This window comes from Pseudophryne corroboree, chromosome 9 (genome assembly GCF_028390025.1).
Source record: "Pseudophryne corroboree isolate aPseCor3 chromosome 9, aPseCor3.hap2, whole genome shotgun sequence".
NCBI classification, from domain to species: Eukaryota; Metazoa; Chordata; class Amphibia; order Anura; family Myobatrachidae; genus Pseudophryne; species Pseudophryne corroboree.
Window position 1 is genome coordinate 122,336,034 of NC_086452.1, and position 72,089 is coordinate 122,408,122.

The 72,089-nt window shown below is 41.9% G+C and overlaps 1 protein-coding gene across 1 annotated transcript; it reads right to left on the reverse strand.

Moving 5' to 3' along the window:
• Positions 1-11,759: 11,759 nt before the first annotated feature.
• LOC134956770 (uncharacterized) lies at positions 11,760-59,551 on the reverse strand. The gene is made up of 16 exons (XM_063938732.1): positions 59,479-59,551; positions 58,526-58,596; positions 53,639-53,698; positions 48,808-48,855; positions 45,962-46,006; positions 42,624-42,689; positions 40,992-41,039; positions 40,545-40,586; positions 37,095-37,124; positions 33,478-33,510; positions 32,298-32,339; positions 29,882-29,929; positions 27,014-27,082; positions 18,377-18,421; positions 13,975-14,061; positions 11,760-11,933 (listed from the first exon to the last, which is right to left on the reverse strand). The coding sequence occupies exons 1-15, from the start codon at positions 59,528-59,530 to the stop codon at positions 13,993-13,995; spliced, it is 768 nt and encodes a 255-aa protein (XP_063794802.1). The 5' UTR covers positions 59,531-59,551; the 3' UTR covers positions 11,760-11,933; positions 13,975-13,992.
• Positions 59,552-72,089: the final 12,538 nt, after the last annotated feature.

The following is a 72,089-nucleotide window of genomic DNA, read 5'->3' on the forward strand; positions in this document are numbered from 1 at the left end:
TAGGGGTTGTTATTCCAGATATGGTCTTCCTCCCATTTTGACACATATAAATTTGCATACCCTGGTGCGAAAGAACTACCCATCGCGGTCCCCTGTATTTGGTTATAGTAGATTCCATTGTTCCAGAAAAAATTGTGATGTAAAATGAAGTTGATGCAGGTTACTAAAAAATTAACTTGTGCATTAGGTAGTGATGTCTCTGTGGAAAGGAAGAATCTTATTGCTTCACACCCCTTTGTGTGGGGAATACATGTGTACAATGATCTGACATCACTTGTGCAAAGAATGAAATGATTTTCCCATTGGATTTCTTTCAGTATCTGTAAAATGTGTATTGTGTCTCGGAGATAACTTTTTTGGGATTGTGCTACCTCTTGCAAAAAGGAATCTACATATCTGGATAAATTTGCAGACAGTGAGTTGATACCTGATACAATTGGATGACCCGGAGGATGTATTTGGTCTTTATGTATTTTAAGTAATTGGTAAAAAGTGGGTACGAGCGGATGATTTATATATATATAAAATCATATTCCTTTTTTGTTAATATACCAATTTCCAAACCTTCGTCCAATATTTCCTTTAATTCATTCTGATATTGTTCTGTTGGGTTTCCTTTTAGTACTGCATACATGGAATCATCCTTTAGGAGGTCTGTGATTACGGCTTCATAATCTTCCTTATTTTGGATAACGAGGCCACCCCCCTTGTCTGCCGGCTTGATGATTATGTCCTTATTCTCTTTCAGCTCCCTCAGGGCATTTTTTTCCGATATTGTGAGGTTGAATTTCATTTTTTCTTTACCGGTCATGGCTCTGATGTCCTTTTCCACTAGCTTTTGGAACGTTTCTATATGCGCACCTTTAACGTGATTTGGAAAAAAATTTGATGTAGTTTTCAATGTTGTGTGTTTGAATTGGTTTTCTGAGGATTGTACTTTAGTGTTATTTTCTTTGCGGGCGAAGAATTTCTTAATGCAGAGTTTTCGTATAAATCTGTGGGTATCAATGTATAAATCAAATTGGTTTGCGCTTGAATGGGGGCAGAATTTGAGACCTTTCTGTAATAAGGATAATTGTTCATCTGTAAGAGAGGTTCTACTCAGGTTGTAAATCCCTTCATTTATGGGACCTTTCTTCATAAGTTTCTTCGACTTGCCACCCCGGGCACCCCTTCTCCTGGGGAAAACACTGTTCTTTGTTTTTTTCTGGCAGTTTGTTGGATTCAGTCTCTCTGGGGGTTTCTCTATGTCTGTGACAAACTCTAAAAAACTTTCCTCATCTTCAAATTCATCTTCTTCCATTGTATAAGCTCTCTTCTTTGATCTTGCTCCATTTTTCTGTTCTTCTTCGGAGTTTCGTGATTCTATATTTTGCATGAGGGCCAGTGCATGAGATTTTTCTTCTGCAATGGCTGAGTTTATTCCTTTCTGATATGAATTCTAATAAGATGTGCTCTTGGAGATTCTCTTGAATATGTAAAGTTCTTTGGGTTGTATGGTAAATAATCTTTCCTCTGGGATGATGAATGTGGGTATTTGTCAATTAAGGGATCTTTCCCCTTTCCTTGATTTGTCCTTTGAATATTTTGCTTTGATTGGAAATTCTGTTTATTGTTCCTAATTTGATATTGATTCTGCGGTTTGAATGTTTTTCTGTATGTATTTCTATTTGTTTCCATTATTTGATTCATTTTTCTTCTCTCATTTTTTTGTATAGTTTGGCTTTCTATATGGTCTCTTTGGAATTTCCTTTGTTTTTGGCTAATGATGTCTTCTTCAAATATTTGCATTTTTGCATTGGTTAATTTCATTAAATTCCTATAATCCTCCATTGATTTTAAAGGTTCAAATTTGTCCTCAATTTATTTTTGATATTGTCATTAATCCGTTCCAAAGAATTTTTTTTCTATCCTCTATTATTAAAGATACAAGCTCATTTGAACATTTATCTAAAACGTCATTCCACTTAACAAAGAAATTAGGATGGGCCGGCTCAAATGTGGGATTTTTTTTGTAACCGTAAACCCCTTGGAATTAAGCCTAATTCCTGATATTTGGATAGGGTGGTGATTTCCCACCATTGTCTGATTTCTTGATTATAAAATTTTTCTAACATAAGATATAAAGAACAAAATCTCTCATCCTCTATCTTTGAATCTACTGGTGTATTGTTAATTGTGAAGATGCTTCCATCACATCTAACTGAATCACATGATGAAGGACACCGAATGGGAGATAGAGCCTATTCACATGCTGATCAACTGGCACCAATAATATGACCAGATCGGATCACGTGACTGGAGCCAGAAGGAAGTAATACTCTTCTATCATTAATTATACTATATTTTAATATTTTAATAAAAAGATTTTTGAGAAGGGTAGTGAGAGGGGAAAGAGACCTTCTCCGAACAGCAGTAAGTGAGACATTCGTTTCCCTGATCCCCAAATTCTGGGCGAAGAGACATGAGAAAGAGACAGACAGACACAGGGGAGAGATAGAAATACAGAGGAGGCAGAGACCTGGGAGAGTAAGACACATGGAGGAAAAAGACGAAGACACACACAGAAAGAGACAGAAATGGGGGAGGAAGAGAGGGACAGAGTGACATGGGAGATGAAGGAGATGAGAATGTGGGAGAAGAGATAGGAAAAAAAGAAACCCCTGCAGTACTGGAGACAATAGAAGGCAACCCGGTTAATAAATATTAGTTATCAATAATTATTGCACACAGCCACATTCAGTGAGGGTAAAAAAAGAGTGCTTGTGTACTTTCCGGACACATTTACGGTCTCGTTGCGGAGACATGAGTTTTTAAAATTTTTGTTCATTTTTTTTTACTTTTTCAAACTGTATGAACCACGTGGACTACAATTGGGAAAAGTAACCTGTGCCGAGCGCAGTATTTTAGAAGATATTTCCAGTTTTTGGCTCCCGAAAGTTCTATGCAATAAGGTACTGAGTCTGTACAGTACACAAGTACCAGAAAAAGTTTTAAATAGACAATTTAAATAAGTATATAAGAACAGATATTTAATTAAAACGACATTTATGCAATCATGTTTGCTCGCAACGTGAGCTGAGGGTGAGATGTGGATGCCCACCAAAATTACAGGACAGATCACATTGAGAAGAGGACCAGGGAAAGGGTAGGTAAGTTGGATAGGCAACTGGGTCCATCATTTACTAGTGTAAATAGAGAGAAATAGAGCGCTATTAAATCTTCCTTCTGCCCCTATATAAAAAAATCTTAATAGTTAAACAATCCTGATAGGAACAGACACTGTCAAAATTAAAATGTTTTGCAACTTGTATGCTACCCTGACTCCTGATTCCACAGACAAGATCTTCCCAGCTAGCTTGCTATACAGGGGCTTTTTGCAAACTTTAAAAAAAAAATGTTCTATAGAATTATGCCCCTAAACAGGACAATGTGGGACTCCACCCCGGCTGTCTCTTGTGGTGTTAGCAACTATGTAGATCAAGGGTACGGAAGAAGCCAGGCAGTGGGACAGAGGGAGGTTGAGAAGGAAGGAGGTCTGGGAGAAAATTATGCAGCTCATTGGTGGCTGTTCCTGGGGGTGGGTCCAGTCACCAGCCAAGGAAACCAAGACCATGAGTAGTAGTCTTTGCACACATTAAAATGGTGAGTATGCACCATGCTGCATCACTAGGGTTGATTGTCATGCACACTATGGCTGGTGGCGTGTCTACCGCCTCTTCCCCCATCAGGTCCAGGGTGGGTGGCCGCATGGAGTAGGCACCCTCCTAGTCTACAACTCTATGCAATCACGTACACTGCATATGTGCTGGACTGACCATGCCTGCAACTGACACCCCTGCACCCTGTATCTACCCACTCCTACAATATGTACCTTCCACCTATGCACCCTGCACCCTCCATTCCTGTACCTTGTAACTGCCCACTCCTGCAATATGTACCTTCCACCTCTGCACCCCGTAACTGCCCACCCCCACACCCTGTAACTGACCACCAATGCAATATGCATCTATCACTTCTGCGCATTCAATCCCTACACCATCTAACTGCCCACCATTTCAATATACACCTTCCAACTTCGCATCCTGTAACTGCCCACCCCCAAAGAATGCACATTCTATCTCTGCACCCTGTAACTACCCACCCTTAAAATATGCACCTACTCCTTGTAACTGCCTCTCCTCTGTGTGTATCCTGGGCTGTCCTGTCCTCAGGAGGAACCGCTGCTCCTGGCTCCCTGCAGCCACTGATGTCTGATGATGCCCCCACTGCATGGCTGTGCGTGTGTGTGTGTATGTGTGTGTGTGCGTGTGTGTGCCCATTAGCTATACCCACTCTGGTGGAGGTAGGGGGCCCCTTAACATTTTTGCTATGGGGCTCACAAGCTCTAGTTACATTCTCATCTGGTCTGATGCATTATCATATAGATCTGGGCATTACTGGAATAATAAGCTGGGGGCATCCCTGTTATGATATTTGAGGATTTCTAAATAAATGCTACATGGGTTCCCATAATTTGTGCATTTGAATTCCCCCATTCACAACACATGGGGCTGAACCTTGATTTCTGCCCCAAGAAGGTAGATTTGATGGATACAGTCACCTCACTGACTCAAGACAATATGGGGCTTATTCATTAACCTTTATGTGCCTGTTACACATGCGGAAATGCTACTTTCATCATATTTTTAGTAGTGGGTCGATTCATTATTAGGGACCATATGGGGCTGTCTACCATTCAGCAAAACTTTGAATACTGAAAGTTTTGTAGTGCCTATGTCATTTAGCTTTTGGACATCAGCCTTGTGTGATCTGTTTGCTACTACATAAAGAGCTGTATAAACTCACAAAGACATGAAAACTGCAATCACTTAATCGTGTAATCATACTCGACCTCTCATGTTTTCCCAGCAGGTCATGTTTTGAGGATTTCATTAAAATCAGGTGGAATGATTATTGACCCAGGAAAGAGATTTACTCTGCTGTGCATGGTTAATGAAATTCACAAAACATGACCTGTACGTAGGGTTGCCACCTATCCTGGATTTCCTGGATTCTCCAGGAGTTGGTGGCAACCCACCAGGAGGCTTTTCCTGTCTCTTGTATTCCAGGATTATCCCGGAATAAAGAGACCCGCTGGGGACCCACCTGCACTTAGTCCCTACCCCGCCCCCTCCCACGCTTCAATAGCTTACGTGCAGTGCCACGGCGTGCCCTTTGTGCACACCATGGAGAGGAGGTCCCGCCCCCCCCAGCCATCCAGAAGAGGTCTGCGCCGCTGCATGCCAAAGTCAGTTGGTGTAACGTCATCGCGTGGCAGTGGACGTGGACCTCGGAGGAAGGGATGTACCGCCTGCAGCTCACCGTCGTGATGTGAGTGACTCGTTATATGTGCTCACTGCAGTGCTCACCCTCCTTCATCAGCTGGAAGAAGCATGTGAGAAGACTTAATGGACAGGTTGGGATGTTTGAGCATGTGAGAGAATGTGGGAAGATCTAATGGGCAAATGAGGGAATGTGGTGATAACTGATGGACATGTGAGGATAATGTGGGGAGATCTGAATCTGATGGACATGTAGCCAGAATGTGGAGAGATCTGATGGTCATTTAAGTGCAAAAGAATGTGGGAAGATCTGATGTGCTTGTGAGGGGAATGTGGGAAGATTTGATGGGCATGAGAGAAGAGTGCAGGGAGATCTGATGGGCATGAGAGAGGAATGTGGGAAGATTTGATGGGCATGAGAACAGAGTGCAGGGAGATCTGATGGGCATGAGAGAGGAATGTGGGAAGATCTGATGGGCATGAGAGAAGAATGTGGGAAGATCTGATGGGCATGAGAGAGGAATGTGGGAAGATCTGATGGGCATGAGAGAGGAATGTGGGAAGATCTGATGGGCATGAGAGAGGAATGTGGGAAGATCTGATGGGCATGAGTGAGGAATGTGGGAAGATCTGATGGGCATGAGAGAGGAATGTGGGAAGATCTGATGGGCATGAGATAGGATTGCAGGGTGATCTGATGAGCATGTGACTCACATACCCAGCATCAGTTCACCCTGCAATCCTCTCTCATGCTCATCAGATCTCCTCACATGTCCAATCCATCAGATGTCCCCATATTCCTCTCACATGCCCATCAATTCTCCCCACATTTTCCTCTCACATTAGATCTCCTTACATGCCTATCAGATTGGTTCAACTTCTCCTCACATGTTCATCAGATGTCCCCACATTCTCCTCACATGAAATCCTAGTGTCAGTGTCACCTGTTTCTTTTGGGTGCACTACCTGAGCCATGCAAATGGGCTTCATATACCCTAAACATGTGTACACCTTATACACCTTTCACTTGCTGGCACTGCACACAATGGGGGCACCTGTTTCTGCTGTGTGTATCACCAGCTCAATATGGGTATACCTCCAAACTCCTGAATGAGCATGCTGTCTGCTCACCTCCCAAACAAACTGCAGCAGCAGACAGCATGTTCATTCAGGAGTTTGGAGGTATACCCATATTGAGCAGGTGATACACACAGCAGAAACAGGTGCCCCCATTGTGTGCAGTGCCAGCAAGTGAAAGGTGTATAAGGTGTACACATGTTTAGGGTATATGAAGTCCATTTGCATGGCTCAGGTAGTGCTTCTGGTGACCAGAATCTGCTCATGGGAAGGTCTAGCAGATGAGTCATACATCTGAGCACGTTTGAATTATGCAGGTTTTATGGCTGCAGTGCCTTCAGGTCACATACATGTTGCATCGCTATATAGAACATGGCTGAGTAGTGTAAGTATTGTACTTATGTTTTCCTTTATGCAGATGCAGATGGCAGCTTCTCCTCCCTCAATGTTTAGTATGGAAGAGTTTCCCCCAGATGAACAAGGAGTCTCTGCCTGAAACAAATCCTCCATCTAGGCAGGGTGACCGTGCACAGGCCACCGGAGTTATCCTAACTTGAGACGGGGGAAACGTAATTCTCATGTATTGCAGTGACAGATGGTGGCCTAACTGGGTAATAACGTGTAATGGGTCCCTTGTCTCTGTAACCTCTGACAGGTTTCATTTTGCTCCCTGGTAGAGAGGACTTTGTGTTGTAGAGCTGCAGCAGCATTGTGGCCTTGTAGTGCTCTGTGCAGGGAGCTGTGTTATTATTGAGGCAGGACGGGGTGGTATGTGCAGATGTGTCCCTTCCTGCGACATAATTAGTACATCAGTCAGTTGGATTATGCAATCTGTACACAAGCAGGGATATCCCTAAAACCTGAAATGGTGGGGTGCCTTGAGGACAGCGTTTGGGAACCACTGAGTTAGAGAGTGCTCCATTTTCTGTTGTCATACCATGCATACTAAGTTACTCTGTTCTTTCTTGATATGAGCAAGTCACACAAACTTTGAAAAAAGGATAACACTGAAAACGAGTCCAGTTGGCAGGTCTACAAAGTGATTGTGTTCCTTTGACTTTGATAGATTCCCAGTAATGTTACCAGGATCTATCTGCAGCCAGTCCCTGGTTGAGCCACATTCCCCGGGGTTAGTGATGGATGTTGAATTAGAGAAACTGTGACCTCAACACAAACAGCAGGCTATACAAGGTAAACACAACAATGCAAGCGCATACATCACATCTATCAATATGTTTAAAGGATGCTCAACCTCATTGCCAAAAAAAACCCAAAAACAAACTCCTTTGCGTCCGGGAAGATATTTTAAAATAACCTGTTTATATGATATTGTTTAACATCTTAAGTCTGGTGTTAGAGTCACAGTTTGACAGATAATGCTATACTTTTTTTATTTTTAATTGCTACATGTTTTTCTATAGCTTTTATTTTTCCATAACACTTTGCAAGGGGAGTGGAGTCTTGTTGCCAGGTACAGTAACAAAAGTGCCCAAGTCATTGCCTAATGTGACAGCGTTATATAGAGTTTAAGCTAAAGGGAAGAGACTGGCATTGGTTTGTAACTAAGTAAGACTGAAAGGATCTATGTACCTGTGTGCTTGTGCAAGTGTTTAACAATTGTATCCGGTTGTTATACTGTGAATTCCATACAGTAGCTGCCAAATATCACTGGAAGTTATCCTCTTTGTCTATATCGGAGGAGAGCTGCATATTTTAGTTCCTCATTTGTATATTGAATGTTAATCTTTATAGCGATCTCTTTAGTTTTACTTGCATTACTTGCATATTTTGTCTGTAGTCATTAAGGTGCTTTCCACTAGGGTCGGGTCAGTTCCATTACTAGTAGTAATATTTGTGTTTCAGGCAGAGGCTCCAAAATCAAACCTTAATCCAGAGTTTGATGCTATGGGGTTTACAGTCGTCCTAATCACTTGCACATACCAGGCACAGGAGTTCATCTGAGTCTGCTATTTGCCAACAATGAGTACTCGGATCCTGAGCTTAGAGAGAAACGACCCTTGAAGCCAGACAACAAGTGCTGCCTAATTCTGTGCTAATTCTGAGCGGATGCTGGAGTTAACATGTTCCGCCACCGTGTGCAGGAGGTGTGCGGCTGATGAGGGCACTCATACTTGTGAAATGTCTTTCAAAGACACTCATACTGGCACTGACAATATGCCGCCACGAGTAAAGAAGGCAAAATATTCGACATAATTCAAGAACATATGGTTGTGTGAATTCAATTGGCTTGTGAAAAGAGATGAATTCCACGGAGAATGCAAGCTTTGCCGATCTATGATTAACATCCAGTACGAGGGTAGGAGGGTGCTAACTGTACATTCTGAAAGCAAAAAGCACAAACTACAGTATGTGCTTTAGATAAAGATCGATCGCAATCAATTTTAAACTTTTTCCCAAAGAAATACTTAAAGGAAGAAGATACTATTGCTGCCATTGAGATTACTTCTGTCTATCATGGAATTAAACACCACCACAGTTTTAGCAGCCAAGATTGCACAAACTGTTCAGAACTTTATTTACAGATTCATCTTTAGCGAAAGAGATTTCTTGTGGGAGAACAAAATGTACCAGCATTTATGAGAGTGTACTGTCTGTGGCCACTCAGGAATTGCTTTTGTGTGATTTAAAAGAAGCAGAATAATTTTCAATCGGAACAGGCTCTTCAAATAAAGCAATGTGAAAATGTTTCCAGTCATCGTGCAGTGTTTTAGCCAAGAATGTAGTGTAAAACAAGGACTTCTGGACTTTTACACAGACCCTAATGAAAAAAGTATTAACATTAAGGATCAACTTTGTCGAATCCTTCTCAAAACCAATTTGGATATCAAATTTTTTTCTTCACTTTCTGCAGATAATGCCTCTGTCAATTATGGTGTACACAATTCCGTATACTAAAAACATAAACTAGAAAACAAAAGAATTTTCAAAGCAAACTGTAAATGCCATATACTGCACAATCGCACAAAATTTGCTCTTAAGGCCATTAAATTTGATATCTAATCACTAGTGTTGAAAGTTTATAGTGAATTTTCAGCATATGCTAAACGAACGGAAACAGTAAAAAACGTTATCAGTTCTTTAATATTGAATACCGTGAAATTTTGCATCATGTCCCAACTTGGTGGCAGTTTGCTGCCAGCAATCAAACGTTTCCTTACAAATTGGCCAGCTTTGTGGGCATATTTTATTGAAGAAGGAGAAGAATGTAGCACAATTGTGTGGCAAGCATTCAAAGATGAAAACTTGCTAGCATTGTGCTACAGTTACTTTTTGCACAATGTTATGCAGATTTTTGACATTAACATTACATTTATTGAGAGGGATTCTGTAACCTGCACTGAAATACACGATATAATGCTTGACATTTATCAGAAGATCACTAATAGAAAGAGAGACAAATTTTTTGCCAGTTCGATAAATGGTATCTTAAACAAATTGAACGAAACGGGCAAGGGGACATTTTACTGAGAGGCAGATGTTTTCTTCGACCGGTGCCTAGTTTACCTCAATAAATGGTATGATTTGGTAAACTCGGAGTTCATGAAAATGGGCATACTTTCCATGAAGAATCCAATCTCATGGAATGATTTACAAGATTTGGCCAGCTCCTTGAAACTGAATACAATGGAAGATAAATTATATGAAGATTTTTGCATTTTGATAGAGGTTCAGGAAACTATTAAAAATTCAACTGAAAGAGTAGATTTGAAATGGGCTCAGTTTTTTCTCAAAACTTGATGAGGGAGTAGGTACAGAACTAAAAAAGATTGTATGTTTTGTTCTCTCCATCCCTGATTCAAATATTGCCTACGAGCGCACTTTAAGCATTGTAAATGATATTTGGCGTAAGGAGAGAAAACGTCTGGATGAAGCGCACACGAAAGCAGAGGTTCTGACTTTTGTAAACTTTAAAATGGACTGCAAAGAGTTCCACACATTTGTTTGTTCAAAGCCAGACATATTAAAGTCTGTGCATTCAAATGATAAAAATAGCTTTAAGAAGTAGAATACAAATTTAAAAAAAAGGTGCGTACCAAACTGTTCTGGCCTTTTCAAAATTTGTTGTATTGCTAATAAAATACATACTGTATTTACTATTTTATAAATATGGTACATAATTTTAATTACATGAACATTGCTTGGTGTCAGGGGTGGGGGGTAGGTTTTTTTTTTTTTTTGGGGGGGGGGGGGGGTGAGGATCTCCAGGAATGATGCATGAGGTGGCAACCCTAACTGTATTTGGTACTCAGGGACATGAATTGGAAACCCCTGGATTCTGGATTCCTCAACCTACAGTACATATACTAAAGCCCAGTGCTGCCGAGAGGGGAGGAGTGTTGGTGTGGCCCAGGTCCCACTGTCCCCCCTTCCCAGTTATAGGCAACGGCACTAGGAGCGGGGAGAGAGAGGAGTGACTGCAGCATGCTCTCTGCTGTGTGCTGCGATGGGGGAGAGACAGCTACAGTCACTCCTCTCTCTCCCTGATGTGCAGATGATTGATCGCACCCGGCCGCATGCCCTCCTGCCTGCCGCCTATCTGCCCCCATGCCGGTGCCCCCCTGTCCAGCACAAGGATTTGTAATATATCATAAGGAGGGCGGCTGGCCATATCTCCCCGCATTTGCCATGCTACCCTCCCATTACCCGGGCCCAACATAGCTGTGGGTGCCCCTGCTAAAGCCAAATATACAGTAGCTCTGATTTTGCCAAATGCTAAAAACCTCATGTAGGTACAAACATAAAGAAAACCATGGGTTTGTCTTGTATTGCCTCCCCCTTCCCTCCCATACCATTGAGGAACTTGATGTCCTCAAATACACAAGTATCTAGTCACATGATCACACAAAATATATTATATTCAGGTGCTGCTTTAGGCCAGATTTATCAATAGAATGTGCTTCTATTATATTTATAGAACACACAGCGTTATGTAAACTGTATTTATATAAGTTTCTAACTATCCTATAACATATTCTTTTTTACAAAAATCTGCCATCACTGCTTTTCTGTAAAGGTCATCGCAGTTTTTCAAGTTTACTCTCGGGGAGGTAGACAAGAGTGGGATGCCTGCTGAATTCAGACTTTTTTTTAAAGGAGCAATCACTTGCAAGGCACAACCATGCCTTGTAAGTGATTGTCCTTTTAAAAAATGTCTGTGCTCACCAAGAATCATGCACAGCCGCTGAATTCGGATGTTACTACATCCGACCCTTCATCGAACCTGCAGCATATTATTTACCAACAATTCCCATCCAGCCATTGCTCAGTCCCATCATTTACTTCTTCACTGGACAATTCTTTGAAAGAATATAATCTCACATACTTTATATTGGTTTGCAATGAATTTATTAGGTATTCATCTCAGGAATAGAAGAGTGAATGCAGATTTTGATTATAATGTAATACAGAGAGATAATAAATGTAAATTTCCTTGACACTGAAAAAAAGATTTCTTGGCAATTATTGATTTCATTAGAAGTTGACGAATTTCATTGTTGACAGTCGGTGAATCTGTAAAAGATAAAATTGTTATTAAACTGAGTACTCAATGAGATAATACTCAATAATCAAGTATTGTGGGAGCTTTGTAAACTGGTATGAGCCAAAGAGGTCATTTGGTCCTTTTGTCACAAAGCGGGCAGCTTCTATAACCACATTTCTGACATTGTTGAAAGGCTGAATGACAGATTTGGCTCTGTGGCTTTAATTGTATATAAAGGAAAATATGTTAGATGTATGAACAAGCATGGGAATCAAAAGACCTCTAAAATGGGAGACATTCGATATGTCGGCAGTTGGGATCCCATCGCTCAGCATACCAGCACCGGGATTCCGTCAGCCAGCATACTGACAACTATTCTCCCCCTTGTGGCGTCCACGACACCCCTGGAGAGAGAATAAATAGCATGATGCGCGTAGCACGCCACCATGCCCACAAGGGGTTCTTTTGCGCTCGCCATGCTGCCGGCATTCCGGCGGTTGGGATCCCAGTGCTAGTATGCTGGGTGCTGGGATCCCGAGCATCGTTAAAACGTAGTACACCCCTCTGAAATTGCAAGGTTTTAAGCCTCTATTTTATCTAGTGATGAGCGGATTCAGTTTTACTCGGTTTTACTCGGTTCTCAAAACCGAATCTTATTGGCTATCCAAAACACGTGACATCAGTGAGTCAATAAGATTCGGTTTTGAGAACCGAGTAAAACCGAGTAAAACCGAATCCGCCCATCACTAATTTTATCAGAGTGCTAACATCGTATAATGCTTTATTTAAAATCCATTAACAAGCAAATCTAAAACAGGACACACTGGAGCGATAACCCATTGCAACAAATCGGATACCAGCTTTTATAATTCAAACTACGGTTTATGTTATGGTATTTATCTCTGCAATTTGAGGGTACAATGTATGATTCTGGTACAACATAATCTGGTGTCTTTTTATTTGCCATATGAGTCATTTATTTCCCCACAACGTAATTAGACTGAGGTTTCCCACTGATCCTTAAAGGGATGTTTTGGGTACGTTCATATAAGCAACATTATAAACTAAATGTTCATTAGATTATTTTGCAGCACCGTAAATAGATACACTCTGCAACCATTTATACCCCTTTTAGACTTGTATAAACTTCCTGGGTTATTGCATGCGAATGCGCATTAACCAGGGACTTTGCTTAGTCTGAAAGGGTCTTGAAGGAATATCCCAGGTAAAGCGTCCCGGCATTTAATCCCAGGTCGTGACCTGGGTAGAAGCAGGAACCGACCCGGATGCAGTGCAGTGTGAACGGGTAAGCCGGGTCAAGGTGACCTAACACCTGTTCTCTGCATAGGAGGAGGCGACTCTTGGAAATAATCATCTCCAATTGCTGCCTCCTGTAGTGCCAGCAGTGACCTCACAAACCCAGCAATATGCCGGGTGGGGCCGCAAGTCTGAAAGGGGTCTCAAGCCAGGTGCATCTGGGAAGCACCCGTGTACAAATTCCCGGTTGCAAACTTGCTCTGGGAATCTGAAAGGGATATAAGTAGTGAACGTATTTTATGCATACTGTAAGATCTATGCTTTTGTACCTCGTATTAATGCAAAAAATGTATATACCCATGTCCATTATGTGTAGCAGTGAGCAAAAGAAAAGGAGAGGGAGAGAAAGAGAGCAAGAGAGAGACAAAGGGAGAGGGTGAGATGGAGAGAGGGAGAGAGAAAGAGAGCGATCGATCTGATTGGCAACACCTCCACTCCACTTTTTAAATTTAGAAGTTTAGTAAATCTACACCTTAGAAAGTGTACATTTGCATGTTTCTCTCTCTTTTTATTTTTTGCATGTGATTATTACTCCATACGCTACCACAAAATAAAAATAAAAAAATCTGCTTGTAATACTCCAGTAGAAAATCACAATGCTGGGCTGTTCATTGATGTGTGCAATACATTTGGTCCTTAAGGCGGTAAATAAAGTTTATCCCAAAAAAAATCTTACTAGAAATCGCTAGCAAACCTAAATATGTTGCATTTAAGGAACATTTTTTTTTTTTTGCTTCATAACATGGAACTTACATAAACTTGTATTATTCTTCACAATAAATTCCCCAAAAGTCCTCCACCACCGGGCTTCTTACCAAGAAGGTCATCAATAGCTTTTGCCTGGTTATGAATAAATAAAATTACATTTATTATTATTATTATTATTGACAACTGCCATAATATACTGTATTTGGCCAATATTCATTGATATTTAAAAAATAAGTAGCAAACCCTTAATTAAAACATAAGTTAAAATGTTGAGCTTTTATTAAACATGGGACCCTTGGCGTCATAAAACATTTGCTTACTCAATAAATTAGTTAACTTGCTTCGCCAAACTCCCCAATTTTGTTTTCATACAGTAGCTCTTTTATTTAATGGAAATTATCTCAGTAAATCTGTTTGCTATATTACATTATTGTATTGATAATTCTGTAACCAGAATAATTGCATACACTTAAAAATAATTTTACAGTTAATCGATATATTATAACTGAATGAAAATGAAAAATCGCTAAAGATAGAATATTTCTATAAACAGCAAAATCAACAATGCTTTGTAAACATGGAAAAAGTTTCAATGATGAAAGAAAGGATGGTGTTCTTAATAAATATCACCATAATTACCAGAACAGCCATGGTTTAGCTGTCCCATTAGTAAAACCATATACTCCATTGTGAATCCCACATATCGCACAGGTAAAAGAGGGGCATTTCCTGTGTAACAGGAATCCCCAATCCAGTGGATTGTAATCTCATACAATTAAAAAAACACTATGCACAGATTTATCAAAGAGTGAAACGTTGTATTATCTGAAAATGCAGGTGTTTTTGCTGGTGGCAGGTTTTTTTTTTAAATTTTACTTTACAGTAGAGAGAAAAGGGTCGCTGCTGGTGAAAACCCCTACCGATGGTACAGATATTTATGTGTACCACCACAATACTTGTTATGTTACCTCCATTTCAGGATGGCAAGAACTGATCAAAATCACTTAAAAAACGCTGTATTCTTGGACTATATTATTTTTTCATGTTTAATGTTTTTTTTATACTTTAAAAAGAATATTTTGAAATAAGTTTTGAATAGATGAAATCTTGGTAAGCTGTCTCATGTGTCTACAGAGACTGGTTCAGTGAAGTGGTAAATGGGGAAGTGGTGCGACAGGAATGTTCGTTAGACTCTGTGCAAACCCACGATGCTCATTGTACTTGTACGACGCGCCTGCGCATTGCGGTGCATACGCATTTGCAGAAATGCCGATTTTTAGCCTGATCGCTGCGAACAACGGCAGCTAGCGATCAACTCGGAATGACCCTCACTGTCTCTATGTTTCTTTGTTATGTATTTGAGTATTTAAAACCCCTAATGTCAATTGTTTATAACATTTGATATCCGTTGTTGGGGTTGCTATTGCTACCACAGATCATGTAATTGTTGAGAAAAAACACAAAAAGAGGAGGATCTGTATCCGGTGCACTATAGATTTCAAATATAACTTTTAATCAATTATTAAAATAAATTATGTTTATTATTTCATCTGAAATCTAACAGATGAATTGTATGTGATTGTTAGTCAATAAGTGATTAGGAAGTAAAGGAGGGTACTGACGGGAGAGATGTGTGCTGAGGGATCTTAGCACAGACCGCTCAGCACACATCTCTCCCCCTCGCTCAGCACAGCACGATGCGCTGAGCGAGGGGGGCGGATGGACGGGGGGCCGCTCACTTCACATAGCGGTGAAGTGAGCGACCCGCTAGATTGAGCCTGCATGCAGGCTCAATCTAGCACCGGCGATAGCGATGCGCGGGGTCGTGCATCGCTATCGCTGGGGGGCATACACACGGCAGATCCGTGCTTAAAATCTAAGCAATCTAGTCAGATTGCTTAGATTTTAAACACGGATCTCTCCGTGTGTTCCCCTCTTAAGAGAGGGATAGTCCTAGATAAATAAAGTAACTTGGGCAGAATCATAATTTTCAAAGCTGCAATGCGTCCAATCCAAGACACATGTTGCATCATCCATTCCGTAAGCAAAAATGTAATTAAACGTAAAACTGATGAATAATTAGCTGAAATGAGATTGGCCACTCTCGGCGTGATCTGGACCCCCAAGTATTTGAGGCTTCTCTCCTGCCAGACATATGCATAGTGGGCTTTTAGGGACTGTAATAGAGTAGGAGGGAAACCAACCGGGAGCGCCTCTGTTTTAAAATCATTTAACTTATAGTAGGAGACCTTAAAATATTCTCCCAATAAAGCATGCAGTGCCTGCAGAGGTTTTTCCGACTCAGGATAAGGAGAACGTCGTCTGCAAATAAGCAGACCTTATAGGACCTGCCAAAGAGAGTCGGGCCCTTAATGGAATCAGTGGATCTTATTTTCTCGACTAAAGGCTTGATTGCAAGAGCAAACACCAAAGGAGATAAGGAGCAGCCTTGGCGAGTACCATTGGAAATCTGAAAGATTGAAGAAAGCATCCCATTCACAAGCACTTGGGCGGACGGGTTAGAATAAAGTGCCGATATAGAAGAAAGAGCCCTCCCATCTATTCCAAATTTCCAGAGAACTGCATAGAGATAACCCCAGTGCAATCGATCAAATACCTTCTCCGTATCCAATGACAGTAATAACAGGGGTACATCCGAGGCAGAGAAGGCATCCAAGATATTAATAACCCACCTAGTGTTATCCAGGGATTTCTGACCGTGGACAAATCTCACCAGGGGGTAAATTTACTAAGATGGGAGTTATATTTAAGATGGGATCTTGCCCATAGCAACCAATCAGATTCCAGGAATTATCTTCTAGAAGGTGCTAGATAAATGAGAAGTAGAATCTGATTGGTTGCTATGGCAACATCCCATCTTAAATAGAACTCCCATCTTAGTAAATTTACCCCTTGGTCTTAATGAATAAGGGATGGGAGCAAAGGGTTAAGTCTTTTTGCTCTAAGCTTTGCTTATAGTTTCACATCCGTATTAAGTAAAGCTATAGGGCGGTAGTTAGAAATAAGGCTGGATTTTTACCAGGTTTGGGGAAGGTTACTATGCAGGCTTCCAGCATCTCTGCCGGAACAGTCCCGTAGGATGAAGCTGCATTAAAAATCGACTCCAATACTGGCACTAGAGAGTCCTTTAAGCATTTATAGAATAAATTGGTGTAACATCAGGACCAGGTGCCTTATCCAGTGGCAGGGAATCTATAACACTGCCAATTTCCTCAAGGGACAATGGTCTCTCAAGGAACTGACAGGTTTCTGAATCAATGGAAGGGACATCAATGTCACTTAAAAAGGCCTCAATATCTACGTGTGTGGGTTGTGGAGTTGATGAATTCCCATTCAAATTATATAGGAAGGCATAATAGTTTGCAAAGGCGTCAGCTATAGCTGAGGGGTCAGTAATTTAAATGTTTCTAGAGTTGGTAATCATCTCCACCTGTTCTTTAGCAATTTTTCCTGTGAGTTTCCTGACCAACATCCTTCCTGCCCTGTTCCCTTGAACGTAAAACCCCTCTTTTAATTTGAAGAGGTTCCTAAGGACCTCTGTTAGGGCCAGGAGGTTCCATTCGTCCCACACTTTAAGTAGTTCCTGATAAATTGTCTTGTTGGACGGAAAGGCCTTAAGTTGACTTTCCAAATCCACCAAATGCCTCTCAAAATCTGCCTGGTGTGTACGGGATGCTCTTAGGAGACGAGCTTCAGTTTGAATTGCTGAGCCTCTAACTACTTCTTTGAGAGCACACCAGTGAGTAAAGTGAGATGTATCTACTGGGTCATTAGTGTCTAGATACATGGATAGTGCCTGGAAAGAAGGCACCCACCAATGCACCAGGGTCTAGGGGGGTTTTGACAGAATTAAGGTCCCAACATATTGAAAGTGCTGAGTGATCCGACCAAGATACTGGCTGGATAGAAGCCCTTCTCACTCTTTGAAGAGTCTATTTGTCCGAGACCGCAAGATCAATTCTAGAGTAGGAACCTTGGACTGGGGAATAAAAGGTATAGTCCCTACAGGCTGTGTTCTTGGATCTCCAAATATCATATAAATCGTGTTTATGGAGGAAGTGTCTAAAGACGTGAGAGCAATCACGGACTGGCCGAACTTCACTGGGTAGGGGAGCTGAGGATCTGTCAAGACCTGGGTCTAGGAACATATTAAAATCTAACACCATGAAGGATGAGGGAATTATGTTGGCTTTACACTTAGCAAAATGAGATGGGGCCAGCTTCCATTTTTAGGTGAGTTCAAGCCCTTGACATTTAACGACAGTACATTAACAATTAGAAATCATTATAAATGAGATACAAATCAATACGGACCAAAGAGCACTAGAAGCATAAAATTGTGTGTCTTTATATGTATTTTTTGTATGACATCTTCCAAAAAATGTAAAACTGCAAACATGAAAATCCCAGTTTTTTCTTAACTTACCGCTCCACATAGAATTTTCCCCACGTTGGCAATGATGGGGTCATTCTGTAATTAAAACAACAGCAAGAAGTTACTTAATCACTATTGGAGTTAACTTTTGTATATGAATAATTTAACCTGTCTCTTTGACCAATACTCTGACTGCTATGGATGGGTGGCATTGTCAGATCAATCATATCAGTCTCAATTAATAGCATCTAATTTCAAATACACAAGCTGGTAAAAAGGTAGAACATACACTCCCCAAATCATGGACAGACACTGGATAATTGGGCCATTACATGTCTTAACATGAAATTACATACTGCAATCTACAAATCAAAGTGAAATACACAGATAAGTGCTATTGCCATATTAAAAAAAATAAGAATAATCACAGTTTAATAATACAAAAACAATTCATATAAACATTAAAATGAAGGCCTTATAACCAATATATGCTCAGTTCATATATAATCAGTCTTTGGACATAAAGATGATAACCCCAAATTTGGGAAGTAGCGGACAGTTCAAATACAGTGGCACCCCATTGTCGTCATTTGAACCATCGGTAAGTGGAAACCCCAAAGAACTGTCACAGGATCGCTAATTATTTACCATAAACTGGATATATATCCCTATAGGGTCAGACACCTCTAGATTTTTCAACTGTCCCCTACTTCCCAAGTTTGGGATTATTACCTTTATGCCTAAAGACTGATTATACATGAACTGAGCAGATATTGGTTTTAAGGCCTTCATGTCAATGCTTATATGAATTGTTGCTATTTGTATTATTAACTGATTATTCTTACATTTTTATATGGCACCTATCTATGCATTTCACTTTTATTTGTAAAGCGCTGTTTACATTTTGTTGCACTCTGTTGTTTGTGGAGACTATCTCCCTATTAACAGCTGCCTTGTAAAACCATCACAGTAGCACTTGAATAGAAATACCATTTTTGATAGATAGATAGATAGATAGATAGATAGATAGATAGATAGATAGATATCCTTTTGGAAAATGTGCATTTTTGAAGTTTAATAGCTTATAGCACTAATAAGTTTTAGTGGGATCAATATGAGATCCTGGCGGTTGGGATCCTGTCGATCAGGAGAACTTTATAAAAACATTTTACATTTTGAAAACAGTTTTACGTACTGAACTGTGGGAAAGTACATGTCATAGTTTTGCACAATATTCATTAGTACTTCGTTGGGAAGCCTTTTGCTGCAATTACATACCTCCCAAAATTGGTGGCCAGTGGGTCAGGACCTTTGATGTGCTGAAAGCGCGCCCACACCAGAAAAGGGGTGGCTCCTAGGGAAAAGGGGCTGAGCCTCATGTTACTCCCATTTCCGTCACTGTGGGGGCGTGTTATGCTGGGTTGCCCCAGGCTCTCTCTGCACTGTGAATAGATGCTGTGCGCATGCACACGGTGTCTATTCTCCCACTGATTACCCACTGCTCTGCATAGTTTGTGCTCCCCCTAACTAAGGCCCCCTCCTCTCCGGCTGCAGTAGACTCTGGAATAAGGCAGAGTCTACTGCGCATGCGCAGGTCTCCGGGAACATGGCGCCCACATCTTGTTCCCGGGAACATCTCCAGTGCGCATGTGCAAATCACTCGGAAATGGCAGCAGCACCCATTTTCCAAGTGATTTCTGTCTTTGGTGCAGGCCTGCCGACCAGGGACTCCGGAGGGGTAAGTATAATATATAGGTGCAGTGTGTGCTGTGTGGGCCCCCCTGGACCCAGTAGCCTGTGTGCACCGCACACACTGCAATCATTATAGAAACGCCTCTGTGCTCCCCCCTCCCCACTGCTGGACACTGATGTATGTGCTGCTATTTGAAGTGCCATTGATCATATAAATTCTAGAGATGAGCGGGTTCGGTTTCTCTGAAACCGAACCCGCACGAACTTCATGTTTTTTTTACGGGTCCGAGCAGACTCGGATCCTCCCGCCTTGCTCGGTTAACCCGAGCGCGCCCGAACGTCATCATGACGCTGTCGGATTCTCGCGAGACTCGGATTCTATATAAGGAGCCGCGCGTCGCCGCCATTTTCACACGTGCATTGAGATTGATAGGGAGAGGACGTGGCTGGCGTCCTCTCCATTAGAAATTAGATTAGAAGAGAGAGAGAGATTGTGCAGAGTCAGACAGAGTTTACCACAGTGACCAGTGCAGTTGTTGTTAGTTAACTTTTATTTATTTTAATATAATATATCCGTTCTCTGCTATATCCGTTCTCTGCCTGAAAAAAAACGATACACAGCAGCAGCCAGTCACACAGTGTGACTCAGTCTGTGTGCACTCAGCTCAGCCCAGTGTGCTGCACATCAATGTATAAAAGGCAAAGCTTATAATAATTGTGGGGGAGACTGGGGAGCACTGCAGGTTGTTATAGCAGGAGCCCCCAGGAGTACATAATATTATATTAATTTAAAATTAAACAGTGCACACTTTTGCTGCAGGAGTGCCACTGCCAGTGTGACTAGTGGTGACCAGTGCCTGACCACCAGTATAGTAGTATATTGTTGTATGTATTGTATACTATCTCTTTATCAACCAGTCTATATTAGCAGCAGACACAGTACAGTGCGGTAGTTCACGGCTGTGGCTACCTCTGTGTCGGCAGTCGGAACTCGGCAGGCAGTCCGTCCATCCATAATTGTATTACAATATATACCACCTAACCGTGGTATTTTTTTTTCTTTCTTTATACCGTCGTCATAGTGTCATACTAGTTGTTACGAGTATACTACTATCTCTTTATCAACCAGTGTACAGTGCGGTAGTTCACGGCTGTGGCTACCTCTGTGTCGGCAGTCGGCAGGCAGTCCGTCCATCCATAATTGTATTATTATTATAATATATACCACCTAACCGTGGTTTTTTTTTCATTCTTTATACCGTCATAGTGTCATACTAGTTGTTACGAGTATACTACTATCTCTTTATCAACCAGTGTACAGTGCGGTAGTTCACGGCTGTGGCTACCTCTGTGTCGGCAGTCGGCAGGCAGTCCGTCCATCCATAATTGTATTATTATTATAATATATACCACCTAACCGTGGTATTTTTTTTTCTTTCTTTATACCGTCGTCATAGTGTCATACTAGTTGTTACGAGTATAGTACTATCTCTTTATCAACCAGTGTACAGTGCGGTAGTTCACGGCTGTGGCTACCTCTGTGTCGGCAGTCGGCAGGCAGTCCGTCCATCCATAATTGTATTATTATTATAATATATACCACCTAACCGTGGTTTTTTTTTCATTCTTTATACCGTCGTCATAGTGTCATACTAGTTGTTACGAGTATACTACTATCTCTTTATCAACCAGTGTACAGTGCGGTAGTTCACGGCTGTGGCTACCTCTGTGTCGGCAGTCGGCAGGCAGTCCGTCCATCCATAATTGTATTATTATTATAATATATACCACCTAACCGTGGTTTTTTTTTCATTCTTTATACCGTCGTCATAGTGTCATACTAGTTGTTACGAGTATACTACTATCTCTTTATCAACCAGTGTACAGTGCGGTAGTTCACGGCTGTGGCTACCTCTGTGTCGGCAGTCGGCAGGCAGTCCGTCCATCCATAATTGTATTATTATTATAATATATACCACCTAACCGTGGTTTTTTTTTCATTTTTTATACCGTCGTCATAGTGTCATACTAGTTGTTACGAGTATACTACTATCTCTTTATCAACCAGTGTACAGTGCGGTAGTTCACGGCTGTGGCTACCTCTGTGTCGGAACTCGGCAGGCAGTCCGTCCATCCATAATTGTATTATATACCACCTAACCGTGGTTTTTTTATACCACCTAACCGTGGCAGTCCGTCCATAATTGTATACTAGTATCCAATCCATCCATCTCCATTGTTTACCTGAGGTGCCTTTTAGTTCTGCCTATAAAATATGGAGAACAAAAAAGTTGAGGTTCCAAAATTAGGGAAAGATCAAGATCCACTTCCACCTCGTGCTGAAGCTGCTGCCACTAGTCATGGCCGAGACGATGAAATGCCAGCAACGTCGTCTGCCAAGGCCGATGCCCAATGTCATAGTACAGAGCATGTCAAATCCAAAACACCAAATATCAGAAAAAAAAGGACTCCAAAACCTAAAATAAAATTGTCGGAGGAGAAGCGTAAACTTGCCAATATGCCATTTACCACACGGAGTGGCAAGGAACGGCTGAGGCCCTGGCCTATGTTCATGGCTAGTGGTTCAGCTTCACATGAGGATGGAAGCACTCAGCCTCTCGCTAGAAAAATGAAAAGACTCAAGCTGGCAAAAGCAGCACAGCAAAGAACTGTGCATTCTTCGAAATCCCAAATCCGAATTCCGAGCCCACCCGCTGGCGGTGATGCAGGGCAGTCTGGAGCGACTGCTGATGCTGACATCTGGTCCGGACTGAAGGACCTGACAACCATTACGGACATGTCGTCTACTGTCACTGCATATGATTCTCTCACCATTGATAGAATGGTGGAGGATTATATGAGTGACCGCATCCAAGTAGGCACGTCACACAGTCCGTACTTATACTGGCAGGAAAAAGAGGCAATTTGGAGGCCCTTGCACAAACTGGCTTTATTCTACCTAAGTTGCCCTCCCACAAGTGTGTACTCCGAAAGAGTGTTTAGTGCCGCCGCTCACCTTGTCAGCAATCGGCGTACGAGGTTACATCCAGAAAATGTGGAGAAGATGATGTTCATTAAAATGAATTATAATCAATTCCTCCGCGGAGACATTGACCAGCAGCAATTGCCTCCACAAAGTACACAGGGAGCTGACATGGTGGATTCCAGTGGGGACGAATTGATAATCTGTGAGGAGGGGGATGAACACGGTGATATATCGGAGGATGATGATGAGGTGGACATCTTGCCTCTGTAGAGCCAGTTTGTGCAAGGAGAGATTAATTGCTTCTTTTTTGGTGGGGGTCCAAACCAACCCGTCATTTCAGTCACAGTCGTGTGGCAGACCCTGTCACTGAAATGATGGGTTGGTTAAAGTGTGCATGTCCTGTTTTGTTTATACAACATAAGGGTGGGTGGGAAGGGCCCAAGGACAATTCCATCTTGCACCTCTTTTTTCTTTTATTTTTCTTTGCGTCATGTGCTGTTTGGGGAGGGTTTTTTGGAAGGGACATCCTGCGTGACACTGCAGTGCCACTCCTAGATGGGCCAGGTGTTTGTGTCGGCCACTAGGGTCGCTGAGCTTAGTCATCCAGCGACCTCGGTGCAAATTTTAGGACTAAAAATAATATTGTGAGGTGTAAGGTGTTCAGAATAGACTGAAAATGAGTGTTAATTATGGTTATTGAGGTTAATAATACTATGGGATCAAAATGACCCCCAAATTCAATGTTTTAAGATGTTTTTTAGGGTTTTTTGAAAAAACCACCCGAATCCAAAACACACCCGAATCCGACAAAAAAAATTCGGTGAGGTTTTGCCAAAACGCGGTCGAACCCAAAACACGGCCGCGGAACCGAACCCAAAACCAAAACACAAAACCCGAAAAATTTCAGGCGCTCATCTCTAATAAATTCATCCCACACCTTTTGCTGTCATACATTCCCACAGCATAACACTAAATGGATGCTTCATAGTAGATGTTGTGCACTCAGGTACCACATTTTCTCCAGTTCTTCTGCGGACATATTTCATGCCGCCACTACCAAATATGGATATTCTGGATTTGTCACTCCAGATGACCAATTAATATGCTTTTTAGCCCATTCTCATCTTTTCTGTCTTTGAGAGATAAAAGTGACTTTTTCCTTGGAATTCTGGTATTTAATAAAAAATATTGAATTATGCGTCACAGTCCTGGCTCTTGACAAAGCCGCTCCAAGTGCGGGGGAAATGCTTTAAGCATATAGAGGATCAATCGCTTGGGTACAGTGGCGATATGAAATAGCACTGGCTTAACTATAATTTATACCGGATTCTCCTATCGCTATAACTGACACTAATCTGCAGGGCCGGTTCTAGCCCTTTTGGCACCCCGGGCAGAAAATAGGGGCGTGGCTTCATACAGGGGGCATGGTCAGTTACGACTCCTGTAGAGTTGTGCCCCCATTTGTGCCCCCTGTAGAGTAGCGCCGCTTACACACACACACACACACACACAAAAAAATAATACTTACAATCCCCGCTCCTGATTCCCGACCACTGCAGACTTCCGCCGGCGCCGCTTCTCTCCTCGGATCTATGGGAGAGACGTCATGACGTCTCTTCCATAGCGCAGCACAGACAGACACTAGAGGTCAAATATGACCCCTTGCATCTGTGTCAGTCCCACAATGCTGTGCGGTGCGCGATGACGTCATTGCGCACCGCACAGCTAAGGTCCTCTCCACGAAGGGAAACTAGACGCGTAGCGTCTAGTTCCCTTCACAGCGGTGGACACAGCGGGGGGCACAGTAGAGGATCTTGCCACGGTGCGGCGCCCTCCAGAAGGCGGCACCCCGGGCAAAAGTCCTGCTTGCCCGTAGCAAGATCCGCTACTGCTAATCTGCACTTGTAAAATGGAGTCTCTCCGGGACCGGGCTGCCGCCTATACAAGAGCATGATATAGAGTTGAGGATTATCCCGGCTGAGCCCACAGACGGTGGTCAAACATGCAGTGGCCTATTCAACATTGCAGGCTATGAAATCTTGGTCCCACAAGAGTGTCACATCCAACTGTGTGGAATGGAGCATTGATGCGGATAACTGAATAGCAAGCCGTCGTAGACTGTGAACTGAGAGTCTCCGCTTGCTAATAGGAGAAACTGGTAATTACACCCCAGCATCTACACAGTGCTATATCTGTTTTGATTACCCAAGTACACCACTGTTCCTTATAAGAAAATTAGATTTAACTAGTTGCACACTAGTTGCTCTGATTATCATTCACAATTCTATATTGTGAAGTACTTGTTGGTCTATTGTGATTTTAAATGTTTATGTGTTGGTTATATTAATGTTTTTTGATTTTTGAATAAATCCCTTTTTTATAAATAATTCTGCATTATTAAGCGCCACAATCCATTTCTTCTTTGTATAACATTGAGAAGAGGTTGGCAACCTCTTCACCAGGTGGCTGCTGATTTGCATACCGATACCTACACGCACCCACACAGCGCCAACAAACCCTATTTGTTCTCTTTGTTTACACCACATTCATGTAAATCATTTTGAATTGCTTCAGACTATTTTCTTCTATCACAGTTTTATCCCTGAGTGATAGAAGTATATACACTTTTGCACAATACAAAATGCAATCTGCTTATTGCCAAAGTCTACATTCTTCAAGATGGTACAGTGTGGAATAGGAGGGTAGGCGCAAGACTGTGAATATCAATATTTGGTTTATTTATGTTTTTTTATGTTAGAAAAACAGATATGCAAGATGACATTTTATACAAATTAACAAAATGATGATCTGCTTACATTAATATTCCCAATGAAAGGTAGAATAGTCAAATTCTAAGAACTGATGTTCTAAGCAGCTATCTTTCAATCTGCAGTAGTCACATCATTTCACATTCATTTAAGTCCCTAGGACCTTATGTCAAGTCTTGTAACCTTCAGGCTAAAATTATTTTTATGAATCATCTCTGTTTCAAGGATGTACTAACGTCGCTGTAAAAATTGTTACTGTATAATTTTAGGGCAAATACATCTTTGTAAACATAGTAAAACATGGCTGATTGTTTCATTACAACTTTGTGTCCTCTTTATTAGCCTAAAAACTAATATTCAAAACTATTGTTAACAAATTCATAACTGTGCCATTTACATTTCTATATCTTTACCTTAATAAGTATATGACTAGCAGTACAAGTGTATCAAAAGAGTTGAGTATGGGTGACATGTGTTTGGGATCCATACCGACGCCGGGATTCCGGGGGTTTAGAATGCTGGCGAGGAAGGGGGGGGGGGGTTGGGTGGTGGTTAGCGTAACAAAGCCCTTGCCACAGCTTCGTGGATACCCATGATTGGGAATAATCCCTATTAGTTGGCATGCTGACTCTCGGAATTTTGAGGGGTCGGGATGCAGGTGTTGGTACTGTGACCGGCAGTCTTCTGAACGTTGGTCACATAACTACATCCCTGTCAAAAGCCTTTTTCCGATGACACAGCTGCATATTAATTGTTGTATTTTACTTGTATTTATTGTCACTAATACCCCTTTCAGACATAAGACCCGGGTCTATCAACCCTGGAATTTCCCAGGTCTCCGTTTGAGTCCCTTATTCACACTACATCAAATACCTGGGAAATACCACCCGTTCACACTGAACCCAGTTGTGTCCTGGAATTTGAAGTGTATTTGAAGGTGACACTTTCATGAATATTATTCAGCCTTTGCTATTTTTTTAATGGCAAATATATGGTTTTATTTCCTATTTAAATACATTTTTCTTTAAAGATGTGCTAGTTACTAGGTAATTATTATTTCTTACTAAGGTCTGAAAGGAGTATTACTGAATAATTAATCAGGTGAGACAGGGATAAGTACTTATGGGGTGTCCATGATTAGGGTAGTCAGTTTAAGTAGACTTCTTTTTAACTTCTCTGACCTGTATAAGAGTGTTAAAAAATAAACAAAGAAAGTCCTAAACATTCATAAGAAATAATTACCTTAATGGTTCCAAGCAATTTCTGCATTAGGCCCTTAAGCAAGTTGTCAACTGAATTAGCGACTTGATTCTGGAAAATATCACTATGTTAACTACTTTCTTAATTATACAGAATGGATACAATGTTCAGGCTTAACATGACAACAATTTAAATAGCTCCAATATAGATATTTAGAAATGATACAAACAACATACATGGGGGTAAATTTACTAAGGTGGGAGATTTTTTTAGAACTGGTGATGTTGCCCATGGCAACCAATCAGATTCTACTTACCATTTATCTAGCTGCTTCTAGCAGATAATAGATATGATCTGATTGGTTGCTATAGGCAACATCACCAGTTCTAAAAATCTCCCACCTTAGTAAATTTACCCCATTGTGTGTTGACAACAGTTAAGTGAATCCAATCATGTGACTCCTAGAACTACTAAACCTACAGTGTAACTGACTTTGCTTTATGTGCAATAGCTCCTATCAGTCCCAAATGTATATGATAAAGTTTCAGGTTATAAGCACTATAGGGGTAGACTATTTCACTCTGAGTAATCCTACGCTGTGCGCCCAAGATGGCTGCCGCACCTGGTACCTTGTGAGGGTGGAATACACAACCCTTGGAAGTTATTACCCAAAATGCCTACACCAATCATGCATTATGCTTTCTGTGTGCTTAAGGTTTTCTTTTATGTCCGTGTTGCTTATCTATTGCTGTATTACTTAGATCCGCTGTATTGTGTGCATTGTTTTTGATATCTGTAAAGCGCCTTGAGTCCTGTTGGAGAAAGAGCGCTATATAAATAAAATGATTATTATTATATATAATTTAGATATGGTTTCGATCAACATGTCCGAATGTCTGCAAGAAACCTTTTGGTGCTTAATAGTGTTGATTAGAGAGGCCAATATTGTGTAGTACTAAATGATAATGTAGCCGGTTACATACATGTCAAATAATGACATAAGAACTTTTACAGAATTTATTTATAAATGTCACAAGGTGGATTTGGTTTAATTGCACTATCGAGGATTTGTCCACATTCGGATGACTTTATAACTATATTTGATGCAACTCACACCTAATATATTGCTTCATCTTTATGGCTTCCATCTGTGCTATTTAGCTTTATTTATACTGTATCTTCAGGCAGAGTTATTATTGTTTAGTTGTTTTGCATTATAAAATAGCATCTCTCTGCTATTTACATTAGATATTGTTGTATCCAGATAGTAGCTGTGGGCTTACCCCTGATTCCGCGTGTTGCGTGCGATAACGGGTCCGTATTTGGCTGATTAAAACGGTTTGTAATAGGATACCGCGATAATGACCATCGGTCATTAATTGCGATATCCTGACATTTTCATCTGCCAAAATGGCATTGCAGACAATTGGATACCCCCCTTTTGTCTTGGATCAAGATAGCAGACATAAACGATTCTGCTTACTGATGTAAATACTCAGCTGGTAAACACAGCAGAAAGAGACGGCAATATTTTGTAAGAATTGCAGGGAGGTATCAACTGTACAAGCAAGATATATTAAATCACCAGTTACCAGTGAATGGGGAGGACATAATAGGGTATGAGAATCAGAAAGTGAGAGATTTTGGGGGTAATTCTGAGGTGATCGCAGCAGGAACTTTGTTAGCAGTTGGGCAAAACCATGTGCACTGCAGGGGGGGCAGATATAACATGTGCAGAGACAGTTAGATTTGGGTGTGGTGTGTTTAAACTGAAATCTAAATTGCAGTGTAAAAATAAAGCAGCCAGTATTTACCCTGCACAGAAACAAAATAACCCATCCAAATCTAACTCTCTCTGCAAATGTTATATCTGCCCCCCCTGCAGTGCACATGGTTTTGCCCAACTGCTAAAAAATTTCCTGCTGCGATCAACTTGGAATTACCCCCCATGTGCACTGCAGGGGAGGCAGATATAACATGTGCAGAAAGAGTTAGATTTGGGTGGGTTATTTTGTTTCTGTGCAGGGTAAATACTGGCTGCTTTATTTTTACACTGCAAATTAGATTGCAGATTGAACACACCACACCCAAATCTAACTGTCTCTGCACATGTTAAATCTGCCTCCCCTGCAGTGCACATGGGGGGTCATTCTGAGTTGTTCGCTCGTTGCCGATTTTCGCAACGGAGCGATTAAGGCAAAAATGCGCATGCGGTTTGTATTTTAACACAAAACTTAGGAGATTTACTCACGCCCGAACAAAGATTTTTCATCGTTGAAGTGATCGTAGTGTGATTGACAGGAAGTGGATGTTTCTGGGCGGAAACTGGCCGTTTTATGGGAGTGTGCGGAAAAACGCAGGCGTGCCAGGGAAAAACGCGGGAGTGTCTGGAGAAACGGGGGAGTGGCTGGCCGAACGCTGGGCGTGTGTGTGACGTCAAATCAGGAACGAAACTGACTGAACTGATCGCTATTTGTGAGTAAGTCTCGAGCTACTCAGAAACTGCTAAGAATTTTCTATTCGCAATTCTGCTAATTTTTCGTTCGCAATTCTGCTAAGCTAAGATACACTCCCAGAGGGCGGCGGCTTAGCGTGTGCAATGCTGCTAAAAGCAGCTAGCGAGCGAACAACTCGGAATCACCTCCATGGTTTTGCCCAACTGCTAACAAAATTCCTGCTGCGATCAACTTGGAATTACCCCCTTTGTGTGAGTTCTCTTGTTTTTTAACATGGCATGTTGATTTTGCCATGTAAATGATTGCCAAAAAAACAACAGGAGAACTCTTACAAAATCTCTTACTATCTGATTCTCACACCCTATTACATTCCCCCTATTATGTCAGATCTGTTTTCCTAAAACAAAATACATTTTTTTTTTAAAGACGTCCAATAGTCTTAAACATATCTTACCAATGGTCCCTTTTTAAGCGGTTCAAGTATAGTGCAAGTGACTGAATCCTTGAAAAGAAATGAGAAAAGAAAAGATTACTTTGCATAAACATTTTTGTTTATAGTTTTAAAAAATTGATAGTGAATGAACACGTAGAATAAATAAATAAACTGCGCTGGTGTAACCTAATTAAGTATAGTGAAACTTCAAGTAAATACAAATAAATGTAATTGATAATAAGACAGAGTTAACAATAAAAATTGTGATAAAGACACCTTTCACAGTGGATTAACCACATATAAGCAATTGATCATTGGCTAGATTAGCTCCAGTCCCTTAAGGTAATAAAAGTAGAAGTGAACAGATTGCTGTGCGAACCTCAGTATTCAGTAGCAAGTTGTCTATAGTTTGTTAATATAGTATAAACTGTACAAAGTAGTCAAGGGAAGTGCATAAAAATTAGAGATGAGGGGGTTCGGATTTACTCGGTTCTTAACGCCAGAATTAGCGCAAGTTCTTTTTTTCTGGATTTTTCTTATTGGCTAACCAAAACACGTGACGTCCATGAGTCAATAAGGAGTTTCGGGTAAATCCGAGTAAATCTGAGTAAAACCAAACCCGCTCATCTCTAATAAAAACTAACCTTTTATTTGCAGCCAGGAGAGACATATAAAAAGGGCCAGATTAAGCCTTGTTGGCTCCTGGTGCAACTACTGTAAATTGTGGGGGGCCCACCAATACAATTGGCACAGCCTCTCCCCCTTTTGATGTCTTTAGTATGGCTCTGCATTACTGTAATAATAATAATAATAATAATAATAATAATAATACAGATATAAACACATGGCTGGTGGCAATTATGGGGTATATTGGTGGGCACTGGGGCCAGTGAGGGTGGCTCTGGGCAGCCAGGTGCCATCTTGAAGTGGCAGGTTGCTGGCTGGAGTACCCCATTACAGCTTAATTGCAATGAGCAGGGGAAGGGCAAAGTGTGAACACACAAACACAATGTAGAGGGCCAGGAACCAGGCACTAGTGCATTACCTGTTTGTACCCTGACAGGTATTTTTTTGTTGTGATTGGGGAGGATAATGTCCTTGGCCACCATCCTCCTTCTGTCAGAGCTGCTGTCTGTTACTGGACGTTCACCGAACATCATCATCAGCAGCCTGGACTGGGAGAGTGGGGAGCCAGGCACGAGAATGGAGCGCGCAACAGATCCATCTGAGCAATGTTGAGGTGAGCCTGCCAGGGAATGTACAGAGTGGGCCAGGTCGGGGCAATGATAGCAGCAGTTTGGGGGCCCATATAAAAAGGGGAATTAAAAAGATAAAAAGTGGAAAATAGAAAAGGAGGTGCTAGGTAGTAGAGTGAGATCTCCCAAAATGCGCAATTTAGGTTGAAATATGCAGGTGTTTATTTATAAGCCACAATAAATTGACATATAAACAGTATTAGTAAAAAAACTTTAGTTTAGTTTTAAATAGGCAACACGTTTAGGCCAAAGCCCTTTTCAAGCCAGCCTTCTCCATTGCTCAGATATAGAATCTGTTTTTGAGAGCTTCCTTAAACGATTTTGTTTTTTAACTTTTGTTTAAGAGTGTACAAGAGGGGTAGTTGGCTCCGTTGAACTGGAATATTTTTAGCCTAATAGCAAATGGGCTTGTTGCACATAAAGGAAAAGATAGCATGGACGCAAGTGGGTTATAGTGTTCTAAAGAGTACCTAGCATAAAGTAGGTGCATGTACACTCAGGACTGTAGAGAGCCATGCTGGGTCACGTTACAGGCTTAAAAAAGGGGGCATGATGACACCCTTAACGCTGGGGGGGGGGGGTTACACAGTGGAGGGCACCTGCTCCTTACTTTATCAGGAAGCGGGTCCCTCCTGTTCGGCCAGCACCACCTTCCCAGTGATATTTGACCACTGGAGATCAAAGACTCTGGCACAGTGCCAGAGTCTTTGCTTTCTATGTGCGGCACCATCTTCCTTTAAGTGATCACCGGGAAGATGGCGCTGCTGATGCCGACAACAGCACAAGTATACTGGGGGGATATCGGATCCAAGCCCTTCCAGCAGTTTGAGCCCGGGTAGTTTGTACCCACGCCCCCATCCCTCTCAACGCCATTGTGTACACTGTTGTAGCCAGGCAGAAAGCATATTGATTATAGTTCAACCTCTGCATATGGACGACAGTACGCCCATTTTTTTCTGCAGTATTTTTAGGTGTAATTTACTACCATTTTGCAACCTAATGTGCACCAGTCCCATAATTTGCAGACTAAAATATAATTCTGTGTTATAGAAGTATATGTAGGTATTGTAATTCATTCCAGACAAACCATTTGATATTGAAAGCAATTTTAGTTTCTCTTGTGAATGTTATACATAATTGCAATATTACAACATAAACTGTAGATAAAGATTAAATCTAACCAGGGTTGTTTTAACTGAAGACACATCCAGCTGATCTTCACTCTGTGCAAAGAAATAAATAAATCTTACAACATGAATATAAAATCACCACTCTTCAAAGTGAAATTCTCCATTACACATTTTGTAGTATAAATGAGACAGGACTTTTTTCTGTTCAAAGTATTTTTTACATTTACAGTAAATGTCATGAGCCAGATGTAATGACGCCTGAGTTGGGCAGCCGTGCGAGATGCCAGCTGAACTTGGACGTTTTTTAAAAGGGCAATCACGTACAAGGCAAAACCATGCCTTGAAGGTGATTGCCCCTTTAAGAAAAAGTCAGAACTCGGGCATCATTTGGGTTGAGTATGCGTTACCGCCGATGGGGATCCCAGCGGTCAGCATACTGACCACGGGATCAGCCGGTAATGTGACCACCGGTCACATAACTACATCCACATCATTATATCTGGCCCCATATCTCTATGTAAACAGAATAAGCAGATTTAAAAGGTGAGATTCAATGCTGAGAAATGGCTACAGTGATTTGCAATGGTAGGGCAAAGGCACTTTGTGGGCAGGATAATTGCTAATTCTGTTTGGCACCCCATGGAGGCACACAGGAAATATATTAATGTTACTGTACTATATTGTACGGTGATGTGCGCATCCGAACATTGTGATGATACATCGATAAATCAATATCTCTGATCAGGGATGTCTCGATGTATCATCACAATGTTTTGCTGCACACATCACCGTAGAATATAGTACAGTAACATCACTGGCTAAGTACAGTGCACATGCATGACCAGCCAGGCATAGTCATGGCTCATGGGGGCACGCCACGAGTCACTGTGGCTTGGCCTTGCAGTACGCCCCTATCTCTCTGTATGCTGGGCGGCACAGCTGTGCACCAGGAGGTGGAGCTGCTCATACAGCCCCTGTCTCTGTGAGCCAGGCAGCTGAGCAGAGCGCCAAGAAGCCGAGCTGCTTGGCCTGTCCTGGTCTCTCTGTGTGGGCAGACCAGGCCCATCAGGCCATCGGCCATTCTGGCATAAGTGCCAGCTGAGCAGTCCGGCCCGGTCTCTGATAGAGAAAACTATACATGATCTGGTAATAGCCATTTAGATCTTTAACTGTGAATGACATGAAGTTAACTAGTTTGGCAACATATGGAAAAAATGTTACTGTTCCTTACACCACATAAGAGTTTTTTTACGCCGCCGTTTAACTGTAAGACAAAGAGAGAAAAAAGTTATAGTTTAACTTAATATGACACCTCAGAGAAGTAATTACACATATTTAACAAAAAAAGCTAAATACTATTCAAAGGTTAATATGCATACAGTGCATCCGGAAAGTATTCACAGCGCTTCACTTTTTCCACATTTTGTTATGTTACAGCCTTATTAAAAAATGGAATAAATTCAATTTTCCGCTCAAAATTCTACACACAATACCCCATATTAACAACGTGAAAAAAGTTTTTTGAGATTTTTGCTAATTTATTGAAACCCCCCCCTAAGAAATCACATGTACATAAGTATTCACAGCCTTTGTTCAATACTTTGTTGATGCACCTTTGGCAGCAATTACAGCCTGTAAGTATGGTATTGGCCTGGTGATGAGCGGTGCCTGGTTTCCTCCAAACATGACGCCTGGCATTAACGCCAAAGAATTCAATCTTTGTCTCATCAGACCAGAGGATTTTGTTTCTCATGGTCTGAGAGTCCTTCAGGTGCATTTTGGCTAACTTCAGGAGGGCTGCCATGTGCTTTTTACTAAGGAGTGGCTTCGGTCTGGCCACTCTACCGTACAGGCCTGGTTGGTGGATTGCTGCAGAGATGGTCGTCCTTCTGGAAGGTTCTCCCCTCTCCACAGAGGAATGCTGTAGCTCTGAAAAATTGACCATCGGGTTCTTGGTCACCTCCCTGACTAGGGCCCTTCTCCCCCTCTTGCTCAGTTTAGATGGCCGGCCAGTTCTAGGAAGAGTCCTGGTGGTTCCACACTTCTTCCATTTACGGATGATGGAGGCCACTGTGCTCATTGGGACATTCAAAGTAACAGATATTTTTCTGTACCCTTCCCCAGATTTGTCCCTCGAGACAATCCTGTCTTGGAGGTCTACAGACAAATTCCTTTGACTTCATGCTTAGTTTGTGCTCAGACATGCACTGTCAAGTGTGGGACCTTATACAGACAGGTGTGTGCCTTTCCGAATCATGTCCAATAAACTGAATTTACCACAGGTTGACTCCAATTAAACTGTAGGAACAACTCAAGGATGAACACTGCAAACAGGATGCACCTGAGCTCAATTTGAGCTTCAAGGCACAGGCTGTGAATACTTATGTACATGTAATTTCTTAGTTTTTTTATTCTTCATAAATGTGCAAGAAAATTTTTTTTTTTCACAGTGTCATTGTGGGGTATTGGCCCTCATTCCGAGTTGTTCGCTCGCTAGCTGCTTTTAGCAGCATTGCACACGCTAAGCCGCCGCCCTCTGGGAGTGTATATTAGCATAGCAGAATTGCGAACGAAAAATTTGCAGAATTGCGATTAGAAATTTCTTAGCAGTTTCTGAGTAGCTCGAGACTTACTCCTACACTGCGATCAGTTCAGTCAGTTTCGTTCCTGGTTTGACGTCGCAAACACACCCAGCGTTCACCCAGACACTCCCCCGTTTCTTCAGACACTCCCGCGTTTTTCCCAGAAACGCCAGCGTTTTTCCGCACACTCCCATAAAATGGCCAGTTTTCGCCCAGAAACACCCACTTCCTGTCAATCACACTACGATCACCAGAACGATGAAAAAACTTTGTTAGGCCGTGAGTAAAATAACAAACTTTTGTGCTAATTTACTTGGCGCAGGCGTACTGCGAACATTGCGCATGCGCAGTTTGCGACTAATCGCTCCGTTGCAAAATAAACTTACGAGCGAACAACTCGGAATGACCCCCATTGTGTGTAGAATTTTGAGGGAAAAAATGCATTTATTCCATTTTGGAATAAGGATGTAACATAACAAAATGCATCTCAGTCATGTTGGGCATCTTGCGCTCTATGGTATACAGATGCTAGGTGTATGAGGTATTGAAGGGCAGCTTCGAGAACACAATTCAAATGTTCTGTTAGTAGCACTGCTTTTTTTTCTGGCGGTACCCGGGGGGTACGCAGTACCGGGCAGCACTTATTTTTTGTGTCATTTTTCATTCTTATAACTAGTTTCATAAACAGGACAAAATCATTGAAATCATTTTAGACATGAATAAAATAAGTGTCTGCACAGTTATCCAGAGAGTGGAAGTTACTACAAATCAGGGGCGTCTTAAGAGAGGAGGAGGCCAATGTGCAGTCTCCATCTGGGCCCCCTCCATTCTAGCTGCCTAGCCGGCATTGCAGCGGAACTCTGAACACTAGGGTCACTAGAGACTGTAGCCCTGTACCAGAGTACAGTGCATATGCACAGGTCTCAGGGAAAATAGATGCTGCATAAGTTTCCTGGAGACCAGCGCACCACTACTGGTGCTGATGCGGGACTCCAGAAGGATATGTATTTTAAAAAATGGGTGCATTGTGTGCAGTGTGTGTACCGCACACCTTGCAACCATTATATATACACCACTGCTTCTAACCTTGCTTGAACTTGGACTATATGCATATGTGCTTATGTCATGTGCATGCATTTTCCTGGACTTATGATGTGTTACTTTATAAATTTCCTTTTTAGTTGTTCATTGCAACAACAGCTTTAATCCATGTGGTATCTGGCAGATGTAAAATTGTTCTCTTGACTATAGTAATATAGAAATAGTGTGTTATATACAGGGTCAGAGTCTACCATTTTATGTAGGATAGGTGGACACAACTTGTGTATGCACTGTGCACACAAAAAAACAAACTGGCCTCTAGGGATTGCGTTAACTGTATTTCCCTAGGAACAAAGGTTTACCATTACATTGGATGTGATTACAGAAGTTGGAGAGATACTGGGAATAGAATATTCAGGAACTGGATGAGGTGTATGTTGCTGGAGAGATTGTGCTGAGTTGAATATGGAAGATGGAGACATATGGTACCCTGCCACTGGAGTCCTTCTATAGGGTATTAATGGAAAAGTCCATACCCGGTTACCGTGACAGATTGATGTGAACTGCACAGGAACAATGCTTTAGTCTGTATGTGTGTGTGCAAGATTTCATCTTCCTAAAATAATAATAATAATAATAATAATAATAAAGTGAAAAACATCTCAAATTACTGCTTAAATTAATGTTAAACCTTTTAAGTTCTTTAGAACTTCGGAGACTAGGTGGCCCCCAGCCATTCAGGTACATTTACTATACCGCCACTAAATTCCCTCTTCCACCACTGACTATAGTTGTTTATTTGTTATAATATGAGATCCTTTCAAATTGAAGAGCCTCTTTGTTATTGTTAGCACAGTGAATATACGTGCTGGTTATGTATGAACATTTGGATCATTTCAACTGGTATCGAAATGAGAAATAAGGACGGTGGGGACTGCTCAGACATGCATTATCTTCATGTATACATAGACAACTATACAGTACTAGTGACACATAGCCCTGTTGTACTGTGTCACCCCTACATGGTTCAGATTTGAAGTCCCAGCAGGGAGATGACACTAGTGCTAACTGCTATCACTAGCCAGGTAGGGGACTGAAGAGGCCATGTTCAACCCTGTATTCTATCAATCAGACTCATGGAAAAGCACTGTCTTTCTGAATGCCTCTATGTTATGTCACCTATGTATGGTGAGTAAGCATACTACAAACATGTATGAATATTTACCACGCTGTCAGTTGTCTTTGTAACCACGGCCTAAAATGAAACAAATAAAAAGTGATTAAATGCAGATGTTCATAGAAACTACACACATTTATGGGAAATGTCAGTCAGAGGTTCCCAAATGCGGTCCTCAAGGCACCCCAACGGTCCTGGTTTTAAATGTATCCATGCTTGGCCACAGGTGACTTAGTTAACACCTCAATTTGATTTAACCATCTGTGCTGAGCCATGGTTATACCTAAAACCTAAAAACGACTGTTGAGGTGCCTTGAGGACCGCGTTTGGGAACCTCTGCAGTAAACTGTAATTTCAATAACCATAAAATAATTAGAATGTACAGTATATAAAGGTGGAGCAGGGTTAAGCAACATAAAACATTGTGATCTAGTAGTTTGACCTAAATTCATCCCCATATATCCATATACAGCATGTTGTAGGTGAGAGGGTAGACACAGTGAGGTTATAGCATAAGTAGCATAGACTATCTTCTGCGTACTATTATGCACCAGCTGACAACATAGGTTTCAAACAACCTTAGTTCATATAGAACACTGAAAATTAAGTGATACTTAGGTCCAGAGTTGTAACTAAACATTTCAGTGTCCTGTGCCAGAAAGAGTTTTGTTGCCCCACAATATTTTAAATAGGGACAGTGTGTGCCGAAGGCGCTTACCCCCCAAAAAGGGTCATGATCTCATGGGGAAGGGGCATGGCCACACTACAGTACCCTCAATTCACATTATGCCATACAGTAGTGCCCCTTATACACATTACACTACACAGTAGTGTCCCTTATACAGGTTACCCCATACACTAGTAGTGCCACTTAGAAATTATACCACACAGTAGTAGTGCACATTACACATTATGCCACAGAAGTGATGCCCCTTACACAATATGCCATATAGTAGTAATGCTCCTTACACATTATGCCACATGGTACAACTCCTACTACACATTATGCTACACAGTTCAATTCCCCCCTTCACAGTATGACAGATTGCCGCACAGTACAAATCCCCCCTAACACGTTGGGGAAAATGTAATATGGTGTGAGAATCAAGAAGTGAGAGAATTTGGGAGTGTTCTCCTGTTTTTTTTTTTTTTTTGAAAGTGGCAATCATTTACATGGCAAAATCAACCTGGTTTTGCCATGTAAATGATTGCCACTTTAAAAAAACAGGAGAACTCTAACGAAATCTCTAATTTCCTAATTCTCACACCCAATTACATTCCCCACATTGTGCCACCTAGTACAAATCCCCCCTTACACATTTTGCTGCACAATACTGACCCCCTCCTTACACAATATGCCACATTGCCACACAGTATAAATCCCCCTCTTACACATTATGCCATATTGCCACACAATACAAATCCCCCTCCAGATCTCTCTCACCTAAATACTGCACTTACCCATTCACTGATGCTATCCTGCCTTATAGAGCTCCTCACTCTGAGGAGCAGGTCACTGTGGGAGGATGGAGAGCTCCCTAATGATGGGAGCTGGGGAAAGCTGCGGTGGTGATCCTAGTGAGTTAGGCTACAGCTGCTCAGCCAGGGTTTCCGGAACAAGAATTGAAGACAGTGCAGGAGATGGGGGATGGTACGGAGCACAAGGGGCATGCTGCTGCAGCGCTGCCCGCTGTAGCTTATAATAGTAGCAGTGCACCCAGCAGAGAAGGAGCAGGGTGCACCACTACTGTTATAAATTGCAGCGGGCAGTAGTCAGCAAATAGTGGCGGGCTGGCAGTGCATACACATCGGTGATCGTGGGGTGGAGGTGGGTCCACCCAAAGGGCATGTACTCTTTGTATAGGTGCACAACCCTAGTTATGGCTCTGTCATAGGTCTTAGGTACTGAGTTAGGTGTTGTCATAGAACAGGCTCCAGCAGAAGACTAGTGGATACATTTAGACAATCTTGTGTTGTGCTTTCAAAACTCTTGTATTGTGCCCTTGCCACTTAATTAATAGTTGTGGGTGCGGCATCCTCTTCTCTGTCGTTGTGTCTGTCTGTTTTTTTCAAGTCACAAAAACATATGTTCATGAAAACTGCATCATTTTGTAATGGAAACTCCTAGAAATAACATGCACTTTGTTTCATCTCAATGAAGCTTAATCTGAGCAATAGCAAAAGCTACATTTATTGGCATCATCAACGCAAGAGATACTGAAAGTTAAATCTCTTAAAAAAAATGTTATAGAGGCCACTAAATTGACAGGGGGCCTTATTCAGACGTGGATGGAGTTGCTGCGCATATTGCAAAATACTGATGTTTGGTACTTTGCACATGCGCCAGACATATAATGTGCATGTGCAGTACTGGTCTGCATCGTAGGATGCGGTACTGCATCAGACAGTCAGTGATTGACAGTCTAATGTTGTTTAGGGGAAAAAAGGGGGCGGCAACGTAGGCCTCTGTTTCCCAAAATGGAGGTGTGTCTCCACCGTTGTGGGGGAGTGGCAAGGTCAGGATCTCCGTTGGAAGAGAAGATATTTTCTGTGCTTTTTGTTTTATCTGTAGCGGACGCCTGGCACGACCCCATGGGTCACATAGCCGATGGTGGTGCAGATGATCTGATGCTGCTTCCTAGGACACAGCTTGTATCACTAATGCAAGTAGGAGCATGATGTCTCCTGCTGCATTACCATATTAGTGCTATCGCTGCTGCTTCCATGTAAGCTGCAGTGATAGGACCTCCTTCCACATCTGAATCAGGCCCAGGATGCCGTAGAGGAGAAACTTCTCAAATACCTCTAATTCCCAGTAAACATCTGCTTTCCTCTGCCAATTAACAAACCACAATGTCAGACTCCACATCCTCACCCCTCCCACCACTCCAATTTTCCTATATTCTTCCCTCCCTCTCTCTTCCCCTCACCCATCTGCCACTGCCTCAACACAGCAGAATAACAGTGCGTGGGCGTCTAGGATGCAGAATCAGGCAGAATGTGAAGGTCTGACAAGGAGAATTGCTATAGTGACGCATCACCACTGAGAAACGAATATGTTATTATAGGTTGGGACTATAATGCCAGCGGTCAGGATCCCAGAGGTCAGCACACCAGCCTTGGGATCCCAGCCAACAGAATGTCAGTGGGGGGTGGGGAAGCGCAATGAAGCCTCTTGTGGGCTCGCTGCACTCTCCATGTAGTGGGCTCAGTGGCTCACTGCACTCACCACAGGTTCAATTCCCTCAGGTTCTGTCAACACCAGATGGCCTAATGATGCAATTCTATGGCAATTGTATCATTTTTGCCCTACCCCTATTGAAATATGCATGAATTGTGGCATTTTACCACACAGGGTTTAATGACGCGACTGGTCCATCCCACCCCATCTCCTCTCCAGGCTCCTCCGAGAGGAAACTTCAAATCTAGGTAAGTTTGGGTAACAGGTGTATTGCTGTATTGCTGGTGGTCACATGACTATAGAAAAGATTTGCATACCTGGATGTTTTTCAAGCATTGATCTTGTAGAAGGGGGTTTAGCTGTAAAAGATCACATATTAGGAGGAAAAACATATCATAAGATAACAATTGTTAAAAATTTGTAGTAAAGTAACAATTACACAGAAACACAATATATATTCTGTATCTTTAAATATTTGCTAATTACTGTTAGTTGTATTTTGTCACAACCATTAAGCATTTGCACAAAAATTTGGGCACATGGTTAATTTTGGACATTATCCATGATCAGTAACAGCCAGTGAAGCCATAACACAGTGGAAGATCATTTTATTCCAACGACTTGTAATAGGCATGCAGAAACAAAGTTACGTGTTTAAGTGCAATCAGTAGCATCAATTAACATTATGCAGAGAAAGAAAATAAATATTTTGTACAAAAAATAGTAAGTACAGTATTTAAAAAAAATCAGTACATCATTCTTACCAGGTTGCAAACAGCATCAACAACATTTGTAATGAATTCGCCTGAGTTCTAGAGAACAATGAAATATAATTAATTCATTTTTAAAATACTTTTATTTAGTAAAGAAAGAGAGACAGGATCATCAATAGCAGGTCTAAACCCAAGTGTGAGAAGTGGGAGTTGCCAATACCCCATGGTGGTCACAAAGTACAAGCAGCAGACTGAGGGGGGTATGTCTAAAACATTCTTGTGGGCATGGTACTGCCTTCTATTCACTTGCAGGCCTCCAGAGGGATTTAATATGAAATACCAGTGTATGGGATCCCGGCGACCGACACCAGCATGTCGATGCTCAGAATCCCAACTAGGGTCAGGTAAGTAAGCTTATCCTTACCCTCTTACCCTAACCATCCCTTCCCGCAACATAAACCTAATCTTCTCCCCCACAACTCCCTATGCTGACTGAACCTAACCCCCACTCCCTGCATTCTAACCCTAACCCTCCTTGTGGGTGCCTAACCCTACCCCCCCTCCCTACAGCCTAACCCTAACCCTTCCTTTCCTGCAGCCTAATCCTAACCCCCACCCATTGCTAAACTCTAGAATTCGAGATGTAGCCGGTCAGGATTCCAGTGTCAGCATTCCAGAGTGATGTCAGCATTTTGGCCGCGTGTCAGGATTCTGGCACCGGTTTTTCGAGTGCCCGCATCCCGATCTCCGGCATCCTGACTGCACCCCCCCTCCCCCAGAGAAGTCTTTGCCTGGGTACTTTAAAGCCACCATCCTTCTCTGTTGCCCTGTGTAGAACTAAAGGGACGTATACTGGAACCCCTTCATTAGGGAGATACTACTGACAGATATTGTAATGGTTGCTTTGTCTGATATGTCAGACTGGAAAAGTTTTGAAGTCCATCCAGAACTAGGGCACAATACATTAACTGACAGTTGAAAGGGGTTAGAGAAAACTCTGAGATCCAGCAACCTATACAAATTTCACACATATTGTTTGGGCAGGTTCATCATAAGTGCAGCATAGAACTGTCTGCAGATATCCACCATGTCTTGTGAGATCCCAGTATCAGAAAAGAGTATGTTTATTGTTACTTCAGAGTTAGAAATTTAAATATTAAAATGAGATTGTTAATAAATCAGTCTACAAATAGTTAAAACAGTTTACTTAGGTGTATACTTATTACTTATATACAATGTGTTAATTAATATCACCCTAGCCACAGTATTGCTAACATCTAACAATTTATGCATTGAGCATTTAATAGCACCAGATACTGGCAAGGTGTTCCTAGGAATTTGGAATTGTTGATTAGACAGCATCCACCATATTCTCCACCAATTACATAATCTTCCATATACATAAAAAACTTATATATTATAATGGTCATGGTGATAGATCCAGTTGGCCTGGCTAACAAAAATCAGCCAATCAGGAGCAGACCCTTGATTTGCTAGGCTAAACCAATCACCGGGCAGTTATTAGAACAACTGTATTTCCTATATAGTTAATGGATGTTTTATATACTGTATATTTCTTAATTTATTTTACCATTTAGACTAATTACAACATTATTTGTGTAAAAAGCACTAATGACTTATTAACTTTAGTCTATAAATGAAAATAATGTAAATATAACTTACAAGAGCTTTCTCCAAGCATGAAGAAACATGATCTGCGATTTCTAAAACATTATCTGCAGTGTCTTCCTAGAAAACAAACAAACAAACAAACAAACAAACAACATATTCATATTTGTTACTGAGTAAGCAACTTTCATTTAATTTCTCAATACAAATCTGCCATATTTTGTTCAGTGTTCTAGAGATGAAGGTGTAAGGAGAGATGTGATATAGGGGGATGCGTATCAAAGTCTAGAGAGTGATAAAATGGAGAGAGATAACGTACTAACAATCAGCTTCTGTCGTTTTACAGGCTGTGTTTGAAAACCTTCCTCCAGTGTATTTCTCTCCAAGCTTTGATGCATCTCTCTAACAGAGACACAATACAAGTAGTTGCATTATGGGTTCTGAAAATAAGTGTAGTAAATTACATACTGTATATGGGTGGTCTCCAGTATGCCGGCTGTCGGGATCCCGGTGCACATTATACCGGTGCCGGGATCCCGACAGCCGGCATGCCGACACTCAGGGCCGTTTCTTGGGGCAGGCGAGCAGTGCAACTAACTGTGGATCCCTGTTTCCCCCTCCTATTTCCCCCTGAGTAACCCGCTCGGGGGGCGGAGTTTCACGGAATGACGCGGCTGCGTCGTTACGTCACGACGCAACCCCGTCACTCCGCGAACCCCCCCCCCCCCCCCGAGCGGAATACGGAGTGGGATCCAAGTTAGGAAGAGGGAAAGGCCGGCGCGAGGAGCGACTGGTGAGGTGGGCCGAAGAGCGGTAATCGCCTCTGTAAGTATTCTCTCTCTCTCTCTCTCTCTCTCTCTCAATGTGTAAAATGGGGACACCTGCCGTAATGTGTGAAATGGGGACTCTTGCCTGCCGTAGTGTGGGGATTTAATGTATCAAGGGCATTGCAGTGTGTGGTATAATATGGTGCAGGGGGCATTACTGTGTGGGGCTTAATATGGTAGAATTTTTTTTCCTGTGGTGGTCGTGATCTGTTGGAGCAGGGTCAAAAACGGGATTGTGAGGTAGTCTTTTCAGACGAGGTCATGCCCATTTAGATGAGGCCACGCCCATTTATATGAGGCCACGCCCCCTTGTCGGGTGCGCACGGAAGTTTTTTTATAATCTAGGTGTGTGCGTGTAGGGGGGGTGTCACATTTTTTTATGTCATGGGGCGCATTTTTAAATCTCGCACTGGGAGCCAAATTGGCTAGAAACAGCCCTGCCGACACTTATTCTCCCTCGTGGGGGTCCACGACCCCCCTGGAAGGAGAATTAAATAGTGTGGCGCGCGTAGCGCGCCCCCGTGCCCGCAGCGTGGCGAGCGCAGCGAGTCCGCAAGGGGCTCATTTGCGCTTGCCACACTGTCGGTATGCCGGCGGTCGGGCTCCCGGCGCCGGTATGCTGGTCGCCGGGAGCCCGACCGCCGGCATACCATACTACACCCCTGTATATAGCCTCAGTAAAATAGCATTACTTCAATGCATTTCCCACATTTTACACACCACATTTACAGACTGATTTAAGAAGCATACAGACTAGACACGTTTAATCTGATTACACAAGTTCTCTCATTCTTAATTGTACCATCATGCTAAGGATAAGCACTTTATATGTACAATATTGTTTTGACTTTTAATTACGTTTATTTTCTGTGTGCTGAACATATAGGGGTGAATGTAATAGCCTATGAATTGCAGGCATTGTCAATATCCCAGCAAGTTAGGCTGATGCTTAAAAGTAGCAATCATTTAAAATGCAAGGTTTTGCCTTTTCAATGATTGCCACCTTAAAACACCAGCCACTTTAAAGCATTGCCAGGATGTCGGCAATGCCACTACAAATACCCTATAGACTCTTCTTTTAATCACATGACAGGGTGAGAGGGGCTTGTGGCAGACCTGGCACTGTGGCAGACCTGGCAGAGGAGGCGCTGCGGGCCAGGGCAATGTACTACCCGGTGGATTGTCATCCCGCCAGTTGTTTGTTTACCAAACTGCACTGTCCACTCCATCTCTGCAGTGCTCTGCCTCATGGTGCTCTGGACCATCAAGGTGTGCATGCCCATGAGTATTGATAGACGCCGCCGGGGCAATAAGAGAAGGGGCTTACAAAAGGAGGCAGAAGGTAGCAGGCGCTTGGCCAATAGATTTAGGGTATCCCAGCTGTCTACGCATATGTACGATTAATATCACAATGCGGTAAGAGCTGCCCCTTGTTATACCTGCACCACCAGGTAAGAAGGTGTGCGGGGTGTCCTGCATCTCCTAGCACCAGGAGGAGACGTCTGCACGTAGTCGCGGGGCTCCTCCTCCCTGCAGCTGGAAGGACAGCTGGCTGTGTTGTGGGGAAGGAAGAGGTGGGTGGTGGGGGGACCGGGAGCGCACCGGGAGCCTGCCAGCACGCAGGTGAGGAGGGCCTGTCTGAGCAGCGCTGGGTGGCAGAGAGACGGCAGGATGCGGAAAGTAGCCCATAGGCTTCTATAGGGTTATGCCAGAAAAGCTGGCAATACCCTCCACATCATTAAGCAGGCGGCCGGCAGTTAGTTTTCTTTTTTTTTTACCGCATTTTTCCTTTAGTACATCCAGGCCTCTATGTCAGGCAGACATGAAGGCATCACACCAGGAAGCAGAAAATACACAGCTGCTGTTATGCAAATATGCTTGTGTGAAAAATAAAAATTCTCTGTATTGGTGTTGTTGTGGATGCACTATGGACACTCCGCAGTTCATTAGACATAATCAGAGATTTGCAGGCTCTGTGAACCCCTTAATCAACAATCAAGGCTTAAGGGTGGGTCCCTTCTACTGTCCAGCTCATGCCAAGAAGGTCAGAGCACAGCGCATAGCCATAGCTGCACCACACTATACATCAGTCACATGCATAACTGCATATGCATCCTATAGACTTTATCAGCCATGTATATACATGGATGCTGAGGGAAGGTTACGGTGCAGAAACAGCCTGCAGAGCCTGTACTCAGAAATCCCCCAACTTCCTCCATCCCCACTATATGTGATCATGGCTTAGAGGTGCTCGCATTGCCCTTACAGGATATGCTGCTAGTATGGTAGTACATGGAGGAGGGTGAATGAGTCCTCCATTCACCATCCCATCAGGAGGAGCTGTCCCTCTGTACTGGGTGCTTCTGCAGTGCTGCTGTCTGTGCATAGAGCCTGGGAAGCAGCAGTGAATTCACCACATGCTTCTACTTCCTGGACATGCCCGGGCGAAAGCGCCACCTGCTGGTGCATGTGCAAATCTCCTCTCCACCCTTCATGCTCTTCTATAATTAGTTTCCATCCATGGTCAAAAACAGGTGCAAATTACTAGTATATTTTTAAACTTACCAAGTTAAGTCCAGTAACTTCCTGGATGGTACATTCATATGGTTTCTGTTGAGTATCAAAAATGAAATGACATTAAAATATTTATATTGTATATAAAATGATCATGTTGTGAGATGACAGCAGTTTAGAGTGTTGACTTCAGAGCAGTCAAAGCTTAAATAGGAAACTTAGAATACATGCACATACTGTATATCAGTTTTGAGATAAAGGAGCATATTTTACCGAGCCTACCTTCAGTCTTATGTAAGGAATACATTAGATACCTCAACCTTCTTCGCATCGTGGTACGGCATACTGGTATTACAAATGTGTATGGGTGAATGAAGACAAACAATTGGCTCTGTCAGTCAATGTCTGTATGCATATAACACCTGGGATCATTGGTCAGTGATAATCTCTAGCACTAAAATCATCTAATTAGATTCTGACTGATGGTATTTGATGTTTTCAGTCCAATTTCACGTGAAACAGCCAAACTGGACTAATATTCTATCACTTTTGGGGCTAAAATTAAAATTTCTACACACTGACAGATTTTAAATTAGGTTACTGCACACTGATGCTTTGCCTGCCACCAGCTCCTGAAACATTTGCATATATGTCTATGAATGTTACTTGTTATTATTTTTGTATAGCGAACATTTAAAAAAAAAAGTTACGCTGTTTTTAAGCATGTCCTTGATTATTGCTGATGTCCTCTGAAGTAGCAGTGCTAGTCTTGTGTCTTCCCAGCTGTGCAGGCAGGGCGTGAACATTCCTTGCGCAGAAATGTTCCTAGGGCCTTCCTACCTCTATGTCTGTCTGTCTTTGCCCAGTTTTATTCTATAACTGTTGTTTTAATTGTAAAACACAACGGAATATGCTGCGCTATATAATAAACTGCTAATACATAAATAAATAATATACTGTCCTAGAGCATCCCATAGGACATTCTGCGGCAGCATGTCACTGATGCAATATACAATATTTTTGTTATCAGACTTAAATGGTTTGTGACCACCCCATATTTATCAAATCATTTTAAGTCAAGATCTACTAAGAATGCATTTACATATATCTCAGCAAGGTAGAAATGCATTTTTCTACTCTAAAATGAATGCAGGGACGTCCTATAAGTCATGTAAATTTCCACTATTTACCTTTATGTTCTATCTATTTCAAGCATACTGTGAGATATACCCCGCAGCTCATTACCCGCAGCCTCCAATTCAATTAGCGACTTTACCCCATATGTTAAAGCACAGAGGAGGACTTTCTCTCATAGCTTCAGGAGCTGTGAGGAAATGTCTGTGGGAAAAGGCACTCTCTGGGGATATAACACATGGGGAAACCCATACATTCTGCAATTTATGCAGAATGTATGGGTTAGCGTAGCGGATATCATCCCTGTGTTTACAGTACAGGTTAAAGGCTGTTTTTTTTAATAGCCTCATAGAGCCGTCATTTAAGGCATATATATAGTAAGACCTCATTAGTGTATGATATGGATTAAGCTGCTCATAGAATGTTCATGAAACCTAGCAATCAGGGGCGTCAGAACGTTTTATGTTGGGGGGGGGGGGGGCAACATTTAATCCCAATTTTTCACCCCTGGAGCCACTAGTGAGGAGGTGGTACCATTGGAAGGAGGTGGAGCCTCTTGTGAGTACGTGGCCTGTAGTACCAGGGATGGAGGCACTACAAGGAGTAGAAAGACTGTAGGACCGCAGTAGCTGTGCAGTGCCCTGCCAGCTTGGCGCCTGGGAGCACACTATACATCATGAAAAGGCTGCCGCTGCTCTGTCTCTCCCTGCACTGCACGGAGGATGCAGTGTGCGGTCTTCCACCTGACCGCACAATGCTCCTCCAGTACATCGGCACCTCTCTCACACTGCACAGAGGATGCAGTGTGCGGTCTTCCACCTGACCACACATTGCTCCTCCAGTACATCAGCGCCTCTCCCACACTGCAAAGAGGATGCAGTGTGCGGTCTTTCACCTGACCACACATTGCTCTTCCTGTACAGTGGCGCCTCTCTCATGTTTGGAGGGCGTGCTGCCCCCTTTCCCTCCCCGTTCTGATGCCTCTGCTCGCAATATAAAGTTAGCTGAATAAGAGATGGATATGTAAGGGGGTAATTTAATTCTGGGTATTGGTTGCAGTTTTGGAACAGTAAGTACATTGCATCCACCGGCATCACATTTTTTGTGATGCCGGTGATTTCTTGGCACTACTGTACATGTCTAATATGTGCGCAGCCAAGCATTGCCAGAATGCCCAGCAGAACATCCCTAATGACATTTTTTGATGCAGAACATCAACTGAATGTAGGGATGGGCAAAACTATTCTACAGCATGACATAGAAGCTTAACTGATACCTGTTTATAAATTATTTATTCCTGCATTTTACTGACAGCTTAAAATCATTGCTTTTGTCCCAATTTTTTAATTATTAGAACATTGTTATAAATATATTGTATTTTATTAAGTCTATGGAGTCTATTCATGAAGCAGTTTAGTGGGGAAATGAGCCAGTGGAGAAGTTGCCCATGGTAACCAAACAGCATTGAAGTAACATTTCTCAAGTGCATTCTATATAGTTATACGTAGCAGGTGATTGGTTGCTTTGGGCAACTTCTTCATTGGCTCACTTGCCCACTCTTTTCACTGCTTCATGCATAGACCCCTTTTACTTGAAGAAACATTGCTTGATCTCTGGCCCATCAATGTACAGTATTCATCATCTACACCAAGCTCATCTAGTTATACCAAATGAGATATTTAAATAAGTGAATTTAAAAAATATATTTATTAATAAATATTTATATATTTACTGTATAGTTAGAGGAAATAAACAAAACTTACCAGAACACTTTTTACGTCTTCAATTAATTGTTGACTGTATGTTTCTTTCTGTAGAGACAAAGGTTAAAGAAAATCAATAGAGTGCACATTGTTATTTTGGCAATTACTTAATAAAGGTTATGCATGCTGTACCAAATGCGTGTCATTGTTAATTGCCCAAAAGGCCATCATAATTAAAATGTGTATTAAACAGTTTAATAAAATGTAATTAAATTATTTATTTAATAAAATATACATGTCACAAACTATTAATGGAGGTGGATATTTGATGGACCGTTAAACAGATAACTAGAGTAGCCAGGTCTGTGATGGGCTCACAACGTCCTACACGTGGTAAACTGCTTACAAGGTAAGCCTACTGTATATGATGCTTGTTCCCAATGAAAGAACCATTAATAGAGTTCTGAAAAGTTGAATATACAGTATGCTCAGGGCCAGCAACAGAAGTCTTGGGGCCCGGTACAGTGATATCCCTGGGGCCCCCTCAGAATATATATATATATATGTGTCCAGTAGAAGTCCGGCACTCAGATCAATACTGGTATAAATGCTGCGGTGCCCTCCTCGTGGGGTATTGGAGCTCCACTGTACAGCAAGAAAAACACTCAGCAGACTTGAGTCAAGAATTTAAGCAAGTGTCATTTATTGACCGTGGGCCGACATGTTTCGGAGAAGATTCTCCGTCCGATCTATATCTATATATAAATGTGACGTGCAGTGGGGTGAGGCAGGTGAGGCAGAGTCTTTCCTGTCATAGTAACGTTGTGCCAGAGTTTTGACTGTATAAAGTATATTAAAAACACAAAGAATATGTTTGAAATATCTTATTTGTATTATTCTAATCATTTTTATTGCCAAAACTGTGGAGTAAAATGTATATGGCATGTGAGGCAGTGCCTCCCCTGCCTATCTTCTCCACACATCTCTAAACAAATCTCACTAAATTTCCAGTAGTTTATAGTGCTGTACCACTGCATAATGCCCAGATGTACCCTTCGACGCATATATTGTGTGTAAATCTGGCTCTGGTGCTAGCCAGTGCCTCCTGAGTCATTTAGCTCACCGCCTGACCCTGATATATGCATCGTAAGCTCAATTAAGAAAGCTCTTATTAAATTAGATGCCACCACACCACCAGTAGCACGTCATTTTAAGGCAGCAAAGCACATGATCAAGGACTCTCCAAGTAATGCCAATGACACTGCAATTAATGCCAATTGAACAAGTTCCCCCCTCCCGTAGAGGAGGTGACAGGAACACAAGCCTACTACAAAAGGAGTGTAAATGCATTTATAATATGGAGACAATGGCACCAAATGGACTAAACGAGGAGTTGTCGTTTACCCCTTTTTTCTGAGTATGGATGAGGAAGATCAAGCTGGTTTATCTGATGGACCCAATAATTTATATTTACTAAAATAGGGTTAATATTATATACTCCCCTTTGTTAGTCATGTAAATTCACACTTCATCCTGTCCTTAGTGAGAAATGATCTTTGGTCCCCACAATCTGTTCTGGTTTGTTTACATGTCCCTTTCATTGTTCAGAGACTGCATTTATTGATGTAGTCTTATATTTTTGATTGTTTACACATGGCTCACTAGTATTTCCCCCTGCCTCTGCAAGTGCACCATTGGCCAACCATGAGGAGGGGAGCGTTGCCACGAGTTGCCTGGCAACATCTACAGAGACAGGGACGCCCGGATGTTGATGCTGCTGACATTGGAGCAAGTTTCGCGTCACGTTGGTCCGTCCCATGCTGCATCCGTCCGAGGAGTTTGTTTCGACATCTAGAAGTGGCGGCCCATAAACCCTGCACGACTGGCTCTAAGTGATCAGGGCATTATGCAGTGACGGGGAAGGAGTGAGCGCAGTACACCATGTGCATCTGATAGGTGAGCACTGGGACATCATACCAGCAGATTAAACAGGTGTTTGTTTTGTGTTGTAATCAGAGTTTGTATATATGTGATCTCTGGTGATGGCTAGACTTACTGATGGCTTTCCCTGACGAAGGTGCTGTTGCACAGAAACAGCTGTAGGAGCTGTCACTTGCCACGATGCACTGACCTGCTAAGTATCATTTTTTCATCTCTATTGCTGTTTATGCTTATGTCTGCACGATGCACTTTTTTTCAAAAGAAATATATGAATTAAATTCAATGGATTTTGCTGCTACTTTAGGTGTGCTGGTTTATGTGGATTTTCCACAGTTTTTGATATGCACTATTGATCACCGTGCACCCATCCATTTATGACTGAAAGTGTGTGCGATCTACACTGTTTTGTATATAATGTATATCTCCTTCCTCCCACACACCCCACAGTCTGTCTCTTCCCAATTACTCCATGCTGTATTCCCAGCTCCCCCACCCTGTCCTAAAGCCCTGAATCCCCTCACCAAACCACTCTAACCCTGGGGAAAGACTCACCTGTGCTGCACTCCCAAGTATCCAGACCCAAACAGCGCACAGCATGTACCATGTGGCCCTCACACCCCACCAGAAAAGGCCATCACAAAGCTGCTGCCATGTCCTGTAACTGCCTGCAACAGAACTGGACCCAGAAGAGTGGGCGCACACTCGCGCAGCACAGTCACTGTGTTTGAGAGGCTCCTGTCACTCTGAGACTACGCCCACACTGCCTACAGATCGCTGCCTTATTTAGACAAGACGGGTCACATCCCTGTCGGGCACTAAGGGCCATATCCTTGTGGCCCCTCTGATCCTTGGGGCCTGGTACAGGTGTCCCCTTTGACCTCCCCTGTTGCCGGCTCTGTATACTCTGTAGTCTTTTGTGTATTTTTCAAGGCATGTGAAAGACTCCTCCAATATGCCAGGGATGTAATTTGCAAGGACAGCAGTTTTCACTACTGCCATGGGCGTGATTACAGTGGGTGCAAGGGATGCCATTGCTAAGGGGCCCAGATGTTAGGGAAGCCTCGGCTCAGGTTATAAAGTTGCATACCAATTTCCCAGATTTGCCTGCTAAGCAATTCAGGCTGATCTATTGTTTATCCTGAATTGTGGAACATCACATTTTCAGTGACAGGAGTGTGTAGTGGATGTTATAATGGTAAGGTGGCACTGTAATGTGGCACAATATGAACTGGAGGGCACTGTAATGTGTCATACTCTCATCAGTTCATTGTAATGTAGAGAGCACTAGAATGTTACATGATAAGAATTGGGGCACTAAGGTGGCACAGTATGAATAGGGGGCCACTGTATGTCATAATGTGAATTGGGGGTACTATATGTTATAATGTGAATTGGGGACACAGTGTGGAATTATGTGTCCTGGCAGCCCTACAATGTGACATAATGCAAACTAGAGAACTATGATGGTTCATAAAATAAAGGGACACTACTATATTAACTAGGCCACTACTATAGGACATTACATTATTTAGGGCACTATTATGGTTCAGAAAATGAACCAGGTCACTATTATGGGGCGTAAAAATATCAACTGCTTTGGAGAGGTGTCTCTCAAAAATCATTGGTAGAGGGGCCCCTAAAATATGTTGCTATTTGGCACACAAAGTTCTGGTTACACCCCTGGCTACCACTGATCCTGTGATTTAACTTTAAACTGGATAACTATAATTTATTATCATATGCTATGGTGATTACAGATCACCCAGATGTGCTATTAATCACCTGAGACTGGGTACCTTTCCATATGATGTGTAAGAAATTAAATGATTACAAAAGCGATAATTTCAGTTGTCCTTTGGGATCTGGGGTCCCCCTGCCCATGCACAGTCTACATGTCTGTTATTGCATGGGAGGGATACCAGAGGCAACAAATCTCGGTAATTTCTGTGGAATGTAGCTCACAGGCTACAGCAGCTAATGCCATTTTCAGATAGAGTTGACTTATGGGTCAAACTCTAGAATGCTTAACATTCTGGAGCTTGGTAAACCTGACTGTGTCGCAGGCCCCATAGAAACCTATGGGGCCTGCAGCTGCTATGGTCCCTCCGTTTCTGACTGAGACAGATATGGAGATATCTTCTGCGATCCCTACTTAATACTTTTAGGGGATCCACCTTGAAAACACCTGAAAATATTATATGATAAATGGGCCTCCCAAAATGAAAATATCCATTGTGATACTGACTGGTAATAATTACTGCAGTGCCCCAATTATTGCAATAATTATTGGTAATAATTATTGCAGTGCCACCTAAAGTTATATATCTATCAGGATCTCTAGAGTGTGTTCATTTTTGAAAGCAGAGTTTCACCATGAGGGTTTGGAAATATACAAAATATTAATTATTATTATTATTAGACAGAAAGCAACTACTTGGTACTGAACCCATAGTGAATATATATATATATATATATATATATATATATATATATAAAATATGAATTTTATGTTTATATATTTTTTATTTCAGTGCTGTTGCTGTAAATTAGGATTACAATACAGCTGCTTGATATTTTTATTTTAGAATATTTCTCGTATAATAGCAGGGCTTAGTAAGGACATATGTTTCAATAGGGAGTGCTCTGGTTTTCTTGTATACTAAATATGTGGATACAGTATGAACAAAAATGTTCTCACATATAAAAAATATTTATTGGGCTATAGGTATTCCAGCTAATGATATGCCATGGCTATTTATCGTTTGGTATGCAAACCAATAAAAATATCTGTTTGCTAAATATATCATTTATAATAGATCCAAAATGATATTTTGCATGCTTTCTGTCTCATCACTTAAGTTGTATTCTACTTTTGTTCTGTTTCATATACACTTACATCTTTCACTTGCAATATACATATAAGAGCATCAAAAGCAACATATATAGTTACCTCATTTCTATGCATACAAAGGGTTTTGGCAAGTTTAGTCAGCAAGTCAGGTGAGCAATGCTATTGAACAAAAGAAAATAATAGTAAATACAATAATACTATACATGAAATATGTGATATGCAGAACTCAGGTTAATTACAGTGAAGTGAATCACAAACACACCCAACATCACAGCTAAGGAAGCCATAGCATTTCAGTATAATTATGTGGCCATAGCATTATAATCAATAAAACAATGCCAGGAACAATACATGTTGTGACTGATAGCAAGCAACAAGCTATGAACTTAACCGATCTATTGTACAGTACTTAAGGGGGGTACTCACAGAGCGATCCCGGCATAAAATCTAAGCGATCTGACTACATTGCTTAGATTTTAAGCATGATCCCTCCGTGTGTACCCCCACAGCGATAGTGATGCGCGGGGCTATCGCTGGTGCTAGATTGGCATGATTGGCATGTCACCTGCTGGGTGAAATGAGCGGACCCCCGTCCCCTCCCTGCACGCTCAGCACACATCGCACTGTGTGCTGAGCGGGGGAAGAGATGTGTGCTGAGCGATTCGCTCAGCGCACATCTCTCCCCACATCTCCCCGTGAATACGGGCCTTAAGACTAATGAAAGCTGATATCTTTATGGTTACTATGGATTTAGGATGTTATTCAGTGTTGTTAGCAAACCAAGAAAGTTAGCAATTGGGCAAAACCATGTTGCACTGCAGGTGGGGCAGATGTAACATGTGCAGAGAGATTTAGAATGGGTGGGCTATATTTTTTCTGTGCATGGTAAATACTGGCTGCATTATTTTTACACTACAATTCAGATTTAGATTTGAACACACCCCACCCAAATCTAACTCTCTCTGCACATGTTATATCTGCCCCACCTGCAGTGCAGCATGGCTCTGCCACAATTGCTAACTTTTTTGGTTTGCTAACAACTCTGAAGAATAACCCCCTTAGAATTGTTCTTTGCACCTTGTCATTTAACTGAACTATATACAGTATATATATATATATATATATATATATATATATATAAAACACAATAGTATCTTTATCTCGCGCCAACCAGGGAGCAGCACTTCGGGAGAGATCTTTGTTGGGAGACCTCAAAACATACAGAATAAAACACAAATTCCCAAGTGCGCTAAGATGGAATGTATTTACACACTTCTTCAGGCGATAATTTCGTCAGAATGTAGACTGGAGGATATTTAAAACTGGGGACCTGTAACCGACACCCCTCACCAAAATAGTCACCCAAACAAGAGGCCAATCGGCCAATTAGTAAAAAGTTGTTTTAATAACATGTAATTGAACATATGAGTTTTTACACAGTTCACAATATAAAATTATATGAATAAAATACAACCAAAAGAATACACAGCCAACACGTTTGTGAGATGGATCCTAGATACCCCTCACCTTTTGCAAGGTGCGAGCTCAACAGGGAATATCTTCACAAACTAGATTGTGATCCTTTGACTGACAAACCCAACGCGTTTCGTCTTATCGACTTCATCAGGGGTAACGAGTATAGAAAAAGGACTAATTTGCTCTCGATGGATTTGTATAAATGATCCTATCCTCAAAAAAGGATTATTCGAAATATATTGGGACTTAATAAGTGGAGCTCTTATATCCGGACTCCTAATGGATGTTTCTTCTAAAAAGTATAATCAATTAAGTGATGATGTTTTATATGGACTACCTTAAAGCTAATTTAGGCGTGAAATCTTTATCAAACCGCCTAGAGGAATTATTGATTCTAGCCTCCTAGGAGTGCTGACAACCGAATATCGGCATTTTTGTAAACTACCTAAAAAATGGTATCCACTTTTAAGAACCGAGACTACTTCTAATTCAAGTATTGACCTTCATACAGTAGAAAACTCCAGAATTAAATGGCTGGTTTGACAATCTCAAAGGTATAAATGATGTGGCTTCCTCCATAGGTCTCACAGAATGGATCCTGGGAAAACTTTAGCTGCATGTGGAAGTCACAGAGTAAACCGATATTCGGTTGTCAGCACTCCTAGGAGGCTAGAATCAATAATTCCTCTAGGCGGTTTGATAAAGATTTCATGCCTAAATTAGCTTTAAGGTAGTCCATATAAAACATCATCACTTAATTGATTATACTTTTTAGAAGAAACATCCATTAGGAGTCCGGATATAAGAGCTCCACTTATTAAGTCCCGATATATTTTGAATAATCCTTTTTTGAGGATAGGATCATTTATACAAATCCATCGAGAGCAAATTAGTCCTTTTTCTATACTCGTTACCCCTGATGAAGTCGATAAGACGAAACGCGTTGGGTTTGTCAGTCAAAGGATCACAATCTAGTTTGTGAAGATACTCCCTGTTGAGCTCGCACCTTGCAAAAGGTGAGGGGTATCTAGGATCCATCTCACAAACGTGTTGGCTGTGTATTCTTTTGGTTGTATTTTATTCATATAATTTTATATTGTGAACTGTGTAAAAACTCATATGTTCAATTACATGTTATTAAAACAACTTTTTACTAATTGGCCGATTGGCCTCTTGTTTGGGTGACTATTTTGGTGAGGGGTGTCAGTTACAGGTCCGCAGTTTTAAATATCCTCCAGTCTACATTCTGACGAAATTATCACCTGAAGAAGTGTGTAAATACATTCCATCTTAGCGCACTTGGGAATTTGTGTTTTATTATATATATATATATATATATATATATATATGTGATGGTCCGGCACTCTTTGGAAGGAAGGGTAACTTGGTCCGGTGCCCGTGCTGACGTTTTCACGTGTTTGTAGTGAGGTGGATGCCCGGCACTCTGGACTCAGTAAATGTAGTAAATGATAGGCCCTACGGTACTGTCAACGTTTCAATTTATTGTAAATTTTCCTCAAGACATATGAACAAAATAGACAAACACTCACCTTATATCCCCACCATTGTGCTCAGTGCGCGGGCCGTTGCGGGGGACCGCCTCCCGGCGAGGTCCGTCGGGTGGTGACCGGGGCAAGGCCCTTCTGAGATGTGAATCAAGGTGGATTCACAAACTGGACACTGTAACCCCTCGGGGCCTTAATGATATGGTACCTCTATCTTGTTTTCTTTAATTTCAATATGGCTATCATAAGTCTTTTTTCCCCTTTCTTCTTCTGTGTCCCTCTCCTCGTCTTTCTTTCTCTCTCTCTCTTTTACTTCCTTGACTTTCTTATACTGCCACTTTTAAGAAATGCATATCAGATACCAGTGGATAACAGTGTATAGTTTTACAGATTTGCAGCACAGTATTTAATCTGTCTTTTATAGCGATCATTGCTAAGCTTATGCAATCATTGTTGTTGTTTCTAGCGATGTCATGGTAACCCAGCACTGGACGTGCATCACGCTATACGTGATGACGTCTTTTTACTGCGCAACAGCTGACGGGAGACTTCCGGCCCGACGGACCTCGCCGGGAGGCGGTCCCCCGCAACGGCCAGCGCACTGAGCACAATGGTGGGGATATAAGGTGAGTGTTTGTCTATTTTGTTCATATGTCTTGAGGAAAATTTACAATAAATTGAAACGTTGACAGTACCGTAGGGCCTATCATTTACTACATTTACTGAGTCCAGAGTGCCGGGCATCCACCTCACTATATATATATATATATATATATATATATATATATATATATATATATATATATATATATATGTATACATACAGAGAGATCCAGCACTCCAGCAGGCCCTCGGCTGCAGTGGTAATATGCTCACAGTGCCTTCCTCATGGACTGAACAGCCCCCAATGTATCAAGCGGAAGAAGGCGGCACTCGGAGACTTTCCAATTTCAAACGTGAACAAGTTTAATGGTGCATCACTAAGCCATTAAACTTGTTCACGTTTGAAATTGGAAAGTCTCTGAGCGCCGCCTCCTTCCACTTGCTATGTATATATATATATATATATATATATATATATACATATATATACAATAATATTATCTTGCATTTTTTGTACTTTTATCTGTTGTATTTAATTCTATACCAGATTAGCTTGATATTCATGCTGTCAGTCAGCTATATGATCATGTTGCTACTGTACTGTATCTATGTGTCTTTGTTGGGGGTCAGTTTAGAACCCTATGGAGCTAAATGGCACTAAAGGGAAGAAAAAAAAGTACAGCTGTGCACCTAGACAAACCATATTAATGTAAAGGGTGCAAATACATTTTTTTTTTTTGCATGTGAGATAAAAACTGACTACTTTTACATGTAGCCTCTAAATACTGGACAGCTTTATTCTGCTGTGCAGTCAGCATGTCTGCATTCACAATATAGACAGTCATTATGTCAACAACAAAATGTTGAATTTTATCATGTCACCACGGCTAAAATGATGACATTGAACATGCCGACATCTGCAAAATGTCAACATGGTTAAAATGTTTACTGTATATATGACATGTACATTGTCAGAATGTTGGCAATATACATTAGGGTTAGCTGTTCTCATTTCAAACTGTCAATGTTGCGGCAGTGTTAACATGTTCCAAGTCAACATCGTGCATGTTGTCATTATGAACATGTCGACGTGCAGTACCTATTGATTTGTTGTAGTCCACATTATGACTGTCAACATTATAAATGCCATAACGAACACATTTATTTTTACACTGTAATTTACAGCCCAATTTACAGGACATCACCCCTCCCCCCTTCCCTATCCTATATACCTCTACAATGTTTAATTCTGTCTCTCTTCAGGGTCAAGATGACTTTGCTAAGGTGTACATTTGATCTTTTTTTAATTTTTGCCCAACTCAGCTACTATATGTATAAATGAAATGTGTTAACTTCCTTCAATTTCTTTTAACTACAAATGACATAAAAAAAACAATAATACCTGTATTGCTGTCATTAAACATTTAGAGGGCATTTGCTCAGTCGCCCCCTCCTCCACCTCCACTGATACTCCTGATGTATTTTAGGAAACAATTTAAAAATGTTTTATTATACATCGATTCCAGACCAATAATTAAAGACAATATTTTTTAACATTTGTTGCCTTTATTACGTTATGCCTTAATTTATACAACAGCAAAGGTTGTAAAATCTAAAAGTTAAGCCTTGATAATTATGTAAAATTTCATTTGATAATAAATACTGACATAAAATAATCATTATAAAATGGTTTTGTTTTTAAACATATAGAATGGATGTAAATTACCATCTCAATAAGACCTCTAAAATCACTCCTATGTCCATCTAACGCTTTATATGGTAAGTACGGTATATCTTGATACTAAGGATGACCAATCAGTGTTACTTTATCGATATTCTGGGCTGATATGGGATCGCCATATTTGGAATGATACATAATACAGGTATGTTCAGAATAATATTGGTACTGTATTACTAAATATCAATGTTAGGTGCTGCACATGAGCAACTGCTGTCTACAGCAGATCTGCAGCACTCGGCTGCAGCTCTGAAAGTCTCTGAGAGGTAGAGAGCGCCTATAAGGAGACACCATGAAGTTCTTAGCCTCTCAGAGAATCTCAGGACAGACAAAAACCAATGTAGGAGAGTGTTGGGATAGGAAAGATGTAGTATATCATAGCAATAGGATCGATCTGCATGATATATAGACTGCACCATATTGGTTGAAATATCATGACCCTCCAGTCAGAAAAATTTCTACAGTATTTCTGAAATATCAGATATCGATGCAGATCCCTACTTTATAATACCAACTTTGGCTATGACTCATCAATATTGAACTTCAAAGTATTGCAGAAATGAAAATATACTACACATAATGCAACAACTATTTACTAGAACCAAGGAGTTTCTTACCTTCATTGCCAAGGCTGAGACCAACCAGCATAAAGAAAATGATGCTCTTCATTGTGCAGATTGTTGGGTTCACCTCAATCTATGGACAATACCTGGGATCAGCTCCTGTTTTATACTGTTAGAGGACACTGTCATTGCACAGGATCAAAGACTTTGAGAGTTGCCAAAATCAGTGTCCTCATTAATGCTGCAAGTCTAAAATAAATATTTGAATTAGATAAGAAAACCGTACACAGGTGCCACCTTCATAATACACTGCACTCAAATTATTAGTAAGATACTTCTTTATACTTGCCCACTGATCCATTTTCTAAAAATACCATGCCAATAAACCTAAATCCAATGAAGTTGTTGACTACTAAACTTTCATCTCATTGAAGGACAGTCTCACACATGTTTAATTTGAGGTATTTCATTATTAACTTCAGTTGGAGGGATTTATTTGTTTGAAACGATTATTCATCTACAATCAGATGTTGGGGTCTATTTATCAAATAGCCCTGAAAAGTAGAGATGAGCGCCTGAAATTTTTCGGGTTTTGTGTTTTGGTTTTGGGTTCGGTTCCGCGGCCGTGTTTTGGGTTCGAACGCGTTTTGGCAAAACCTCACCGAATTTTTTTTGTCGGATTCGGGTGTGTTTTGGATTCGGGTGTTTTTTTCAAAAAACACTAAAAAACAGCTTAAATCATAGAATTTGGGGGTCATTTTGATCCCAAAGTATTATTAACCTCAAAAACCATAATTTACACTCATTTTCAGTCTATTCTGAATACCTCACACCTCACAATATTATTTTTAGTCCTAAAATTTGCACCGAGGTCGCTGTGTGAGTAAGATAAGCGACCCTAGTGGCCGACACAAACACCGGGCCCATCTAGGAGTGGCACTGCAGTGTCACGCAGGATGTCCCTTCCAAAAAACCCTCCCCAAACAGCACATGACGCAAAGAAAAAAAGAGGCGCAATGAGGTAGCTGACTGTGTGAGTAAGATTAGCGACCCTAGTGGCCGACACAAACACCGGGCCCATCTAGGAGTGGCACTGCAGTGTCACGCAGGATGTCCCTTCCAAAAAACCCTCCCCAAACAGCACATGACGCAAAGAAAAAAAGAGGCGCAATGAGGTAGCTGTGTGAGTAAGATTAGCGACCCTAGTGGCCGACACAAACACCGGGCCCATCTAGGAGTGGCACTGCAGTGTCACGCAGGATGTCCCTTCCAAAAAACCCTCCCCAAACAGCACATGACGCAAAGAAAAAAAGAGGCGCAATGAGGTAGCTGACTGTGTGAGTAAGATTAGCGACCCTAGTGGCCGACACAAACACCGGGCCCATTTAGGAGTGGCACTGCAGTGTCACGCAGGATGTCCCTTCCAAAAAACCCTCCCCAATCAGCACATGATGCAAAGAAAAAGAAAAGAAAAAAGAGGTGCAAGATGGAATTGTCCTTGGGCCCTCCCACCCACCCTTATGTTGTATAAACAAAACAGGACATGCACACTTTAACCAACCCATCATTTCAGTGACAGGGTCTGCCACACGACTGTGACTGATATGACGGGTTGGTTTGGACCCCCCCCAAAAAAGAAGCAATTAATCTCTCCTTGCACAAACTGGCTCTACAGAGGCAAGATGTCCACCTCATCATCACCCTCCGATATATCACCGTGTACATCCCCCTCCTCACAGATTATCAATTCGTCCCCACTGGAATCCACCATCTCAGCTCCCTGTGTACTTTGTGGAGGCAATTGCTGCTGGTCAATGTCTCCGCGGAGGAATTGATTATAATTCATTTTAATGAACATCATCTTCTCCACATTTTCTGGATGTAACCTCGTACGCCGATTGCTGACAAGGTGAGCGGCGGCACTAAACACTCTTTCGGAGTACACACTTGTGGGAGGGCAACTTAGGTAGAATAAAGCCAGTTTGTGCAAGGGCCTCCAAATTGCCTCTTTTTCCTGCCAGTATAAGTACGGACTGTGTGACGTGCCTACTTGGATGCGGTCACTCATATAATCCTCCACCATTCTATCAATGTTGAGACAACCGACACAATTGGACTCTCCTTGTGGATTTGGGATTTCGAAGAATGCACAGTTCTTTGCTGTGCTGCTTTTGCCAGCTTGAGTCTTTTCATTTTTCTAGCGAGAGGCTGAGTGCTTCCATCCTCATGTGAAGCTGAACCACTAGCCATGAACATAGGCCAGGGCCTCAGCCGTTCCTTGCCACTCCGTGTGGTAAATGGCATATTGGCAAGTTTACGCTTCTCCTCCGACAATTTTATTTTAGGTTTTGGAGTCCTTTTTTTTCTGATATTTGGTGTTTTGGATTTGACATGCTCTGTACTATGACATTGGGCATCGGCCTTGGCAGACGACGTTGCTGGCATTTCATCGTCTCGGCCATGACTAGTGGCAGCAGCTTCAGCACGAGGTGGAAGTGGATCTTGATCTTTCCCTAATTTTGGAACCTCAACATTTTTGTTCTCCATATTTTAATAGGCACAACTAAAAGGCACCTCAGGTAAACAATGGAGATGGATACTAGTATACAATTATGGACTGCCTGCCGAGTGCAGACACAGAGGTAGCCACAGCCGTGAACTACCGTACTGTACTGTGTCTGCTGCTAATATAGACTGGTTGATAAAGAGATGTCTATGTAACTATGTATGTATAAAGAAGAAAGAAAAAAAAACCACGGTTAGGTGGTATACAATTATGGACGGACTGCCTGCCGAGTGCAGACACAGAGGTAGCCACAGCCGTGAACTACCGTACTGTACTGTGTCTGCTGCTAATAATATAGACTGGTTGATAAAGAGATGTCGTAGTAGTATGTATGTATAAAGAAGAAAGAAAAAAAAAACCACGGTTAGGTGGTATACAATTATGGACGGACTGCCTGCCGAGTGCAGACACAGAGGTAGCCACAGCCGTGAACTACCGTACTGTACTGTGTCTGCTGCTAATATAGACTGGTTGATAAAGAGATGTCTATGTAACTATGTATGTATAAAGAAGAAAGAAAAAAAAAACACGGTTAGGTGGTATACAATTATGGACGGACTGCCTGCCGAGTGCAGACACAGAGGTAGCCACAGCCGTGAACTACCGTACTGTACTGTGTCTGCTGCTAATATAGACTGGTTGATAAAGAGATGTCGTAGTAGTATGTATGTATAAAGAAGAAAAAAAAACCACGGTTAGGTGGTATACAATTATGGACGGACTGCCTGCCGAGTGCAGACACAGAGGTAGCCACAGCCGTGAACTACCGTACTGTGTCTGCTGCGACTGGATGATAAATGATATAAAAAATATATATATATCACTACTGCAGCCGGACAGGTATATATTATATATTATATAATGACGGACCTGCTGGACACTGTCTGTCAGCAGAATGAGTTTTATTTTTATAGAATAAAAAAAACAACAACACACAAGTGAAGTCACACGACGAGTGTTTAACTTTTTCAGGCAATCACAATATAAGTATACTACTAACTATACTGGTGGTCAGTGTGGTCAGGTCACTGGTCAGTCACACTGGCAGTGGCACTCCTGCAGCAAAAGTGTGCACTGTTTAATTTTAATATAATATTATGTACTCCTGGCTCCTGCTATAACCTATAACTGGCACTGCAGTGCTCCCCAGTCTCCCCCACAATTATAAGCTGTGTGAGCTGAGCAGTCAGACAGATATATAATATATATAGATGATGCAGCACACTGGGCTGAGCCTGAGCAGTGCACACAGATATGGTATGTGACTGAGTCACTGTGTGTATCGCTTTTTTCAGGCAGAGAACGGATATATTAAATAAACTGCACTGTCTGGTGGTCACTCACTATATAATATTATGTACTCCTGGCTCCTGCTATAACCTATAACTGGCACTGCAGTGCTCCCCAGTCTCCCCCACAATTATAAGCTGTGTGAGCTGAGCAGTCAGACAGATATATAATATATATAGATGATGCAGCACACTGGGCTGAGCCTGAGCAGTGCACACAGATATGGTATGTGACTGAGTCACTGTGTGTATCGCTTTTTTCAGGCAGAGAACGGATATATTAAATAAACTGCACTGTCTGGTGGTCACTCACTAGTAAACTCTCTGCACTCTCTACACTTCTACAGTACTCCTCCTAGTCCTAAGCTCCAGTAAATCTCTCTCTCTTATAATCTAAATGGAGAGGACGCCAGCCACGTCCTCTCCCTATCAATCTCAATGCACGTGTGAAAATGGCGGCGACGCGCGGCTCCTTATATAGAATCCGAGTCTCGCGAGAATCCGACAGCGTCATGATGACGTTCGGGCGCGCTCGGGTTAACCGAGCAAGGCGGGAAGATCCGAGTCGCTCGGACCCGTGAAAAAAACCATGAAGTTCGGGCGGGTTCGGATTCAGAGAAACCGAACCCGCTCATCTCTACTGAAAAGTCCAATTTTCTCCTGCTACTCATCACGGCAATTGATAGTAGATGTATCTGGGACAGTGGCAATCCTGGCTTACAGCAGTAAACAATGACTTATCACATAAACAGCCAGTTGGTTTCTCACTCTCCTCACCTGTTCATATGTAACCCAGCATTGCCAGATCACACAGATGAATTGCACACAGATGACCAGACTGGAAGGCTTATCTTTGGCTTCCAGGTACAGATTGGTTAAATGTAAAAACAAAAATAAGAACAAATTGTAAAAAAAATATCAAAAATTAAGCTACAATTTAAAATCATTTTTTTAAATAAAAATAAGGACAACTTTTTATTTATAAAGCATTTTTCTTAAATTTTACTGTGTCTGCTTCCTCCATCCTGAGATGGCAATAACCTAGAAAGACAGTTAGCTTACAGTTACTCCTGTTGTCCTTCATAAATATGTGTTAAACATCTTCTCCATAGCCAGATTAATGTGGGGGCACAGGGGATACTGTACCCCAAGCTCCCCTCTGTTAGGGGGCCCCCCGACCGCAGACAGTGAAATCACTAACTCTCCCTCTTGTGCAGCAGCAGAACCATGCAGCCAGAATGTGAGCAGGAAAGTAAGCAGTGCAGGAAGAGACACAGGAGTATCAGCTTGCATGAGCTACCAATGAAACTTCCCAACAAGAGGAGAAATTGGAGGGGGAAGAGAGCTGCAAGTGACTCAGGGAACACAGCTTCTTCTTCTCCCCACCTGGGTGTATGGGTCCTGTGCAGTGGTGAATTTCCCATTAGGCACGGGGGGCGTGTGCCTAGGGGCAACACTTGTTTGGCGGTAGCACTTGCTTGCTTGAGTTGGTACTGTCAGCCCAAAAAGTACCAGTAACTGCAAAATATTTCCACTGTACTGTACCATATTCCATCTTGAATGGAGTGTAAATGGGTAGAACATGCACAAACTGCCACTGTAAGCTATCCTACTTAGTATATATGTATACATAATCGAAATAAAAAATGCCATGGTGGCTTTTTGTTATTCTATTAAATTGGCTATCCTAAAATGAGGGCTTATAAACCAATTAATAAAAATAATGAAATTAGGCAGGTGGGTTGTGGCTGTTATTGTTGTGCCTAGGGGTGCTCTCACCCATAAATCCACCCATGGTCCTGTATAACCTGTTATTTAATGAGAGCATTTGTCCTCCTCCAGTCCTTTTCCAGTGTTTAAGTAGTACAGGGGCTGCTGCTATTTCATTTTGCATGATAAATTATAGAATGTATCTTTCTATGTTTATCTTAAGGTTGTTTAAGTTGTCTTTGTACCACAACAATAAAACGTTATAAAATATTTGTCTTTTAATTAGGTGGAGCTATAAACAGTACTCAGGCATTATTAAACTATTAGTTTAAATCTAGTATACACTATTGGTTTAAATTTAATATAAACAATCCATACCTCCCAACAGACCCATTCCAGGAAGGACAAAATGCTCTCTACCTGGGCTTCCCTCTTAATTTACGATTGCAACCACCTGTGTTGAAATACGCTTCTTGTCAGTTAGTTAGTTCAACACAGGTGATGCCAATCATATATTAAGAGGGAAGGCCAAGTAGAGAGCATTTTGTCCATCCTGGAATGGGTCATGTTGGGAGGTATACACAATATAATCCCCCGGGCCCCTCTGTCTTAAGTACCTCAGCAATGATCTTCCCCATGCATAGCAAAGCTATTGCAGTAGAGCCCATTTGATGGTTATGGCAGGCAATACATGGCAATAGCCATTGCATTCTGTGAGTAATGGCAATTAGGGAGAATCTCTAAATTATATGATAAGATTTATTTAGGGCTCTTCCCTATTTGATAAATAGGCCATTATATTTGATTGGTCATGATGATGCCACACTCAGTAAAATGATTGGTTTGGTTACCAAAAGACCTTCTGCACATTTTAGAATTTTTTTTATATATTGTTATCCCAGCAATAATTAGTGAAGTGTGATACCACCTTAGATATTATCGGTTCAGAGACAATGTAAAATAAGACATTTTTAATTAATTAAAAGTCTTTTAAAATATTCCATGCCAAGTATTAGAATACATCAAAAACATCCATATGCAATACAGACGTAAAGAACATCAGATGATTACTGTATACTCATATATTCATGGAGAAATCCGGATTTGCTCTTTGTTATTGGCTCATGTCGATACAGATGGAATTCAGAAAATACCCATGCGTTTCATCAGAATGAATTCCTCAGGGGTATATCACAAAGCTGTGATGACCAGAGGTATAAATGATTTGAGGTGTAAATCTCCAGAATAAATGAGCCTATAGTAGAGGTTCAATTGTAGATTTAACTAAAATTGTCCCTGCAGGGGAATCAATCCAGTAATACCATACAAATAGATAAAACAATAGATACAACAATAAATAGTCCACCGTGAAGGTGCAATCTTGAAAAATACACAAATGATGTGTCTAGAGCTTTTTCACAGCAGTATGTAAATAGATGAACTATACCATAGATAACTTGTATACACTGATGACATACATTTACATGTTTATAGACTTAGGGGTATATTCAATTGAAGTCGGATCCATTCCGACATTCATTTGTCGGAATGGATCCAACCTGGGCTATTCAATGGACATCTCAATTTGACTTTAAAAAAAGTGGAATTGAGATGCGGGAGGGGAGACGGGGTAGAGCCGCGGGCAGACGGGGAAGAGCAGCGCTACAGCAGTGGCTATATAGCCGCTGCTGTAGCGCTGCTCTCCCCCGTCTGCCCATGGCTCTCCCCCGTCTCCTCCCCAGTCCCTCCTCTCTCACAGCTGCCGCTCCCCATCCCCCTCTCACACCCGCCACTCCCTGTCCCCCCTGTCACAGCCGCTGCTCCCCATCAGCTGCCGCTTCCCATCTCCCCCTCTCCCCATCCCTCCTCTCTCACAGCCGCCGCTCCCCGTCCCTCCTCTCACATCCGCCGCTCCCCGTCAGCCGCTGCTCCCCGTCTCCCCCTCTTTCACAGTTGCCGTTCACGGCAGCGTCTACCAGGCTCCAGCAAGTGAGGTCTCGCTTGCTGGAGCTGGATGAATACTGCTGTGAGCGGCGGCTGTGACTTCCTCCAGTGCTGCTCACCCCGTCCCCACCTCGGCTCTCCCCATCCCCGCCTCAGCTCTCCCCATCTCCGGCACTGTTCTCCCCATCTCACTCGACTTTTTTTAAAGTCGAACTGAGATGGTCGAAAAGGGGGCCAAAACCTGTTGGTTTTGGCCCTGTTTTAGACACAAGCACGTGGATCGGCTTGTCGAAAAATATGGGGTTATATTAAACAGGTCGAATCATGATTCAACCTTAAAAAGTAAAAAACTGCCGTCTTTTCGACAGATGGCAGCTTTCGACTTCAATTGAATATACCCCTTATAATTTATCTCTAGCTTTGGTGGGGTACCAAATACTTTGTGGGTACCACAGCAGAGTTATTATAATTTTTTGCACACGCGACAATTAAAGGTAAATTATGTCACAGATGCATAAAAATCAACCAGTTTTGTCCCAATAAAAAGGCCAACAATTCTGTTGCACAAGTTGCGACAATTAAAGTGATCTTTGCGACAATTAAAGCTTGGAGGTGTCCATTTTGTTGGCTTATATAATATTCACAAGATTGTCACCTGCCAGTTTACTAGGAACTGTATTGTACAGTATCTAATTAAGACTAGACAAGGAATATGGATTTTAGCTGTCTCCTCAAAAATTGGCTTGCTGTATACTGCTAGCTTTAACAAAATGAATGCCATCATTGTGTAAGTGTGACAAGGAAGAAATCTGTCTCAGCATAATCCCGACAGAGTTTGGCACACAGATTCCTTGGAAGCATTAGGACTGTTGATCTGACCTTTTTACAGTGTAAACATTTGTGATAAATTATCAGTGTTATATTTATTTAAGAGATAACATGTTCATTACATCAATTGGTTAATGCCATTGTAACAGAAGGTTAATACCACTGTAACAAACAAATCTGACAAAATGAGTAAATTGTAATCAGTGCTTGTATGGCAAGTAGATAAATCATGCATGTGAGAAGCTCAGAATGAAAAGGCTCATTTATCAAACTCAGAAGCACTATTGCCTGATCACTACAAAAATTTTCTCTTATGCATCAATTATACAACAATTGTGCATAAAAGAGCAGTCTGTAATGTGAACAGCCATAATGTTAAAATATTGATCATTTATATTGCGTTAATAGTAATTGTGTGGTTATTAGATGATTTGTAGATAATTGGTAGAAGACCACTGAACACTCAGATAATATACATACAAATCTGTACATTATGAAAATAATTAAGCAGCACCGGGAGGTATACTGGTATGATGATATTGTGGTGCAAAGCACGGCCTTCTAAGGAAAATTAGTATCTAGAGAACGGTTGTTTATGTGCCTATGTCACTCCTGGAGAGAACAGTAGTGTATGTACCTGTGTTACTGTAGTGTATGTGCCTGTGGGGTAGATTTATTAAAACGTGCTAAAGGTTCTTTATTTACAGGGTTCCGCTTCACCGTATTTTCGGGGTGAAGCGGGACCTTCTTTCCGGTGAATTTACAATCCTAAGCTTGCACATTATGGGAGCACCTTATCACACCCCTCTGGTGATACTTGTCCCCCATAACGTTCGACTGCAGTCCGTTCTTCCATGCATGCCCTGTCCAGTGACTCCCAGCATGCAGTTCGGGAGTTAGGCTGGCGCATACGTGGAATGAATGTGTGGACGCCAGGAATGTGCTGTGTGCGGTGTGTGTGAGGTGAACTGTGGCGCGTGACCCACTGTAAAGATATCATTAAAGTTATTTGAGATCGCAAAGCAAAAAAAAAAGTACAGTAGCTGCCAAAAGCCATCCGCAGCACCGGGTCTGGCCGGGGAACTGGAAGAAGGCAGGAGACACTAACGTTCGGACAGAACGAATGGTAGTAAGTCAGGTATGTCAGTGGGGATCTATCTGAAACATAGAGGCACCGAAACAGGTGTGACTGGATACCGTTGCAGCTAAGAAGAGCGCATCACCAGGTACATACATCAAAGAAGGTTAATAAATCTTCCCCTGTGTTACTTCTGGAGAGAACAGTAGTGTATGTGCCTGTGTTACTGTAGTGTATGTGCCTGTGTTACTCCTGGAGAGAACAGTAGTGTATGTGCCTGTGTTACTGTAGTGTATGTGCCTGTGTTACTCCTGGAGAGAACAGTAGTGTATGTGCCTGTGTTACTCCTGGAGAGAACAGTAGTGTATGTGCCTGTGTTACTGTAGTGTATGTGCCTGTGTTACTCCTGGAGAGAACAGTAGTGTATGTGCCTGTGTTACTGTAGTGTATGTGCCTGTGTTACTCCTGGAGAGAACAGTAGTGTATGTGCCTGTGTAACTGTAGTGTATGTGCCTGTGTTACTCCTGGAGAGAACAGTAGTGTATGTGCCTGTGTTACTGTAGTGTATGTGCCTGTGTTACTCCTGGAGAGAACAGTAGTGTATGTGCCTGTGTAACTGTAGTGTATGTGCCTGTGTTACTCCTGGAGAGAACAGTAGTGTATGTGCCTGTGTAACTGTAGTGTATGTGCCTGTGTTACTCCTGGAGAGAACAGTAGTGTATGTGCCTGTGTAACTGTAGTGTATGTGCCTGTGTTACTCCTGGAGAGAACAGTAGTGTATGTGCCTGTGTAACTGTAGTGTATGTGCCTGTGTTACTCCTGGAGAGAACAGTAGTGTATGTGCCTGGGTTACTCCTGGAAAGAATAGTTGTTTATGCTAATATGTTATGCCTAGAGAGATCAGTAGTGTATGTTCTTGTGTTACTCCTAGAGAGATCAGTAGTGTATATGCAGTGTATGTGCCTGTTTTACTTCTGGAGAGAACAGTATTGTATGTGCCTCTGTTACTGTAGTGTATGTACCTGTATTACTACTGGGAAGAACAGTATTGTATGTGCCTGTGTAACTGTAGTGTATGTACCTGTGTTACTACTGGGAAGAACAGTATTGTATGTGCCTGTGATTCTTCTGAAAAGAACAGTAGTGTATGTGCCTGTGTTACTGTAGTGTATGTACCTGTATTACTACTGGGAAGAACAGTATTGTATGTGCCTGTGTTACTGTAGTGTATGTACCTGTATTACTACTGGGAAGAACAGTATTGTATGTGCCTGTGTTACTGTAGTGTATGTACCTGTATTACTACTGGGAAGAACAGTATTGTATGTGCCTGTGATTCTTCTGAAAAGAACAGTAGTGTATGTGCCTGGGTCTCACATGGAGGTAATTCTCTTGGGGTGGATACTTTGCAGAAGGAGCTGGATGTTTGGTGTCAAGCTCCAGCTGCTGCTGCAGATCCATTTTACAGGGGGCTTCCTTGTTGGCTTCCTCTGGTGGGATGGATTCCCCCAGGGGAGAAAGCTCCCTGTGTATGGACATTGATCAGAGCACTGAATTTGCTGCTATAACTAACCATGGAGCCATGGCAATATCGGCAGGTGACCAGCCAGAGGCAGTGGGGATCAACTGTTCTAATAGTGCTCCAAGGCAATCAGCTGCAAGCAGACAACCTCAAACTGAATGAGGGTGCTCCCTTGAGTGAATCAACTCCAGGTAGAGCGGCAGCAGAAGCTGCGTGCCCGACTATCAGTGAAGTGGGGGTGTCCTGTCCATTAGATACTAGGGAAAATGATCCAGTATTCCCAGGAGGGACTGAGGATGAAGAAGAGACAGAGAAGACATACCAGCATTACAGCATAAAAGAACTGAAGCCCAGCGACTTAACCAAAGAATAACCACAAAAAAAAAAGAAGAGAAACAGATGCTACAAATTGGAGAGACCAGTTCTGAGAGAGGAGATCATGTCACGTGCTTTCGCTCTGGATAGGGTTAAAGCATGGCTATAGGTGCTGGAGGAAAGTTAAAGCTGAAAGTGAAAGAACTGCATCTACTATATCCTGTGATCAGCTGCTGGAGGTGGCTGCAGTGATGGAAGCCCAGGACCCTGAGGTCTGTCAGTCAGACAGAGGTGATTCTGTTGCAGAGTTTTGGGTTGGGGAGGCGTCTCCCCATTATCCAGCTGTGCTGCAGGCTGTGGAGAGTGTGCAGGGCACTGCAGGTGCAGCAGGAGCTATGGTGGCTGATGCTGTACCTGCCGAACAGCCAATCTGCATAAACCTGTCCCACAAGTATAAACATCTGTGAGATGTGAAAAGGACGAATTGTAAGATTTCCAATTGGAGATGCAAATAATTAAAGCCAAACTCCTTCTGAAGGCCAAAGCAGAGAACGAAGATAAAGGTACTGTTGCTGGCCCTTCTACCAGTGCTGCAGGGGTTAATATAAGTTCTGCAGCAGGTGGAGGAAGGGGAGGAGAAGTGTGTTACCTCTCCTGTGCAGCAGGATCTGAGACACCATGCAGGGAATGTTGGCTCTGGACAAAAGTACACTGTCAACAGGTCAGCAGGAAGTGATTAATATTGTGTATGGTCAGATGGGTGCTCCTAGCAGAGCAAAGGTGGCTGCTAAACTGCTAAATATGGAAAGAGAAAGAAGAGAAAATTTGACTGTTTCTGGTGAAAGTAGAAATGTGCAACAATGTACAGAAAATGCAGCATCTGATGTGAACAGACAGCCTGTCTCAGGTGTTATGAGTTATGCCAGTATGGTAAATAGACCCAGTACAAGTTCCAGTATGCCTCAAATGAATGTAGGGTCAGGGAAAGTAGGGAAGAGAAGGAACTTGATTCAGTTTAAGTGGGTTGGTGTAGTCGAGACACGACTAAAGAAAGTTTTTTTACAGATGATTTTCGGTTTAGTATTCCATGCCTCAGATCTGTATGCCTGCATTCACCCAGTTAAAACACCAGCTTTTAATTTAAGCTTTATTTCTTATCAGGAACTTCATGATTTCTGGGTGAAGTGGCAGGCATACAGATCATCTAAACCATATGATGCATTTAAAGCTGTCTTAGTTACCAAACAGGATAAAGTGAAGGTAACAATCTTTGTCAGAAATGTATCTATCCCACAGCAAGATATTCTGTATTGGCTTTCTAGGTTTTGTGATGTGCAGTCTGACCTAATTAAAGTTGGATTTACCATAAAAGTATGGGACAGTGCATGGGCTACCATGGTGAAACTAAGAAAC

Coding starts and splice junctions, on each gene's coding strand:
- LOC134956770 (XM_063938732.1), bottom strand. CDS start 59,530: ATGAAGAGCATCATTTTCTTTATGCTGGTTGGTCTCAGCCTTGGCAAT. Junction 33,511..37,094: donor CAAAGACAACTGACAGCGTG/GTAAATATTCAT, acceptor TTTGTCTTACAG/TTAAACGGCGGCGTAAAAAA. Junction 29,930..32,297: donor CTTCAGTTAAAACAACCCTG/GTTAGATTTAAT, acceptor TTTCTTTTCAAG/GATTCAGTCACTTGCACTAT.